At 36.9% G+C, this 66,230-nt stretch overlaps 3 protein-coding genes across 5 annotated transcripts; 2 read left to right on the forward strand and 1 right to left on the reverse strand.

The window, feature by feature from the left end:
* The first annotated feature begins 1,533 nt into the window (after positions 1-1,533).
* On the forward strand, positions 1,534-9,022 carry rae1 (ribonucleic acid export 1). 2 transcript variants are annotated; one of them, NM_200998.1, is given in 13 exon segments: positions 1,560-1,630; positions 2,006-2,101; positions 2,178-2,282; positions 2,487-2,579; positions 3,005-3,091; positions 3,212-3,298; positions 3,446-3,517; positions 3,726-3,833; positions 3,967-4,073; positions 4,160-4,235; positions 4,430-4,624; positions 5,279-5,364; positions 8,644-9,022. In NM_200998.1, coding segments are annotated over 12 exon segments (1,107 nt in total). In that variant the 5' UTR covers positions 1,560-1,630; positions 2,006-2,011; the 3' UTR covers positions 8,645-9,022.
* A 5,525-nt stretch (positions 9,023-14,547) lies between these two features.
* On the forward strand, positions 14,548-29,376 carry uqcrc1 (ubiquinol-cytochrome c reductase core protein 1). Its single transcript, NM_200820.1, is given in 13 exon segments — positions 14,548-14,602; positions 16,338-16,478; positions 21,398-21,484; positions 21,783-21,912; positions 23,720-23,918; positions 24,448-24,527; positions 24,630-24,745; positions 24,825-24,968; positions 25,597-25,757; positions 25,857-25,942; positions 26,912-27,000; positions 27,085-27,160; positions 29,062-29,376. Coding segments are annotated over 13 exon segments (1,425 nt in total). The 5' UTR covers positions 14,548-14,551; the 3' UTR covers positions 29,127-29,376.
* A 275-nt stretch (positions 29,377-29,651) lies between these two features.
* Positions 29,652-44,610, reverse strand: nprl2 (NPR2 like, GATOR1 complex subunit). Of its 2 annotated transcripts, NM_001045847.2 has the most exon segments (11): positions 29,652-30,062; positions 30,148-30,290; positions 32,161-32,275; positions 32,385-32,478; positions 32,560-32,596; positions 36,176-36,273; positions 39,118-39,254; positions 39,392-39,500; positions 39,606-39,774; positions 42,569-42,660; positions 44,467-44,605. In NM_001045847.2, coding segments are annotated over 11 exon segments (1,140 nt in total). In that variant the 5' UTR covers positions 44,545-44,605; the 3' UTR covers positions 29,652-29,994.
* Positions 44,611-66,230: the final 21,620 nt, after the last annotated feature.

Genomic DNA, 66,230 nt, shown 5'->3' on the forward strand with positions numbered 1-66,230 from the left:
TCTTTTGTAGTAAAAAACAAATTCAAATAATCGGGCACCAAAATGAATTTGCAGAAGAAAAATGTCTGTTCCAAAAAACTTTTGTGAAAATGACATAATATGGGTGACATATTTTTTTCAGAATTATTTGCCCCCTGTTTATTTTTTCCCCAGTTTCTTTTTAATGGAGAGCAGATTTTGTCAACACATTTCTAATCATAATAGTTTTAATAACTCATTTCTAATAACTGGATTAATTTATCTTTGCCATGATGACAGAAAATAATATTTTTCTAGATATTTTAAAGACACTTCTATACAGCTTAAAGTGACATTTAAAGGCTTAACTAGGTTAATTAGGGTAACTAGGCAGGTTACCCAAAAAATGTAGCTTTAAGGGGCTAATAACATTGTCCTTAAAGTTGTTTAAAAATAATAACTGCTTTCATTCTAGCTGAAATAAAACAAATAAGACTTTCTCCAGAAGAAAAAATATTATCAGACATACTGTGAAAATTTCCTTGCTCTGCTAATAATCCTGACTTCAACTATATATATATATATATATATATATATATATATATATATATATATATATATATATATATATATATATATATATATATATATATATATATATATATATATATATATATGATATGTACAGTGGTCATTATAAATCAGTGCAAAAACATTTTTATCAATTTCTCAGTAAAAATAGTTCATGCATTTAGATGCAAAACAGATTTATTTAATGTATATATTTATTAAAATAATATTTTAGCCACCAAAGACTAAAATTTTTAAATATGAATTTAAACGAGACATTTGTGAGGGGTGTACGAGTACTTATATATGTTGAGTACTGTGTATATACACATACACACACACACACACACACACACACACACACACACACACACACACATATATATATATATATATATATATATATATATATATATATATACACACATGTGTGTGTGAAAATGCTCTAGACATGACCCTGTTATTTTGATTGAAAAGAAAAACAACTAATCAAATCATTTGTCTGGGTTTTGGACAGTTTTCAGCTGGAAACACTCAAGTGTGTATCTGGCAACACTGCCGTCAATCTGAGAATCTGAGAGCTCTTTTTTCCCCGCTGACACCTGAAAATTTATTAATTATTTCTTTATTACTATTAACAAAAAAATACAGAATTATACAGTAACACACAAAAACGGATCCCAGAGTGTGCATAAAAAACATTCAGTCATTAAAACTCTTACATTCCATTTCAAACATACTTCAAAATATCTTCTTTTGTGTACAACAGAAGAAGAAATCAACTCAAACATGTTTGAAACAGGTGGATGGAGAGTAAATGAAGTCAGAAATTAAATAACAATATACAGTAATATACAGAAACAAATGCCAGAGTGTACACACAAAACATTCAGCTATTAAACATCCTACATTTCTGAAGAATATTATCAGTCTTTGCCAATGACTGTAAAAAAGGCTGGAACTGACTGTGACGTCATCAAAACACGTCCTTGCTTAGCGCTGACTGAGCGACGGAAGTGCATACTTTTTACCAGAGTGTCGTTTCCTGAAGCGGGAACCTGTTTTATGGGAATAATCAAATATTTGCACGGCTGTTACCTGAGTAAGTTTAGCTGAATAATATGTTTTAACTGACCATTACCATTAATGGATAGGTTGCAGGGAAATAACCTTACATTAAACTGCAACTATAACGTTACTTGCTGAAGCCTCTTAAAATCTATCATCACAGTGTGGTTTTACGCATGTAAACCTGGCGTATAAAGAATTGTTTCGTTTCTGTAACCAGATAATCAAACAGAATAGAGCGCTTTCAAAAACGGGGCTGTTTGTTAATGCTACCTCACGTTACCACCATTAACGTTCTTCTGTTAACGTTAAGTCCGTATTGCTGGTGAAACCACTTAACGTTACCATTGTTGCGTGCCAGTGTCATAATGTTTGCTACATTCAGATGATATGAATGTGTTTTATTTAGACTAAAATGAGTTTGTTTGGGACAAACACGGGCTTTGGGTCTGGAGGGACCGGTGTATTTGGCAGTACCACCACAGACAGCCATAATCCAATGAAGGTAAATACAGAAATGTTATGTCTGTCAAAATTTAGATATGTGAATGGGAAGTAATATGAGGTGTCGTTGATAACAGGATGTTGAAGTAACTTCGCCACCCGATGATAGCATAAGCTGCTTGGCATTTAGTCCTCCTACGATGCCTGGGAACTTTCTCATCGGAGGTTCGTGGGCCAATGACGTAAGTCGTTATCGTAGCTGCATTTTGTGTCAGCGTCTCTGTATTTTTTTTACAACCTCAACTGTGATATTCACTATTGTTAATATGTTTTTACATGTTAAAATGTTTTCATTTCATATACATTTCGAATGATTGGATCTTAAAGTAGTGTTAAAAATCTTGCTGTCAGTTTGTAATTGCTACATTCTGTATTGTTTTGTTCAGGTACGGTGTTGGGAAGTGCAAGATAATGGTCAGACTGTCCCTAAAGCCCAACAGATGCACACTGGCCCAGTACTGGATGTGTGCTGGAGTGATGTAAGATTATAATTTTAAATATTAGTTATCTTAAAAGTGCACAGATGACTTGTTAAAATTTAAATGTTAAGTAGGTAAAGTATTTGCACAGGAATCAAAATTAAAATCATGAAAACATGTTCACTGATAAATAAAAACCAGCACTGACTTATTTTGCTGGTTAAACAGATTAAACATTGCACTTGCATAGAACCCTTTAATGTACACTAAATAAAAGCCACAATATGATTTTTGCGCAAAATATAATCGTCTTTAAAATCTCTAATTTTCACTCCTACTTATTTGGTATGTTTATGGTTAGTGTGAGTTGTTTTGGTTTGTGATTTCTTAAACTGAAAAGAGGTGTTTACAGATGAATAACTGAATAACTACTAGGTACTGAAATTTTACACCCTCTTATCTGCTTTTGTGTTTTGCATGAAAAGGATGGTAGTAAAGTCTTTACAGCTTCTTGTGATAAAACTGCCAAGATGTGGGATCTGAACAGCAATCAGGCCATTCAGATAGCTCAAGTAAGGAGTTTGTGTTCATTTTATGTTTTTGTGCTTATGAATTGACCTAATTAAAGCTTTTTTATAGCAAAACCTGTACTTTTTGTGTGTAATTTAATAGGTTCTACAATTTTTTTTCAGCATGAAGGTCCAATCAGGACAATTCACTGGATTAAAGCACCAAACTACAGCTGTATTATGACTGGCAGTTGGGACAAAACTTTGAAGGTGCTGGAACTCCTCCTCATTAGATTAAGACAGCAATCATGGTCATGAGATGACCTAATGACCTAACAGCAATTCTATTGTAGCCTTAGTCTAGAGTAGGTTAACAACTGTTTCTGTAATATCATAATTGTTTATTTTTCTTGACAGTTTTGGGATACACGTTCCCCAAACCCAATGATGTCCCTCCAGATGCCAGAGAGGTGTTATTGTGCCGATGTGGTAAATTAATTTATTATTATTTTTTTTATTGTTGAATTCATTTGCCTAGTTTGGATAATTACTTAGTTTAGTGTGTGTACTTGTTAAGAAAAATACATCTCTTCCTTATTATCTGTACTGTGACATTGTCCTTAGGCAGTACATGATATCTAAAATATTTTTTTCTGAAATTTGATTTGTATTTTTGTTTTTGGATTGTATTTTCTAGGTATATCCCATGGCTGTTGTAGCCACTGCGGAACGTGGTCTTATTGTTTATCAGTTGGAAAATCAGCCTTCAGAGTTTCGACGTATAGAGTCACCTCTTAAGCATCAGGTCAATATATAATCATTTGTCATGTTAACATTAAAAATCTTTGTGTTTTGTGGCAATGTGATGGATTTTCCAGCTCTGCAAATGCTGTTGCAAATATGTTGGCTGTATGTCACTTGTGTGTTCTGTTCAACAGCACCGCTGTGTGGCTATCTTTAAGGACAAACAGAGTAAGCCTACTGGATTTGCCCTGGGCAGCATTGAGGGACGAGTTGCCATTCATTACATAAATCCACCTAACCCGTGAGTTTATATTTAACCTATTTTCCAATCTCAAGTAATTTGTGGCTGGTCTGTAAATTGAACATCTAATATGTCTTTTTACCCAGAGCCAAGGACAATTTCACCTTTAAGTGCCACAGGTCCAATGGAACCAATACTGCCACACCCCAAGATATCTATGCTGTGAGTGTTCTAGGTTTTGTCAATTTTTGAAACGCAATGGATTGCTTAGGGACTGAATGTATTCTGAGCCTGACCAGTGTTGGAATAATAAAGACAAAAGCAAGTAAAACATAATTTGTACAAACTTTATGCTGCATTTTTTTGTTGTTTAGCAAACAGAAACAGTCTACTTGTTTTTCTTTTCTTTGTTGTAGGTGAATGCTATCTCCTTTCACCCTGTCCATGGCACACTGGCGACAGTAGGCTCTGATGGGCGCTTCAGTTTCTGGGATAAAGATGCCCGTACTAAGCTGAAGACTTCTGAACAATTAGATCAACCAATAACAGCTTGTTGCTTCAATCACAATGGGAATATATTTGCCTATGCATCAAGTTATGACTGGTCCAAGGTACAATATTTGTATATATTTATCAGCTGTGTTATCAGCTATGTTATTTGTTAATATGATAACTTGCTCTGACTTTCCGTATTGTGGAATGTCCTGCTTTGGTATATCATGATACTTAAGTTGCTTTTAGCTTACAAGGATAAATTCCAAAGAAATGCTTAACCGTTTCTAAAATGATACATAGAAAGAAGATGCTGTTGTGAATGAAAGGAATGTTGAATCAATTTGGATTGACTCAACCAAAATCCATTGATATATATATATATATATATATATATATATATATATATATATATATATATATATATATATATATATATATATATCAGAAAGTTGTAAACACACATGCTATTATATTAAAGGATAAAGAATCAAAGCAACTCCTCATCTGAATCCACATGTCCTTTGTAAAATTGTATGTTTATAACCTCCTGTGGCTGCTCACAAGTATAACAGTTTTTGACACTGGGAAATGTATACATTGGTTAACAGAAAAGTGTATTTTTGCTATAGCTTTTTGTCCACACAAAAAATGCTGCAAAAATATTGCTAATATAATGGAAACAAGTTTATTGAAGTTTGCATATCGTTGTAACTGTTTTATATGTGTACTTCTATTGATCTGTGCTTTTATTTCTTTTGCTTTTTTAACAGGGACATGAATATTACAATCCCCAGAAAAAGAATTACATCTTCTTGCGGAATGCAGCTGAGGAACTGAAACCACGGAACAAGAAATGGTGAGAGCTGGATATCCTTTACCGTGGAGACTGTGTCTTTCATCAAGCAAGGGCAGGAGCGGGTGTGCTGCCTAACTTGCTCTTACTTTCCGTATTGTGGAATGTCCTGCTTTGGTATATCATGATACTTAAGTTGCTTTTAGCTTACAAGGATAAATTCCAAAGAAATGCTTAACCGTTTCTAAAATGATACATAGAAAGAAGATGCTGTTGTGAATGAAAGGAATGTTGAATCAATTTGGATTGATTCAACCAAAATCCATTGAAAACTTTGGAAAGCCATTATAGAAATTAAAGCCATGTTATGAAAAGTCTACTTTTACCAGACAAGTGGGGGACAAGTCAAATGTGGCAAATCTCAAGGGTTTTAACATCAAGTGTTAAGTCACAGTTTAGACAAATAAGGCAAGTAAAGTCAGGGGTTCACACAAACCAAGTACTGATAAGATCCAAGACAAGTCAAATTACTAAACTAAATGGAGATTAAAACAAAAAATTTGATACATTTATTTATAAAGTGAAAAGAATTATTCTCCAAAACAAGCAGATCTTTTGCAGAATCATTTAGTTAATTTCAGCAAAATATAATTTGAAATGTTATAATTTAACAGTCCAGTAAAGAGTTACGAAGCTTAATAATCTTTTCTGTGGTGGAAGCACAATATGCACAGTTCATCTCACACATTCTGTAAACATCCTGTCTGTGAAGCCCATAACATATGGTAAAGTATAGAAGGGATACGGCTGCGGTATTCAGACATCTGTATAGCATTTTTTTGACTGGCACCACCATTCTGAGTCTTTTTGCATTGCTTAGCGATGAGCTGTAGAGCATCTGGTGTGCCACCTGCTTCAGGCAACAGTGTTTCAATTTACTGTGTTGAAGAGATCAAATTCACAGTGACCGTATTCTTGTCTAACTTGTATGACTACAAATGATGGAGTGATTTCTTCACTGTCTCCATGTTAGCTTACTATTATACAGTATAAGCTGGCTGCTATTTAGCTCCCACACAAATAGAGGTGCACTTACTGCAATTTTCTTGACTGATTTAGATTTTTTGGTAAGTGTGACATGCCAATATCGATTTTTGCTGAGTTTTCTTTATAAGAACTACAATTATAACTAATAATGATAATTAAATAATATTCATAATAAAAAAATAAACATCACAGTTCCTTCAACATGCATTAATAACATTTCAAAAACATGTAATTTTTTGTTTTTTACTTCACTTTTACTTGCTTATTTGACAATAGTCCAAAGAAAAGCATATTCTTGCATTATATTGTCGTAATATATTTCATTTAATAATTCTATAGCATTTTTTGTTATTGTTTTATGGACAGGCCTACTTCTTTTCTGATTTTTTTTACTTTTCTGTTGCGCAATTGCTGACATCTTTGTGATGTTTTCTCTTTTCTAACAGGATAATTACTGTCATAGCACATTTCTTTCCTCCACAGAAAGTATTTTGAAAATAGCTTGAAAGAAAAAGCATTTATTATGACTTAAATCATATATTAAATGTTTAACAGGTCACATTATTCAGTTAAAATTAGCATTATTAACAAGGAGCAAGAGAGCCTGCTCAGATGGACGTGTCAGCTCATAAATTCTCATCAAGATTTTATCATGTGCAAGGTTAGCATGTAATAAGCTGAGATTCTTGACTTGACAGACAGGGCTCAAAAATAAACAACTCTGGTCATGTCTTTTCAAGCTACGCCAACTGTTATATTATAATATTCCCAATAGAAAATCTGCTTACAAGACATGTTCAATAATATCATTCTACCGAGAAAAAACGGTAGAATGGATCAACCAAGGACAAATTATAACATTAAATTCAGTAATCTTTACAGATATTAGTAAAATTGACTATAAAATAATTACTCCATGACATTCATTGTAGTTCCTGAAATGTTGCATGTCAGACTTGAGTCGAGTCATCTGACTTAAGCTTGGTGTAGCTAGGGGTCCATTAACTAATAATAAAAGTAAAGACTCAGTAGTCCACTTTAAAATGAATGCTCTACAGTACTGGGGCATAAAGTAAAAGTGGTTATGTTAAATCTCCTGACCAACCACAGATATTTCTGCTGTGCTCCTGAACACAGTGGTTATTCAGCCCATGACTTGCTCCCTTATTGCCTGCAGCTGGTCACTACATCTGGCCCTATGTGGGGTTGAGTCGACTAACTGGTCTGGAATATTTAGCATGCTAGATATTGGATTTTTGTCTGCGAGGTGTTGGCGATACATCAGCGAGCCTCTTTGATGTGTCGTTTAGTAGTTCGCACATAAAGACTGCTGAGATCTGCCTGTACCCCAAAGATTTTTTTTGCAATCACAGCCCGATCTGTCGGTGAGCTCATTAACTAGCAAATCAGGCTTAAAATCCTGTAATGTGAACTTGGCGTTACACTAAGAGCTTCTCTTCCATTCTATGACACATGAAACGAAAGCTTATACATTATTTGTGATGATGCTGAGTGCAGAGATTTGATGTCAGTGTGGCATGCAAAGAGCTTTACAAGCATACCATCATAACGGATTAATTGAAATTGTCATGTCAACAAGATGGCAGGGAATTGCAGAGATTATGCAAACATCATTGATGTGATCAGATGTTTTACTAACTGCTGTTTTGTGAAGATGGACTTTTTTGTTTGTTTATTTTTGAGTGTGCAGCACATTTACATATTCATTTAAACCTTTCTCAGAGTGTGGACTGCGTTCTACACAGAGAATGGAATTTAGTTTTTTAAACAGGTGATTTAACAGACAGTAAAACGACATGGATGAATACATGAAATGCAAAATTCGCATGCCTTTAAGCTTGAGATGCAAAGCTAACAGTTTAATTTAGTGTATAAGTTTTATTTTTCGAGTTATTATTTATGTAAAAAATTTCAAAATGTTTGTTGCCAGCAAAAATATAAAAATATATATTTCAGATTTTTTTCTGTAATGCAAGACAAAGGTCACTGATTGACCATGTTTACAGTTTTGTTCCTTTTCTTGTACTAACATGCTAATTATCCGTTACTTGACTGTTCACTGACATATTTATTGGAGAAATTCCTTAAAACAGGAATATGATTTGTAAAACTTTTGGAATTGGCCGGTCAGAAAATAAAGACGTAATAATTGTTAAGCATTATGTCTTTTTCACCATGTGTACAATTTTGCTCAAGGGAAACACGAGCCAAAAAAAATCTCTTTTGAAAAGCAGAATGCTGTATTGACTGACGCCTGCCCCTCCTTGTCTTTAGATTCGTCAAGCTTCGCATCACATCTCGAGGACCTGCATTAGTGTGTAAATATGGGAGAGCGACTTCAATTTGGCTAACACCTGGACCAATGGCATGGCGTTGCATTGTATTATTTTTATGGACCAGTCAGAAGGGGCCAACTGCTCTTAAGCAATGGTCATGTAAGCAGTGGCTTTTTTACGATTGAGGAGGCCATGCTTAAGTATTTCTGGCTTAATTGATGTACCTTCATTGTTTGTTCATAATTTTACAATTACTTGCAAATATTACATTTTTTATGTGCTGCCTTACAAAGGAGTGCATTTTCACACTTTCTTTCTCTCCTTGGTGTAAAATGAAATCAATAATAAATCTGTCTTAAGCTTTCTCTGCATTTAAACATTGCACTTGTCTTATTGTCATTAAAATCCCACATACACATTTATATGTCTATATTAATTAACTAATCTAGGATTGAAACAACATACAAATGCTATAAAAAAGTATTTCTGGTCGCTGAGGATCTTCCGAAAATTACTTTTTATTCAAATTAAGTTACAATTTCAGGAATCTTTAACAGTTTAGCATCATATGAAAAGTGGTCAAGTAACTGTACAAACCCAAATTAGAAAAAGTTGGGACAGTATGGAGAACACAAATAAAAAAGAAAGCAGTGATTAACAAATTAACTTTGACTTCATTTCATCTGTAATTAATCATCCTTTCCTGTCATTCAGATCTGCAACACATTCCAAAAAAAAAAAAAAAGTTGAGACAGGAGCAGTTTAGGGCTAGTAATCAGTTAAATTGGTTAAATGATGGGATTTAAAAGAGGTGATGTCAACAGGTGATGGTAATTATGATTTGGTACAAAAGCAGCATCCAAGAAAGGTCTAGTCCTCTAGGAACAAAGATGGGCAGAAGATTACCAGTTTGCCAACAAATACTTGAGAAACTTAATAAAATGTTTGAAAACAATGTTCCTCAAAGGAAGATCGGAAGACATTTGGATATTTCACATTTAACAGTGCATAACATAATTAAAATTTTCAGTAAATCTGGAGGAAATTCACTGCATAAAGGACAAGGGTCTGCATGCTGAACAACTGTGATCTCTCCTCAGGTGGCACTGCATCAAGAATATTCATTCATCTATAAGCAATATCATCATATGGACTCAGGACTACTTTGGCAAACCTTTAATTACCACAATACATAGTTATCGCCTCAAATGCCAGTTAAAACTACTTTACCAAAAGGTAGCCCTATCTTAACAGTTGTAACCGTGTCCAGAAGCATCATCGATTTCTGAGCTGGACTATCACACAGTGGAAATGTACTGTGGTCATATGAACAAATATTTCAGGTATGTTTTCGGAGAAATGGACGCTGTGTGCTCCAGACCTAAGAAGAAAATAATAATTCAGACTGTTATCAGCAACAAGTCCAAAAGCCAGGGTCTGTCATAGTATGGGATTGTGCCAGTGCCCTTGGCAAAGGTAACTTGCACTTCTGTGATGGCACCATTAATGCTGAAAAGTACATAGAGATTTTGGAGCACAAAATGGTGTCTTCTTTTCCAGGCACGCCCATGCATATTTCAACAAGACAATGCAAAAGCACATTCTGCACAAAGTCCTGGCTGTGGAGAAAGAGAGTACAGGTACTTTGCTGGCCTGCCTGCAGAACTGACCTGTCTCCAATAGAGAATCTAGTGCATTTTGAAGTGCAAAATGCAACAACGAAGACCCTGTATTGTTGCCCATTTTAAGACTTGTTTGCTGTAAAAATGGGAAAATATTACACCTGGAACACTTCATCACTTAGTGTCTTTAGTCCCTAAATGTCATTTAAGTTTTGTGAAAAAGAATGGAAACATTACAAAGTGGTGAATGCTTTACCGTTCCAACTTTTTTAATTGTGTGGCAAGACCCTACATTGGAATGTTTATTTAAAAAATCTGCAATGAAATCCAAGTCAAATTTAGAAATTACTTTTTTCTTTCTTTTGCGTTTTTCAAACTGTCCCAACTTTTTCTGATTTAGAGGTGTGTGTGTGTGTGTGTGTGTCAGTCAAACATTCAACCCATATTAAGCATTGCTGTTTGTAAGTCAATCAATTGTACGGTAGGGCACAAAATATAGTTCAAACAAGTATTTGGAAAATCAGATAGCTTGGAGTCATAAATGCCATAAGCTGTTACCCATATCTAACTAGCAGATATGGCCAAATAAGACATCTTGTAAAAGATATAGAGAAGTATAATTTTTCTTCTTTTTTTCCACTGCAAAGTGCTCGTTAGTGCACACAATGTGCTGATACTGTAAGAGTTGAAATATTGCAAATATTTTGAAATCTAGTGACTCCACAACCCAGCAGGTGGGAATGCGGGAAAAACCAGTTCCTGCTGCATTTGCATCTGAGTCTGCTGAAGCTCGGCTTCAACCACCCCAACTCACGCATATGGTCATTTCAATGTTTGAATGTTCTAGATTAACCAAACTGACTTTAACTATCATGTTTGATATCATTTGAAATGTCTCAGTGCGATTGGTACAATGGTCTCATTCTCTCAGAAACAGACATGATCAAACTAATAAATATATAACTTCAGGCATCTTTTGAACCACTGTGAAGGGTGTGACTTTTCCACTAAGTGTGAATGCCTTTTGTTATACACACACCCCCTTTCTTGAGGGAATTCTTGGATTATTTAAGGTAAGGTTTGAGAAAGGCTCAGGGCGATTCTGCCTAACCAGATCAGCCCATAACATGGAGCCTGCTCCATGTTATGTATATTTCAAAGTCAGGATATGCATCTTTTCATCTTGGATTTGTCTTTGATAATTTGATGTTTTCTATTGATCGTTTATGAATTGACTGATTGAATTTGGCATAATACTTTTACCTGACTAATAAATTATGTTTTGAATTATTCAAACCTCGTGTTATTATCACTGATAAATGTTGTTGTCCATAGCACTTCAAGCCACTGTACAGGTTGATAACGGACTAAAACATGTTAGACGGAGCAGCGTGGCACGCTATACAATGTTGTTAGAGATCCGACTAACAAATTGGCATTAATTCAAGTATACTTAGACTGCAAAAGGCCAACTATTTAGAACAACAAAATATTGTTGAAACTACTTTAAATGTGGATATTTAGGCCTTCATCTAAAAACTTTTAATCCTGTGCGATTATTATTAAAATACTTTGTCTTGATTAAGTAGATAACAGATCTATGGGGACCACATAAAAATCTCCTAAATTGAGTAAGTAGGGTTCTGCCTTTTTAGGAGAGTGGTTAATCGCCTCTGTTTAATGAGCAAGACTGACAAGCTTGTATTAAGAGATTGTATACCCGGCCGGTGCAAGACTCGAGATGCTATAGGAATCTGAGTAAATGAGAATAAGTGATAATAACAAATCAAAAGAATATTCAATCATAATCTAAAATAATGTGAAAGGAAACAAAATAATCTTATCAATGTTTTATAATTGGAGTCAGATAAAACGAGGATAAATATATTAATATTCTAAACCACCTCATACTAAAATTGGAGTCAGATATGAGTTAAGTTTAATATAGATCAACATTGTGCACTGGAAAGACAGAACATGCAGTGAACCTTCATCCACCAGTGGATACCGTCATTGGACCGACTGGGTGGACCCTACAATACTGAGGAGAGGAAACTGTTGAATAAGTCATGGTTTTGCTTTATCTGTTCACAAAAATAATATTCTGATTTAACCACTAAAAGTATATGATTTGGCAATGTTTTATTATTTTCTGGACTTTAAACAAGTCGAGAATCTTGCTTGATAATGAGGGAGCTCTCAGATATTACCTAAAATATCTTAAGATGAATGAAGGTCTTAGAGGTCTAGACATGATGGTGAGTAATTAATTACAATTTTTGGCTGAACTAACACTTTAACTGTATGAAGGACATAATGTATTCCTAGAAATATCAGATCAATTTTGTCAAATATTGTAAAGCCCATCCATGAGTCTGTGATCTTTCACCAAAGTGAAGCTTCTTTCATAGAGTTTGTATTTCAGCTCCAGGATAGTTCAATTAATGGCCATGGCTTTCTTTCTAATTTGGATTCTGCTGGGGTGGGCTTCCGACTGATATACAGTATATGATTCTTCAAGCATGACTTATGATTGCACCCAGGCTGGTGTCTGAAGCATCAGTCTGGAGGTGAAAGCGACAGCCAAAAGGACCTGTGATGATGCTAGGGCATTCTTTATTCTTCAGGGTCAGGAATGTCTGGGGCTTCAGAGCTTACTTGGGCTCTTCTTTTCTCATCACATCTGTAAATAAGCTGATTATAGACTGATTATAGAATAAACGAACCATTGACAGTAGCCAGCTAATTTCAGAAAGGGACGTACCTGGGATTTAGTGGAGGCCCAGGCTGTTGGACAGCTTACAGCTGACCCAGTCCATTTTCCACGACTCTTCCGGGTTGGCAATGACTTTGAACATGAGCAAGTATGTGTCCATGTTGTCCAGGTCATTAAGTTTCATCAGATGTTGGTGTGCCTGAGATTGGGTCTCAGCCAGTTGCTAGGGTTTTGCCTGTAGATAACAGGTCTAAGTTGTCAAGCGGCTTGTTTTTTCTCTCTTTTTTTTTCACATTCTCTACATCTTCTGACAAGAACAACGAAAGGGACAGGAAAGAGTATGTGAAACAGGTATAGCAGGTGGTGGGGCCTTCAATGGTGCAGATACTCGTGCTCCAGCTCCAGTGTGCAGTCTGTGTACAGACATAGTGAGAGCACTGATAATCAACCACTAGTCTGTTGGAGGAAAGGGAGAACAAATATTAGCACGTTTCTGAAGGAGCTTTGAACTCACTGCATCTTCTCCTCTTTTCCTAATAAGCTTGACAAGGTCAAGGATTTTCCATTCTCTTTCCTAAAAAAATAATATGCAGAGGTTTTTTGCCAGGAAATATTTATAATCTATCATAATATAATATTTTATAATCTAATATATAATCTGTGCCTCCACATTCACAGGATCCTCCTCAAAAGGGCACACAATGCTCCGTAAAAACAAAACTCTAAAACAAACTAACACTGGAAGAAATATCTTCAGAGGACAATCTGCTTTGATTACTTGCATATAGGGGTGACTTGATACCATAATTTTGGATTTTATTCGATACCAGAATGTAGTACCTCGATACTGATACTAAATTGATACCAAGAGTGACAAAAAATATATATATATAAAGTTGGTCGCAGAATGTACACGAAGCACTGCATTAAATTACATTTTTCCCCGCCATGTCTTCAAAATATTTATTTATTTTTTTTATGGAGCGTCTGCGCTAGCCTGTTAATTCTGACGGGCCCGTGCGAGTCAACTACTCTTCATCTAGTTTTACACTTGAGCACCTAAATGAATGCCAACGTCTATTGAACTAATTATATTTTAATTACATCACAACATCAATGTTGTAAGAGGAGCCATAAGAAAAAGAAAAAAGTCACGTTAACCGTTCACCGGAAGTTTATCAGTAAGAAATACTAGCTCTGCATATACCCTATACTGATTAATATCTAGCCAACTAAATATTTAAATCGAATTTTTTGTTATATTTAATATGCAACAGCAATGTTAACTTCTATATTTTCATAAAAAAGATGTAAAACAAATTTTAGTTGAGGATATGTCCCAAAGCTTGCATTCTCTCTTTAAAGTATGTACTTTTTCTTCACAAAAAGTATGCGACGTAGGACGCAGCTTCTGTCTATCCATTTAGTCTGAGTCCATTTGCACTAATGTTAACAACAATAGATGGCGGTAATGCACACTTTTGTTTGCAACCAACGAAAGGGGGAGGCCGAAGAAGACAGCGCAAGTCAGATTCGTACAGATAGTGGTGGTGCACACTGTGGACAAAATGGTTCCCTCTATGTGGCGGATCAGTCGAGCTCTTACTAAAGCTGGCTACGTAAGTATTGCGAGCCCTTGGAATACTAAAGTGTTTTTAAAGAGTTTCAAACGTTCATTTTAGGTAGACTGATAAATATACAAGTAAACAGCAGCTTTCCACGATCAAAGTGATTGTCATTGGCCTTGTGGATACCAGAGAGCTAACTGATAGCTCACTGAAGGTTTGATCATTTACATTTGTGTGTAAGCTTTTATGACCAAGAGACGAGTTAAAAAAGATGCGTAAGCAAATCACGTTTTAATTAAAATGTTACGTTTTTATCTATCTTTTACTTAATGTTAGGGTTAAGGTAACCTCGTTATTGATCGGACAAGGTCATTGAAAATTGACGTCATTTGAAGATGTATTTAGGTTATATTTGTTCGCTTTATATTCTGTAAATGTTAAGCTATGTAATATAAGCGTATATCGTTTTGGTATTTGTGACATTACATTTCGTCATTTTTAATCAAGTACGTTATCTGCGAGTGTTATGACCGTCACCTCTTACTCTATGCAGCAAGCGGCAGCAAAACAGCATAGAACGAGCAATTTTTCTTACTATTATCAATGAATGTTTTATAAATGTTTCAGTAAATATGGAGATTTCATGGAAATGTATCTAACGTTAATCTTCATATAGGCATCATAAAGTTTTGAAGACAAAACAACAACTACCACTACTACTGTTTACTTGTGTATAAGTAACTTACAGTTCCATTTTTACAATGAACGACTCAGTGCGGTTAATGTAACCTTCTTTTGACACCTTACATTCAGATTAAATTATTAATTTTTTTGAATGCCATTTAGATTTTGGGTAGTTGATTCACTTGACAAACATATTGCCTAGTCATAACATTATCTAATCTTTTGTAATTACTTACAAAACAGCTTTTAATTACTAAACATTTTGCTTAGTCTTCAAATCATTAAATATGTTGTAATATATTAATATTTTGACATGTATAGGGTCTGCAGGGATTGTCTAAAATAATAATAATAATAATAAATGATAATCTACAAATTGTTTTAATATTTTATATTAATAATATTTATATTAATAATAATATTTTTTGCACATAAAATGAAAATTCTCTCAATGGAAATTTAAAAACATACTATATATGATGTAATAAAAAGTTGCAATGTCAGAGTTTCTGTTACATAATATAATATAATATAATATAATATATATGCTTTCTGAGCCAAGTGAACGTGCTGTGGACAGACGAGACTGAGGTATTGACTGAATGCAAAAGCACAGGAACTGCATTTTGCCCCCCTTAAAATTGGATCAAGACTGACAAAATGTAAATTTATCAGGGCTAGCATTATTCATCCATATGAAATATTGGCATTGTATTCTAATGCATTTACAATAAGTCCAATAATATATCAATTTCATTCTGATTCTTCATTTGAAAGTGCAACAATTTGTAAGTTGATATAGCTATTTTATCTGTTTTGATTTCTTTTAAATTTTTGTTAAATCTGTAATAAAGCTCAGTCTAATTTTGTTTGTCATATTAGTAATAGGGATTTCTGAAAAGCCAGTCCTTAATTGCTGAGATGCTAATCGATGACTGTAAATGCAAAATCAGGATCTCTTGTTATCTTGCCAGATCATATTCTTCATTTAATTTGTCTTTTTGGTCAGTCTGTACTAGTCCATGTCATTGCATTACTTTGTGATGTGGATTTGTGAAGGAAATTGTACCATACTTATGTTTGGAACTTTCTTTTCTTATAGCCTCTGCGCCTTTCTTTAAGACGTGGACAGGCCTCTGTATCTTATGCTCAGAGCCTACTAGGAGCTCCAGAAACTCGGCTCACTACCCTAGACAATGGCTTGAGGATTGCATCTGAGGAGACTAACCAGCCAACGTGCACGGTGAATAGATGTTTCAGAAAGCAGTGTGTCTGATGGATCAATAATTGGGTAGCGCATTAACATGTTTATGCACATTCAAACCTCACAAAAACACTCCTGCCTGACACTTTTTTTTGTTTTGAAAAAGGCTCAATTTACTAGTCTAGAGTTAAACAGTTGACTTGAATTATTTTTTAATCCATTTAGATGATTTCTTGTTCACATTTAGCATAGCATTAAGGCTGCACTATTAATCAAATTTCTTATCGGGATCATGATAACTGATGCCACAATTACGTAATTGTTCTAAGCTGCAATTACAAAAGAAAAGGATTATACTCTACAAGCTTCAGAGGTGTGTTTAGAGCATGCCACATTCCCCTACCATAAGGCCTATGCAGGGCTCGAAATTGCAATCATTTTGATCGCATATGCGCCCGAAATTTTATCTATGCAACCTCAAAATATATTTGGGAGCATTTGTGCAAGTGCATAAAATTGTTGTGTGCGACCAGTTTTTACAGCAAAATGTTCACCACATGCGTGGATTCGGGAGACATTCACGCAGAATGCATCTCTAAGCTCTTTGTCTGCACTTGAAACGCAGCGCTCAGGAATGGTTTAAAACAGTTGTCATGTCAACTTGCTGCATTAAACAAAGCCAAGTCTGTAATGCTTGCTTCGCCTTCGCGCTCTTCTTATTTGCCCACCACTGCTCTAGCACTGAAATATCAGCTGTCAATCATTCAGTCAATGCCTTCTGACTTGGGATGACAGAGAGCTACTACCGCAAAAAATATAAAATGCTGAAGATGAGTATAAAGATAACACTGACAGATTTTGTTTTAGAAATCATGGCATGTAAAGTTACAAATAAGGACACATCTTAGTAGTGATCATGTGCTGAATGTTAATCCACCATCTACACTTTTCGAAGAGTGGATAAAAGACTTCCGTTGGCTTTAAGTCCGCTATGAAAAGTCTGTGGGATGGAATTTTCAGGTAACTGTTTGCCACATCTAGCACTAGAAGACCGGTATTGCTATTAACATGATGTATGCATATAATAAGGTACAGTATATGTCAAAAACATCAGTGCAATATCAGACACCACCCGTGAGAAAAGCACAGTTATATGGTTAACACATTCATTCATGTCAAGCAGTATGTGCAGGGCCGGTGAGTGTATGCTTTGGTCACTCAGTTATGTTATAAAAATCTGTTTTCTTGTAATAACGGGATTTCGTTGAGACGTATTTTCCTTAAGCTTGCATATATATATATATATATATATATATATATATTGCTTGTTAGTTTGATTATTGTTGATTTCAAATGCAATAAATATGTTTGTATAAAACTTGTAGTAACGATGCTTATAATTGGTGGGTGCGACAGAATTTTGGCTGATGCGCCTACATTTTTAAAGTTAGGTGCTACCAAGCAAAAAGGTTAATTTCGAGCCCTGCTATGTTATTATTTACACGATGACATGTCATTTCTGTCTCTACAAGGTTTACATGCCACTCTGCTAAAGTTATGGATGCTTTCATATTAAAGCGAAAGTGGAAGATAAGTGGAATTTATGCTCTGCATTTTACCAATCCAAATGCACAAACACAGCAGCGAGAGCTTAACACATCGCATAAAAAGAAGCCGAGTCACTTATTGTAAGCTTAGTTTGAGTCCTGTCATTAATGCCATCATTATTACCTTGGTTTTGACATTGCGAGTGCATGTGGGACCAGTAGCATATCTTCATTTTGAAACTACAGTTCATTGAAGCTTTTGTTATTTAATCACTGAACCTCAAGATGCAAAGACGACATGTGGTGGAGATTTCAGAATGCCTCATCCTAAACCTGTGAAAGTGATATAACGTATGAATGAAGTCTGGCTTCTGAATGGTAAAACCAATAATAACCAATAGTTATATCCAATAATTACCACAAAATGCTTGGCTTGAAATAGTATTTAATTGGTTATGCCTTAGAATGTAAACATTTGAGAAATGATGTTGTCTGTAGCTTTCTCAGGGCCAAATCTGTGTATTGTCTTAAACGGTTAACATCTTATTCCTGCTCTGTGTTTTTATTGTTAATCAAACAACAAAAGACAATAAAGTCATTCTCTGCTTCTGACTGAATAGCTGTTGTAACTTGAATAATGTTTAACCTTAATTTATGCAGTGACGTTTACTGTATGTACAATAATATATTTGATTAGATTATTCAGTTTCATGCATATTCTTCTTTTTTTTTTTTTTTTTTTTTTTGAAACTGTCAATGAGAAAACCAATAATAGTTTTTACTATTATTTTATATTATTATGGCATGCTTTTGCTTTTAACAGTGGTAGAAATCTGTTTAAAACATCAATGAATGTACATTGTGATAATCACTATTACAATTTCAATTGAATAATCAACAATTATGATTTTTGCCACAGTCATGCAGCCCTACTTGGCGTATTTATATTTACCATTAGCATTTATAAGTATAAGTAATGATTATTATGTTTCCTGAGAGTGTTGAATTGCTTTGCAAGCCCTGATCATACTGAATGTATTATTTTGTGGTGAGAGGCGCCTTTTTAAAATTAGTTCTATTGTCATCAAGTGGATTGCGTGGTCTTTATGTCCCGCATGCATCTTTTGTTCGCCTACGGCACCTCGTGTTTTGATGGTGCACTTATATGCCTGAAGTTGGAAAGAGTAAACTAGGAGCGCTTTGCTCTTTTGAAAAATGGTCGATTCTAAAGTCAACAGAAATGCAGTGCATTACACCTCTTATTTTCAGAATTGAAAGCATATTCCACATTCATTTTCTTTTGTTTCAATGCCATAAATGTGTTTTCTTTGTTCATAATTTTTCTTTTTTTGTTTTTGTTTTTTAATAATATTTTTTCTGTGTTTTCACCTAATGGATGGGAACGTGTGCAGGGGGGCTCAATCCTTTTCCTGGAGATCTACCTTCCTGCAGATTTCAGTTGCTACCTATATCAAACACACCTGCCTGTAATTATCAAGTGGTGTTCAGGTCCTAATTAATTGGTTCAGGTGTGTTTGATATGGGTAGCAACTGAAATCTGCAGGAAGGTAGATCTCCAGAAATAGGATTGAGCACCCCTGGTGTAGAGTATTGACAGGAAAGCATGGGGAGCAGAGAAGGGAGAAGGATTGGCATAGGACCTCGAGTTAGGAATCAAACTCTGGTCGCCGTGAGCACCAGAGTGCATATGTCGACTCACTAACCACTATTCGGGCTGCTCGATTATGGGAAAAATCATGATTATTTTGATCATAATTGTAATCCCAATTTTTTAAACCGACTATCAGTTGAAGTCAAAATTATTCGCCCTAATGTGAATTTTTTAAAAATAAATATTTCCCGAATTATGTTTAACAGAGCAAAGATTTTTTTTCACAGTAATTCCTATACCATTTTTTCTTCTGGAGAAATTTTTATTTGTTTTATTTTGGCTAGAATAAAAGCAGGTATAAATATTTTGAAACCTACTATAAGGTCAATATTATTAGCCCCCTTAAGAAATATATTTTTGATCGCCTGCAGAAGAAACTACTGTTATACAATGACTTGCCTAATTACCCTAATTAAGCATTTTAATATGCACTTTAATCGGAATACTAGTATCTTGAAGAAAATCTAGTCAAATAATATGTGCTGTCATCATAGCAAAGATAAAATAAATAATTTATTAGAAATGAGTTAAGTCTATTATGTTTAGAAATGGGTTGAAAAAAAAAATCTTTCCATTACACAGAAATTGTGGGGAAACAGGGGGCTCATAGTTCAGGAGGGCTAATAATTCTTCAACTGTATAGTTATTTCCTCCCTGTAAATAAGGTAAGGGAAATAAATATGATAGAATAAACATATGAAACGAACTTTGCTTTAAGCATTTTCACTGAAAGAAAAAAAACTTTATAGCTACAAAAGTCCTTCAGTCAAGAGTAGTGTGTCGGCAGCAGGAATATTGCGCGGTGTCACTTTAAGAGCAGTGCAGTTTTGATTAATGGTTTCACTTTGGCATGTCTTTTGATTCTTAACTCGTTTGTTTATTACACAAATAAGGGTTAACATGAATAATCACCAAACACAGCGTTTTGACACAAAGTTGCATGTATTCGACCATTAAAGCTCTCATATTATGATGACTTTAGATGTGTGTGCTCTGCTCGTCTCTGAGGCTGAGCACACACACACAACAGCATGCGCTCTTTCGCACTTTTAAAAACATAAATGATTCGAATGTACATCATAGAATGATGTGGATACTGTGCTGCAAACTTTTCATTACAGTACATGTTTTTAGTCATTTTTACGTGAAACTGAGCTTTGCAGAGCAACAAATGTGTACAACTGGATAGCGGTGGTAAATGATGCAATAATCATTTTATCTCGATTAATGTTTTTTCATAATCATTAGAAGCCAAAATCGAAATCAAAACCGAATTTTCGATTAATTGCACAGCCCTAACCACTACACCACAGGCTCTGGCTAATTTTTAAAATGATTTTTTCTGGACAAGTGCATTTGCAGAAAGCCCTTATATGGAACTGGTTTGGGCATGTATTAGGCAAATTACTAATATTGTGCATGCAGATGCTAATTTAGAACAGAGCGAATACTTCAAATTCACTAACAGAAGAACGAGTTTAAGAACAAACTCATGTGCATATGCATGTCTTGCATATTATGTGGAAAGTTTTTGTGAGAAGTTTAGATGTGCATTTATAAATATATAAAACGTACGCAATTATTAGGAAATGACACCCATTGTTTTAAATTCATGTAGGACCACTCCGTTGTTCTGTTTTTATTGTATTTAAAAATCATGTTCAACCTCAAGTAAATGAACTGCAAATTTGCTACATCTGTGATTCTTCATAATTCTTTCATGTGTTTGGCTTTTGCAGGTTGGCCTTTGGATTGGTTGTGGGAGCAGATATGAGACTGAGAAGAATAATGGAGCTGGGTTTTTCTTGGAGCACATGGCATTTAAAGTATACTATAACACCTTATGATTTTTTGCAAATTATATTTAATAAAAGTGAGCACACATATTAAGTGAAAAGCAGAAACAAACAAATTAATTGGCAATAAATAAAAAAAATCTCTTGATTTAAAAATGTAAATGCAAATTATTGTCTGTTGAATAAAAACAGAAAATATTAGATGTGTGAAACTACTGTGATTACTGTATTTTAAAGTGTTTCTGCACTAGATTTAGTTGTTGTTCATGCAATTTAAAACCGTAACTCTTCACTAATTAGTATGCTTTTATTCCTATATTGAATCAAGGGCACTAAGAAGCACCCTCAGTCTGCTCTTGAACAGGCAGTGGAGTCTATGGGGGGTCACCTGAATGCTTACACCTCTCGGGAACATACTGCTTACTACATGAAGACTCTTTCCAAGGACCTACCTAAAGGTTAGAGAACAAACAACCCAGCTACTAAAACAGACCAATTACTTTAACAGGTTCTAGATGGCATAGCCCATGTAATGTTTTCTAAATAATCTTTAAAAAAAAAGTTCCAACAAAAAATGAAAATTCTGCCGTCGTTTACTCACCCTTTACTTGTTTCAAATCTTTAGGATTTTCTTTCTTCTGTTAAACACAAAATAATTTATTTTGAAGACTGCTGAAAACCTGTAACCATCGACTTACATCCTACTATAAAAGTCAGTTTATAGGTTTTCATCCTTTTTTAAAAATGTCATCTTTTGTGTGCAACAGAAGAAACAAACTTAAAAAGGTATCACTATAACAAAAAAAGTATCACTATAACAGCTGAGAGGAAATGTCACGCCAGCAGGTCAAACGGGGCCACAGTGAGAGAAAGAAATAGAGTTTACTTTCATTTTCTCAAGTAAACTGCAGTAAACAGCTTCTGCTGTATGTCAGTGAAAGACTGTCTTGCAAACACACACACACAGTGAATTGGGCAGGGTATCTGTGTTTTTAAGTAGTTTCAGTGTTTTAATTGCTCGCGCTCTCCTCTGTCGTCATAGTAAGCTACCGCGCCAGTGCATACGAGATAAATGATGACAGTACGTAATAAGCGTTTAAGACCTATTACTGAACCGGTACTGAATTGTCCGTGTCTGCATCGCGGTGCACCAAAGAAACAATTAATTTTGACACTCCTAATATGTTATTCTTACTGCCTGAATATATTTAATCGGGATCACAAAAAAAAAAAAAGTATAGTGTGTAAAAACCTTTCTAAACAGGTAGCATGTTCCTTTATGCCAATCTGATGAATGTTTTTGATTAACATCTATATTCCTGGAACAATATTCCAATCAGAATTAAAGGATATGTTTACCGTTCATGTAAAGTTTAGGCTTACGGTTAACTTCTACATGATTGTTATCCAACTTTTATTCCCCTTTGATTTTAGGAATAATTTACAGTTATGGTTGGGTTTAGGGATTGGGAATAGGTATGGATTACATTTTCCAATAAAAATGATCCAGGATCGCATCGTACTTGGTAAAATCATGATGTGGTTCTTTAGGAGACACTAGACTGAGCGAAAGAGCAATCACATCGGAGCTCTGTCCGAAGATGTTGCTCGAGTAGTTTTAGCTGCAGTTACCCAAGCAAAACTATCGCTCATAGTCTCTCTCACACACACACACACACACACACAATAAATAAATCAAATCAGTAATAGAGTCTTTTTAGTCGTTCGCTTCCAGTAGAGGAAAGGTTTTACTTTAAAGCTGCTACTGGCTAGAAATACAAGTTAGCATGCTGTGTCCATGGCAACATTATCACATGACCTGGTAGATAGATTAAACTGTAAAATGCTCACTGCTGTTTGCCATGCGAGAATGACTGAGAAATTCAGCAATCAATAAATAGAATTGAAATGCATGCATCTTATCGTTTTTTTTTTTAATTTGGAAAGGTGCTAAAACGGAACCCTAGTACTAATTTAACTTTTTATAAACCAATAAAAATATATTGTGTGGTTTGAAATAAATGAAGATTTCCTCTGACTATACAGGACATCTGCTCTGAGTCAGCAGGAAAAGTGATTTGATCTGATTATACATGCCTTGTTCAACGTTTAATCAATAGCCAAATTACCATAATTTAGAAAGATGATTGCACGAATGTTTTCTTAAAAAACTGCTGCAAATTAAGCTCCAGGATGTGTAAAATGTCTATTTATTCATTCTTTCATCACAAAATGTCTTTTTTTTTTTTTTTTTTTTTTTTTAAGCGGTGGAGCTGTTGGCAGAAGTAGTACAGAGCTTATCTTTGAGTGAGGCTGAGATGGAGCAGCAGAGGACTGTGGCACTAAGAGAGCTGGAAGAGATAGAGGGCAGCTTGCAGGATGTTTGCCTGGATCTGCTCCATGCTACGGCCTTCCAGGGTACTGCTCTTAGCCATAGTGTTTTTGGTCCTTCTGCCAATATCAGGTATGCACAAAACCATCAAGATGTTTAATATTGTTGCATGTGAATTCTGATATTGCACACCCAGTATTGCGTGTTCATTACAATAGCTGCATTTATAAGCATTTGCATTGTCAAAATGATGGCTCAAAGTGATCTTTGGTCAATCAAACTGATCTCAACTTGAATTAAATTTAGAAATGGGTGGTGGAGACCTGAAATTGTGTAGTCTACAGAAAATGGGCTACATTGGGGGACCAGTTTTCCTTATATATATATATGGAAATGAATGATTTCTGGCTACTTTGATGCTCTTGCTGCTTTGGGGTGGACCCACAGTAACAGTAGCTTTCTCCAGGCCTGAATGCATTCAAATTTGTAAGTGCACAGGTAACCAAACAAAACCGTGAATCAGATTGCAAACTTTCAAATTCTTATATCAGATTAAATATGGACTTGTCAGATTCAATGTATCTGCATAAACATAACAAATGAAATGACCCTAAAAGAACTGATAATAGAAAATGTCTTTTTCATTCTCTGTATTTTTAAGGACACTCACACGTAATGATTTGCTGGAGTACATCAATTGCCATTTTAAAGCACCTCGCATGGTCCTGGCCACAGCAGGAGGTACTGCTGTTTTCTAACCTGCAACCTTTTCAAAGATGTGGTGTTGAAAGCCACGCAGAGCAAAACCAATTGTTTAATCACCATCTTTTTCCTCGACTATAGGAGTGAGTCACGATGAGGTTGTGTCTTTGGCCAAGCAGCATTTAGGGGGAATTTCTTTTGAATATGAGGGTGATGCAGTACCTGTTCTGTCCCCGTGCCGTTTTACTGGGAGTGAGGTATGTATTTTCTGTGTTTTTATTTTCTAGTCTTTACCAATTAGTTGACTTGCTGTTAAACTTGCCATCTTGCTTTCAGATTCGCATGCGGGACGATGCAATGCCTCTAGCACACATTGCTATTGCAGTAGAGGGACCTGGAGCTGCAAGTCCTGATATTGTGCCATTAATGGTTGCCAATTCCATCATTGGTAGTTATGACATCACATTCGGGGGTGGAAAGGTTAGATTATTACTTTTGTTAAACTTCTATTACCTGATCATTAATTTACCCTGTATGGATTGCTTGGTATTTTGTGGTTTAGTTCTTATTAGGCTCGGGGATTTGTCCGGCCATTCATTGTCATATTTGTTATAAAAAATGCCATACATTTAAACTTTGTTGCCAGTTGCAGTTGATTTGCAAAGTAAATCATTAGACTGAAGGATTATTTAAAGAGAACAATTTGAAGGATATTAAATGTTGTTGTTTTTTTATATAATGATGGATGAAGATGATGATGGTTTCATCCAAAAACCTAATAAACAAGTAATATGGGGAGTCCATATGATTCATGGGTTTATGCATATTTCATATTTTTCTGCATAAAAAATACCAGAAATTATTACAAAAAATCCATTCCAAACATTTTAGAAATAACTATGCGTACAGTGCTTGTTTAAAGCTTATTTTGAACTTAATAAAATGTTTGATCAGTCAAGAGATGATTCTGAACAAGCATCACATGCCTTCACTCAGCTGTGATCATGCATTACAAATCACATGTAAATGTCAAGTTATCCGAGAAGCCGAAAAGTAGAATGTTGTTGTGATGATGAAATGCTCGGTGTTCTTTTTATGTTGTATACAGCACTTAAGTAGTCGACTGGCTCAACGGGCTGCAGAGCTGAACCTGTGTCACAGTTTCCAGACCTTCTACTCCTCATACAGCGATACTGGACTGCTGGGAATTTATTTCGTAACAGAGAAACTTAAAATCGAAGACATGATGCATTGGGCTCAGAATGCCTGGTGCGTTACAGAATTGAAACCACATAAGTGTGGCTTAGGTTCTTTCATTTAATCATTTATTATTCAGTGATCATAAGTGTTGATGTTTCTGTATCACAGGATAAATGTATGCACCACAGTGACCGAGAGTGATGTGGCTCGAGCTAAGAATGCTTTGAAGGCTAGCTTAGTGGGACAGCTCAATGGTAATAAACTCAAACGTACTATTCATACTATTCATAAAGAAATATTTCAATGTCCATATGCCAGGGGTGTGCAAACTTGGTCCTGGAGAGTTTAGCTCCATCCCTAATCAAACACACCTGAACCAGCTAATCAAGCTTTTACTAGATATACTAGAAACTTCCTAGCAGGTGTGTTGAAGCAGCAAGTTCGACCTAAAGTAAGTAGGACATCAACCCTCCAGGAGCGAGTTTGGACACCCCTGCCATGTGCAAAGCATGTTTTTTAGCGTTTTTTTCCATGTTAAAAAAAATTAACACGTTCTCCTTTGGAAATGTTTTTTCATCTTCATTTAATTACAATATTTTCATAACCAAGTAATCAGTTGTCATTACTTTATCCATGATTACAAACAGATTACCTTTACTTACAGCCAGTGGTTTAAAATAGAGTACAAATCAATTTTGTTTAAATCGAGTACATGTTTAAAATAGGGCACAAATACATTTTGATCAAGATAAAGGAGAAAATTATATAGTTTAATAATAGATTTCATCTATTGTTGCCCAGTAATAAATCTTTGAATATATTGTGAGTTATTGAGGGGAGAAACTAAGCTTTTTGAAACAAACAGGAGTATTTGGAACATCACAAGCTGATTTTGATTTAGTTTAAACAGGCTTTTATTTAAACATCTTTTACAAACCAAATCTTTAAATGAAGTCCTAATCTAATAAATGAAGTACATTGTCTGATACAATTCAGTATGAAGAAGAAACCATAACTACATATTTTTTTATAATACAAATAGGTCATTAAATTGTCTACAAGTATAATAAATTGATCTAAGATTATAACCCCATAGCGAAAGAATGAGCAGAGAAAAAAACTTCTAACCTTTGGGTCACAAGTATAATCATTTGGCTCTTGTGTACATGCATGCATGCGCTCTAAATTTGTCTACAATGTTGGTTTGATTTTTTCCCTGTCAGGAACTACACCTGTTTGTGATGAAATTGGCAGGCACATACTAAATTACGGTCGGCGCATCCCGTTGGCAGAGTGGGATGCCAGAATCGAGGTAAATGTTCTGTCATTACAACTTTAGGATGGGTGAATAAATACATTTTTAAGAATCCCTTGTTGTTTAATTGCTTTTTGCTAGGCTGTGACTCCCAGTGTTGTCCGCGATGTCTGTTCTAAATATATATATGACAAATGTCCAGCTGTGTCTGCAGTCGGTAAGTCCATTTATTGTTTTTTTTATTTAATGTTTATATTTTAAAATGTCTGTTTTTTTAAATTGTGGCATTTTCTTTTCTCAAGTTTTTATAAAGAATTTTACCCATCAGGATTGTTAGAATGGATAATGTTAAATGTGAACATAAAAAGAAGCCAAGGGTGCATGTTTCATGTCACATGCAGTGCATCCGGAAAGTATTCATAGCGCTTCACTTTTTCCACATTTTTTTGTTACAGGCTTTGAGGAATTTATTTCCTCAATTCTACACACACTACCCCATAATGACAATGTGACAAGATTTTTTAAAATAAATTATTTAAACCCCCCCATAATAAGTATTCACAGTCTTTGCCATGAAGCTCTAAATTGAGCTCAGGTACATTCTGTTTCCACTGATAATTCTTGAGATGTTTTACATTTTTTTAGTTTACCTGTGCTAAATTCAGTTGATTGGACATGATTTGAAAAGGCATACACCTGTTTATATAAGGTCCGAGGGTTGATAGTGCATGGCAAAGCACAAACCAAGTATGTAAACAAAGGAACTGTCTGTAGACCTCTGAGACAGGATTGTCTGGAGGCACAAGGCTGAGGAAGGTTACAGAATAATTTCTGCTGCTCTGAAAGTTCAATTAAGCACAGTGGCCTCCATCATCTGTAAGCGGAAGGTGTTAGGAATCACCAGGATTCTTCCTAGAGCTGGCCGGCCATCTAAGCTGAGTGATTGGGGGAGAAGGGCCTTAGTCAGTGCCAATGGTCACTCTGTCTGAGCTCCAGCGTTTTTCTGTGGAGAGAGGAGAACCTAACAGAAGGACAACCATCTGTGCAGCAATCCACCAATCAGGCCTGTATGGCCAGACGGAAGCCACTCCTTAGTAAATGGCACATAGCAGCCCGCCTGGAATTTGTCAAAAAGCATTTGAAGGACTCTCAGACCATAAGAAACAAAATTCTCTGGTCTGATGAGACTAATAATTAACTTGTTACATTTAGGGAAAACCAGGCACCGCTCATCACTTGGCTAATACAGTGAAGCATGGTGATGTTAGCATCATGCTGTGGGGATGTTTTTCAGCAGCAGGAACTGGAAGACTAGTTAGGATAGAGCAATATGAATGCAGCAATGTACCGAGACATCCTGAAACAAAACCTGATTCAGAGGGCTCGTGACCTCAGACTGGGGTGACGGTTCATCTTCCAGCAGGACAATAACCCAAAGCACATCGCCAAAACATCAATGGAGTGGCTTCACAACAACTCGGTGAATGTCTTTGAGTGGCCCAACCAGAGCACAGACCTAAATCCTATTGAACATCTCTAGAGAGATCTGAAAATGGCTGTACACCGTTGCTCCCCATTAAACCTGATAGAGCTTGAGAGGTACTGCAAAGAGGAAGGGGCAAAAATTCCCAAAGACAGGCGTGCCAAGCATGTGGCATCATATTCAAAAAGACTTGAGGCTGTAATTGCTGCCAAAGGTGCATCAACAAAGTATTGAGCCAAGGTTGTGAATACTTCTGTACATGTGATTATTCAGCTATTTAATTTTTAAAATAAATTTGCAACAATTTCAAAGAAAATTTTTCACATTGTCATTATGGGGTATTGTGTATAGAATTGAGGAAATAAATTAATTTATAAGGCTGTAAGATTAAACAATGTGGAAAAAGTGAAGCCCTATGAATACTTTCCAGATCCACTGTATTTGTTAAGGCAGTGGTTTTTGGTTCTGAAATGAATCATCAGAACAGGTCCTATTACTGAATAGGCATGTTAGTTTTTGTGCCCATATTTAGCTTCAGTTTCTCATCAAATAAAGTGGTAACTAGTCAGCAGTGTGCTGTGGTATTGGGAACAATTTTTGTTGACTGCTGATTTTTTTTTTTCTTCTCTATGCAGGACCAATTGAGCAGCTGCCGGACTATAACAGAATGAGGAGTGCTATGTTCTGGCTTCGGTTTTAATTGTTCTTTGGAAAGCAAGCATTCAGTGATTTCCTTATAATTTTCAAACCCTTATCTTGTATGTACTTGAGGGGTAGAAAATTTGCCCTCGTTTTCTTTATCCATCACTTTCCAAAGAGTAATTTGGTGCATTCAATGTCGGACATGAAGCGGAGCTATTTAAAAATTTATGCGATGCTTTATTTCTGTTCTGTTTGTGTAAATAGCAATAGCTCTAATACAACTTCAAATAAAACCCTGTCACACTGAACGTTTACTTGATTTGCTTGCTTCTGGGAAATGAAATCATTAAGCAGGTCATAAAATAACTTTGGGTGAAAGCTGTGGTGTAAGGACATTAAAGAATATAGGACTTTATAAAATTTCTTCTGTAATTATTTAAAAACATCTTTGATGTTTCGGTTAATGTTACACTGATTTTGTGTCAGTCATGATATTTTACCCTGACCCTAAACTGAATGTAATCCAATATCTTTGCAGCAGTGGAATATGTATACAACAAAAAAAGTTTCAGTTTCAAAAATATTTTATAATGGTCGTTTTATTTTAATGCTGTAGCTAACACATTGTAGATCACACATTTTACAGTAGCCAGAGGAAACGTCAATGTTTGAAAGAGGGGAAAAATAGAACTACTTATCTATAATATAACCATAGTTGACCAAATTATTTAAAAACTAGTGATGTAGATTGATACAGAAACCTCATTTTTTGATTTATGCACCATAACACTTTCCAGTATTTGTTGAACTTCAAATCTGAGATGTTTAGCAATCTTGTGTGTTTACATTTTTTTTTTGGTCCATCATGGCAGTTCATTTGAAGCAAAAGCACCTGGGTCTGTTTTTCTTGTTGGAGACTTGTTCAATTATTTCCAGCAAACAACAATGTTAGGGTCATTCTCCAACCGTTCATCCAACTCTTTGTAACTCATTCCTGCAAAAATAAAAGAATGTCACCTGCATTAAAAAAAACTTTAAAAGTATGTAAAAACAACAAATAAAAACACAATAACACGTACCAGTTTTGCAGCAGATTTCATCATAACTATGGCAGCCAGTGTAAAGTCTAGGTGGACGACTTCTTTCATCTCTTACAACCTTGACTGGATACTTCTGTAGACGTCGAATCAGACCTTTCATCAAGCCAAACTGAATCAACTTCCTAAACAAACAAACAAAAAAACTTAATTGCCAGCAGCCAAATGAGCCAAAAGGACTTAAAAGCATTTTTGGGATGTTGTTCTTCTTAACATGTGATTATGATTAGTGTTGGAAAAAAATAAATGATGAAGAGAGAGAATCCAGTCCAGGATACTTGAACTAGCAGAACAAGCTTTATTGAGATGTGTTGGTTGATCTGGGGTCATACACCCTCTTCAAGAAGTCCTAGTGTCTGTAAGAGCCTACTGGAGTCTCTCACAGGTCTGAAAGCAAGTCTATAATGAAGTGTTTTTTGGAGGAGGGGAATGGCTAGGTGGAGAAGTGTTGTTATCAGTAGGGTAAATTGCCTTTCACCATCCCCGATCTCAGCAATATTAGAAGCATGAAAACAAAGCATGCAAATGAAGTATTGGAGCCCGTCCTGCCACTTGACCAGCTCAAAAGTGTTACCTAGCTATTTGTTAGACAATAGACACAGCCGTGCTTTGAACTAAGAGGTTTAAATGTCACACCCTAGCTAGAATTTTGAATGAAATAAGCAAATTAAAAACCAAAGAATGTATTTTTTTCAGTTATATGTAGATTACTGTTAATTTAAGACTAGAGTACATACATTTATTTTTCCACACTAGCATGCCTTACAGCTGGTACCTTAAAAGTAAAGCGTTAAAAGGGATTGGAAATACAGTCATTGGAAACCTATACAGCCCTTGAGGATCACCTAAACTACTTTCATTCATTTATTTTCTTTTCGGCTTAGTCCCTATATTTATCAGGGGTTGCCACAGAGAAATGAACCGCAAAACTATCCAGTATATGTTTTACGCAGCAGATGCTCTTCCAGCCACAACCCAACACTGAGAAACCCATACACTACAGCCAAATTAGCATATTGAGTTCAACTATAGCGCATGGCTTGGACTGTGGGGGAAACCAGAGCATTATGGTGGCACAGTGGGTAGCATGATCGTTGGGGTGGGTTTCCTCCGGGTGCTTCGGTTTTCCCTACAGTCCAAAGACATGCGCTATAGGTGAATTGGATGAACTAAATTGTACGTAGTGTATGAGTGTGTGTATGAATGTTTCCCAGTACTGGGTTGCAGCTGGAAGGGTATTCTCTGCGTAAAACATCCTGGATATTAAAGTGGCGATCCCTGATGAATAAGGGACTGAGCCAAAGCAAAATGAATGAATGATTGTATATAAATAACCTAGGACCGCAATATTTGCAGACATGCTCACTGAATCATCGGATCACTCAGACCACATGGCTTGAGTAAATTAGAAAATCCAAGAGTCCACTTAAAGCAGGGTGAATTCACTTTAAGCAATAACGCAAATGGTTAGGACAAAAACTCCTGTTAACCTGGAAAAGATCACTTGTCATGGCGTTGCATCTAAGCGTTGCACTATTCCTTTGTTAATAAATGTGTCATCATTTTTTAAAATGTGTCATTTTAATGCTGTTTATATTTCTTAAGACTTATTTTGTGATTTCATGATTTTTAAATGCTCTTTTTATGGAAAGCACTTTAAATTAGCACTATTATTGAAATGTGCCATCTATGAACTGGAGTTGTCATTCATTCATTCATTTTCTTTTTGGCTTAGTCCCTTTAATAATCTGGGGTCGCCACCCAATTCACCTTTGGACTGTGGGGGAATCTCACGTGAACACAGGGAGAACATGCAAACTCCACACAGAAATGCCAACTGACCCAGCCAAGGCTTGCAGCAGCAACCTGTCTGTATTGCCATTGCACTGCCCCATTGACGAGTTGTAAAACTAATTAAAAATGAACCTCAGCCCAATGCTTGGAATAATGATTATCAATCATCTTAAAGCAGCATTCAGACTGAGACAAACTTGCCTGTCGTCCACTTTTTGTAGCTGGTGAGAATAGCGGGAACAGAGGTCACGTACAGTCGTACCTGGGGTCAAACCACAGTACAACTGGAACACATCCCTGAGACTTGTCCTCTGCCCTGGTGACATAACACACAGTAAAATAAGCACTGTGAATAGAAATATCTCACTTTCATACACTCATATGATGCAGAAAAATACATTTACTATCTCTTTGTACTTGCTCACCTGGCTTACTGACATAATGTAGACACTCTTCCTGAAGGCACTTCTTATCTATTAGGTTTTGCACTTTAGGTGTTGTGCAGTACACATTTGAGTACTGTAAAGTACGACAACCAAAAATGTAAGAAAAAGAACCCATTACAAGAATGAGAATAAACAACATCAACAAAAAACATACCTGAAATATGGATACCAGAGTTACCACGTCATAATACCTGTAAAACAGATCCACTGCTTCAGTGTGAAGTCTTAACTGTAGAATGATTGTTTACACTATTTAATATATAACGAAATATCAAATAGGTAAGATTTTAAACAGCTTCACGTAATTAATTGTGGCAACATGCCATGTAATTCATAAATGTCTGTACTGTATTCCTTAAATGTTTGTCTATTTTGAATACTAATTCATGCCTTTACTGAGCTAATACAAAATTTCAAGTCATTATCAATATTTTTGTCCTATTATAGGCCCAAAGCCAGCCTGGTAAAAGTGGTGGTACAAAAAGTGGAGCTTTTTGCAGTTATTTGCCTGATTTTCTATTTTATGATAAGTTTTAAATTCTGCATTTTAGTGACATTTTAAGCACTACTTTTAGCTGGATTAGCTTGTTTTGGTGATCATATCCATACCCTTTGATGTACCAAAAATATTTCCAAAAGATTTATAATAAAGAAATATTAATATACTTATTTTTTAAATATTTAATTCATTGCATCCTATCCATTAAAAAAAGGAATTTGTTTAAGTTTTAAAAAGGGGTGATGCAGAGTGTATTTTTAAGTCTTGGTTGTGTTAATGGGGTGTAAAACAATGTGTGCCCATGCTTTATTTCTAAAGAAAAAAAAGCACCTTATTTTTTGACATTTCTTACTTTAATTTTATACTGCTTCTCTGCAATCATAAAATCCGACCACCAAATTTCCTGCTTTCTCAAAAGGCCTGCCGTCACAGGGGTTCTGATTGGTCAGCTAACCTAATGTGTTGTGATTTCGCAGATCAGCTCCATGTTACTACAAAACATCACACCTCTACTAGCATGTGCTTTGCATCTGTTGTGTAAATAATGTCAGCGCAGTTGCACCAGTTTGAGAATGAATCGGACACAGAAAGTGAAGAGGACATAGCTGAAGCTCATTCCTGCTCTCTAAAATAAAAATTAACACGTGTCTTTCATTTTCATTCAGTTTTTAAGCATGTGTTATTAATACAAAAGTTCACATGTCTCTTGCGAAATCATTATTTCAAATGCAAAACACACGGAACATAGACATTGCATGTGCTGGTGAAGATTACAGGGTTTTTACAGATAAATATGAATTTGAAGCTAAATTGTTAAGTGTCAAACAGTGTTTTCCCTTGTTTACGTCCTTGCTACAACATACAGTTAACAACAGAAACTATGTAATATAAACTATGTAATATAAATTCATTCATTCATTTTTTTGTCGGCATAGTCCCTTTATTAATCCGGGGTCATCACAGCGAATTGAACTGCCAACTTATCCAGCAAGTTTTTTCGCAGCGGATGCCCTTCCAGCCGCAACCCATCTCTGGGAGCCCGGAGGAAACCCACGCAAACGCAGGGAGAACATGCAAACTCCACACAGAAAAGCCAACTGAGCAGAGGCTCGAACCAGCGACCTTCTTGCTGTGAGGCGACAGCACTACCTACTGCATCACTGCTTCGCCAGTATATAAATTATAACAAATAAAAACATTTTGTGGCTCACAATCCACAGCGTCTTCTATTATCGTTAGAACTACTCTGAGAAATTTTGGGCCAAATCCAGCACTGAATTGGGATAGATTCTGGAAGCTGTCCTTTGTCAAATGCTAGAGTGCTACTTTTTTTGTAATAGGAACGTGACTTAAACTGGAAAATAATTAAAAATAACTTGTAACCACTTTTCTATGCATTATGTCATTTGGAATCCCAAATACAGAAACAGATCAAGCTCTGTGAAAACAGCAGCGTTTGGATGACATTTTACCTTTCTCTAATGCTAACTTCGTTTGCTAACAGCGTCTCTTCGCTGCGAGTTTCCTGGGCTGTAATTCGATTTCGACTACAACTGAATCTTTGCTTCATTTGCATACGTCTCTGTCACTGATCGCTGTTTATCTGACATGACGCAGCAGGAGAAACAGACACCCATGAGGGAATGGTGGGTAGGCTCATTTGCATTTAAAGCCACAGGCAACAAAACAGCTACAATGTCCTTTTACTCCAAAATTCACATATTCAGCGTGGTATAAAAAATTATCTGATGGGAATTTTAAAAAATTTACGGACACATTCTGGAGACACCAAAGACTTAACTTAGTGAAGAGTAGCCATGTATTATAAGCAGAAAAATGTGCTACCACCCAGTTGTAATAGCAAAATATAGCCCTTCTGGATAAAAAGACCACAGCAGGGTTCTGAACCCATTGTTGTAAGGTTTTTTTGTGATAATTTATCACAGAATAAACATGCTCCAAAGTACACTACTAGTTGATCATTTAGTATCAGATGTGGCTTATATGAAAGGCCTCTAAATTATGCTTATTTTACCAAAATAAAATATGATCATGCCTTGATTTTTAATTATTTAATTAGGAGGTAAGGTCTGACTTTGCTTAGACAAAAGTCTTGTCACTTAACAGAAATAATGTAGAGTATAGAATATAAAGTCATGGTGCAGTGGAAAAATAATTAATATTAAGCATATCTACAATGACTCAAAAAACTTATCTTAGTTCAGGGTTATATTATAAATTGCATACACCCCAACTATTTTGTTGAAGAAAAAGCAGTATGTTATAAAATAATTACAATATTCATTCATTCCTTTTCCTTTGGCTTTGTCCCTGATTGGGGTCACCACAGCGCATTGAACTGCCAACTATTCCAGCATATGTTTTACACAGCAGATGCCCTTTCAGCCACAACCCAGCACTGGGAAAGACCCATACACTCTGGCATTCACATGCACACTCATACACTACAGTTAATTTTGTTTACCCAATTCACCGATAGCACATGCTTTTGGGAAACAAGAGCACTTGGAGACCCACTTAAACACAGGGAAAACATGCAAACTTCACACAGAAATGCCAACTGGCCCAGCTGGGACTCGAATCAGCAACATTCTTGCTGTGAGGCGACAGTGCTAACCACTGAGCCACCGTGCTGCCCCATTATATTATACAAAAAAGTTATCTGGAATGGCAAAGAAAGCATTCTTGCAAGACTCTTAGATTTCATCAAGATTCATCTTCAATGCCTCCATCTTATCCCAGACATGCTCAATAATGTTCATATCTAATGACTGGGCTGGCCAATCCTGGAGCACCTTGACCTTCTTCGCTTTCAGGAATTTTGATGTGGAGGCTGAAGTATAAGGAGCACTGTCCTGCTGAAGAACTTGCCCTATCCTGTGAATTGTAATGTAATGGGCAGCACAAATGTCTTGATGCCTCAGGCTGTTGATGTTGCCATACACTCTGCAGATCTCTCGCATACCCCCATACTAAAATGTAACCTCAAACCATGATTTTCCTTTATTAAACTTGACTAATTTCTAACAATCTTGGGTCCATACGGGTTCCAATAGGTCTTCTGCAGTATATGTGATGATCTAGATGCAGTTTTAACAGATCTATCTTCTAACACTTTTCCAAATGATCAACTAGAAGTCAAGTTATTATTTGTTGCTGTTACAACTGGGATTGACGACAAGACTTTAGTCAGGTAGTGTAATAAGTTAAGCTTATGATAGCGGTTAAAAAGGAATATCTTTATACTTACAATAAATTCTGAACAGCAATCCGTACCAAATTAAGCTCAACATCAGCCTCAGCAGAGATCTTTTGAATGTGTCGATAGCCATCTACAAAGGGTAAGATCTGCAGGACAACATAATCAAAATATTTATAAACCACAAATTATAAATTACTGAGAAAAGTTTTTGAAGGCAGCAGGTCAAAATATAATACTACCTGTTTCACAATGTGAGTGTGAGCATGGTTGTAAAAAATGTAACAATAATAAGTATCACAAACATTTATCGGACATTTGGATCTAATCTGATGCAACAACAAAAAACACAAGTGCTGCATGATTAGTCGTATCGCAATCGTGATGTCAGTCCGTGCGGTTATATGAAGGGAAAATGTTGGGATTATATTAAATAATCCACACATTCAGATGAAGATCAATTTCCGTTCAGATGAAAAGAACAGTAGTACTGGGGTTCCACAAGGCTGTGTCAGTTCACCTATTCTTTTTACACTTTTTATAAATGAATGTTCAAGCAAGCATTCACAGAATTTTATTTTTAAATATTCCGATGACACAGCCATATTAAGTTTACTTTAAGAGAATGATGATATTGGTGTTATCCATCAGTCAGAAATTAGTCAGTTCTTTGAGTGGTGTGATAGAAATAAGCGAAAAATAAATACTAATAAAACAGAAGAGATTTTATTTGACCCATAGGTGACCTTCGTCAAGTGGTTGTACATGACCATCCTATTACTCAGTCAGAAACATAAGTACTTGGGCATTAACATCGACAGTTCTTTCACATGGAAAACACACATGGCGAGGGTTTTTTTTTCGTTTACACCAGAGAGTTGAAGCATTGTTCTTTAAGCATTGTTAGATATGGTATCACAGTGTGGATTGGCAACCTATCAGTTCAGTGTAAATCTAAATTAGTGCATCTCTTAAAAACTGGATGGAAAATTGTTGGGCACGATGAATATTTTAATCCTCAAGTTTTATATGACAATTGTGTCCTCAATCAGGTGACAAGGATTGTGAATGACCCAACTCATTTTATGTTTACACATTACGAACTGCTTCCCTCGGGTAGGAGATATAGAGTCCCAAAGTGTAGGTTAAACCGTTATAAGAAATCCTTTGTGCCTGTTTCAGTGGGTTTATTTAACAAGAGTCCATCTTAATTAGCATTATAAATTTTGTAGCAATATATATACACTAAGGGTGTCACGATCCTCCAAATTCTCGATTCGATTACATTTTCGATTCTAAAGGCACGATTCGATTCGATTTTTGATTATGAATAATTAATTAATTAATGACCATTTAAACTACCTGGCCTGCATGGTCTTTGTTTTACCCATAAACAAATCATACAGTAAATGAATAAAGGCAAGATACACACATAATTACCATCTGTCAATCACTTTTTTTCTGCGGGACTCGTGAATAGGCAGAGATCTGGGTCGTTATAATGGCATCGGTAAAAAAGACGCACAACCAACAGGAACCAGCCAACAGTATCTGAGGTGTTCGCTAAAATGACAAAGTACAAGTGAGTGAAAGATTGAAGCAGTCCTCTGACTGCCTGGACCTGCTGTCTCGAGCGGATGGCTGTGTGCGTCTGTGTGGTCACGTGATGTGCATTTTCAGAGGTAGAGAGGAAGGAGGGCTGCTCAGAAATGCTACACGCCACTGTGGATGTCAAATTGTTGTCGTTCTAAAATGCCATTTAAAAACAAAGACAGTGTAAACGGGGCCTGAGTGTGTACTTTTCGCGAGCGGATTTGCAACGGGGGTGGGCGGAGGATCGCGATGCCGGTGTTGTCTATCGGACGAACCGTACGTAATACGTACATAGCAGAGCTTGCAAAACTGTGTTTTTTTTTGTCAACAACAGGAACGTTGTCAACATAACTCACTGGAAATCCAAAATGCTTACACACCGGTGGCTTCATTGAAAGAGGAGAGGGTTTAAGTTCTGTCGACGGGTCTCCTGCTTCTGCAGTTGAACAAGCACTTCAACAAGCCTGTTTTTTTCCCGCTTGGCAAGCCAAGCTGACGTGACATGGGGGCGTGGCAGCATCGACGATTCTATTTTTTGATTCGATAATCGAAATTGAGCATAAATTTCGATCGATTTCAATTAAAAATTGAAATCGTGACACCCCTAATATACACACACACACACACACATATACAGTACATACACACACACACACACAAACATATATATATACACACACACACACACACACATACACACACACACACACACACATATATATATATATATATATATATATATATATATATATATATATATATATATATATATATATATATATATATATATATATATAAAACAATCTAAATCCAGATTACAAATATTTTGCTCACTGAAAAAACTGGAAGTTTTTTTCTTTGTACTTTTGTCAATTAAATAAAAGTTAAATCAACAAATCGCATGTTCTTGATTTTATAATTTTTTTTTGCAAGAAGAAGTCATTGATTTAACAGCAATGCTTGATTTTAATTCAGTCTAATAATTTTTATTAAATGAAATGAAATCATTCATTTTCTTTTCGGCTTAGTCCCTTTTATAAATCTGTGGTCGCCACAGCAAAATGAACCGCTAACTTACTAAGCACATGTTCCACGCAGCAGATGCCCTTCCAGCCGCAACCCATCTCTGGGCAACATCCATACACACTCATACACTATGTACAATTTAGCTTACCCAATTCCCCTGTACTGTATGTCTTTGGACTGTGGGGGAAATCGGAGCACCCAGAGGAAACCCACGCGAATGCAGGGAGAACATGCAAACTCCACACAGAAATGCCAACTGACCAAGCTGAGGCTCGAACCAGCGACCATCTTGCTGTGAGGCGACAGCACTACTACTGCCCCACCCGAAATGAAATTAGATATGATAAAAGTACAGGAAAGGACTTTTTATTTACCTGTTGTGTGGTAAGATCCCATTGTGACTTTATAAAGTGGTCCTTATTCTTGGTAAATACCGGTACATCATACTCCTGAACAACCAAAGGGTCTTTCCTTTGTTCAATTAGCTTCAAGTGGATGGTGTTGGAGTCATCTGCCATGAGAGAGGAAAAAGGGGGATTATTAAAACAATAAAAACCAGTAAGATTCATAAACGCATAGGAAATGTATTTTTTTTATGTATATTTGTTTTTATGTATAGGGGGCAGTGAGATTCATAAATAAACATACCAATAGGAAGGGTGCAGGCTCCTGTAATATTAAGATCCTCCAAAAGTGTGGACATGATAGGCAACAGCTTCTGCTTACTCTCCTCATTTGAAATAAATCCACTTTCAAGCTAATCAAGGACAATTCATCATATGTTTAATAAATATATAAAACATGAATACTTGTGTGTGTGTGTGTGTGTGTGTGTGTGTGTACACACTAAATTAACTTTTACCTCAAGAGTCGTGAGGTATCCAGCCAGCTTTTTGACAATGGGCTCTAAAGCAGATGTTTTTGTACTGGCATCACAGACTAAACCCAAATTGAAGAGCAAGGCATTCCTCCTGTACTTCTTATGTTCAATGCATACTGGACAGCCAATAAGTTTCTTCTCCATGGCAGTCCTTTATTCGGTTTACAGATAAAATACAGCATGATTACTAATACATATAAAGTTATATTTGCAACACGTGAAAACCTGTTTTTTATTTTTTATAAAGTTGGATTTAAAGGACTTACGACAAGGAAAAGCAGTACCTACTGTACCATTTTATTTAGTAAATTATGCCTACAGTGAAATTTTCATTTGGAATTCAATGATCAAAATTTGACTCAGTAATATAATTAAATATATTTCTACAAACTAGTGCTGGGCAAAGATTAAAGGGCAAATTTTTGGAAAGAATAAAAGTTTTGTGTTGATTTTATACATTTATTAAGTTTATGTGATATACACACACATAGTGAAGGATTGGATTTTCTGATGAATGTCTGCTCCAGGACGAAGCAACACATATCTTTTCTTATGACTTTATGAATGTTAATATAGTTGACTTTGTGTTTAAGGGCCTAGATTGAAAAAGGATGTGAACCTTTGGGTTTAATAACTGGTTGACCCACAAACACATGAAATTGTAGAGCACAACAACAAATGTGGAAAGTTGAAAAGTATAAAGAAAAGACCCCTGGAAGACCAACTGCTCATATATTCTTACAATAGTATCCTATAAGTTATATAGCCTATACTGTATTATCTTTTTAAGAAAATAGCAAAACAGTAAAAAAAAATATATATAAAAAAATTCTTTTTTAAATCTGATTAAAAAAAAAAAAAAAAAAACACTTGTGTAACCTACACAACGAAACAAAGATACAAAACGTGTCATGGGGTGTTCTGCCCCTATTAAGTGTTTAAAGAGAACATTATTAGTGATTATGTAGGTCTATAGGCAAAATACACACAGACACAGTTGTAGTCAGAATTAGCCCCTCTGACCTATTAGAGCCACTGTTTATTTTTTTTCCCCAATTTCTGTTTAATGGAGGGAAGATTGTTTCAGCACATTTCTAAGCATAATAGTTTTAGAAACCTATTTCTAAAAACTGATTTATTTCATCTTTGTCACGATGACAGTAAATAATATTTGACTAGATATTTTTCAAAACACTTCTGTACAGCTTAAAGTGACATTTAAAGGCTAGGTTAATAAGGTGAACTAGACAGGTTAGGGTAATTAGGCAGGTTATTGTATATCGATGGTTTGTTCTGTAGACTATCAGAAAACAAATTAGCTAAAAGGGGATAATAATTTTTTCCCAAAATTGTTTTTAAAAAATTAAAAACTGCTTTTATTCTAGCCGAAATGAAACAAATAAGACTTTCTCCAGAAGAAAATAATATTATCAGACATACTGTGAAAATTTCCTTGCTCTGTTAAACATAATTTGGGAAATATAAAAAAAAAAACAAAAAACAAAAGGGGGCTAATAATTCTGACTTCAACTGTGTGTGTGTGTGTGTGTGTGTGTGTGTATATAAATATATATAAAAAAAAAAAAAAAAAAAATATATATATATATATATATATATATATATATATATATATATATATATATATATATATATATATATATATATATATGTGTGTGTGTGTGTGTGTGTGTGTGTGTATATATATATATTTTTTTTAATAATAGGCCTAACTTAAGGGAGATGCGCACATTAAGAAAGCTAATATGCCAGTGTTTTGCAAAAGTTGCAGATATCTGTCCAATATCAAAAGTTGAATTTGTGTTTAAGGGCCTAGATTATATGATGACCAGATGTGTCATTGCTTTTTCTGTGTGTCAAGTTAGTTTTTTCCTCAGAATCTTCTTCCAGGATTTATCCTGATAAGATGCCTGCTGGAGAGCAAGACAGCCTAGAAGTAGTTTAGTATTGTTTGTGTATGTGTGTGCGTTTTCTTCATCTGTGTTGGAAAAATTAATCCCAAACTTTATCAAGGCATTTTTCAGGAAAACGTAAGACCATCTGTCCTCCTACTGAAGCTTAACAGAGGATAGGTGATGCAACAAGACAACAATCCAAAGGATAAAAGTAAATCAACAATAGAATGACTTTAACAAAAGAATGGACTGGCCCAGTCAGCATGCTGACCTCAACCCATTTAAAATACAGTGGCATGACCTCAAGAGAGTGATTCACACCAGAAATCCCAAGTATATTGCTGAACTGAAACAGTTTTGTAAAAAGAAATGGTCCAAAATCCTTCCTGAACAGGAGGTGTAGGTCTGATCTAAAACTACAGGAAATGTTTGGTTGAGATTATTGCTGCCAAAGAAGGGTCAACCAGTTATTAAATCCGAAGATTCACATCCTTTTTCTACCCTGCACTGTAAATGTTTACATGTTGTGTCCAATAAAAACACATAATATTTGTGTGGAATTAGTTTAACCACACTAATGTGTTGGACTAGTGTAAATTTAATTTCATTTATGCAGGAACCCAAAAAATCTCAAAGGGTTCACATACTGTTTCTTGAAACTGTATTTAAATTTTTATATCCTTTGTATCATATACATTTATTTAATATCTAAATATAATTTATCATTTTCTCAAATATATGCATGCATCTATTTTTATATATATATACATAAAAATTATACACAGTAGTACACACACATATATTATGTCACAAACCTTTATATTGGATGCGATTAATTTGTGCTCAGCACTATTAAAAACCCACTTTCCAAATCAAAATGTTTGGCAATTTAAGTAATTTTAAATGCACATTTTAAAGCATAGCTGGAAGAATTCTGCTTGGTCTAAAACAATGGTTCTAAAAACAAATGATATTAAACAAAGAAACACTGCAACAATTAGATCAATTGTTATGATGAAGTTCTGTACGTACACTGTTATGAGTTTGTTCTGCAGTTCAGGTTTGGTAATGATGTACACCTGTACAGTATCAAAGAGTTCCCTTGAAATATACTCCTCCGGAACCTTCAATCAAAAATAGAGAAAGAAAAACAAGGTAAAATAACTTTAATATATATTTTCAAAAGATATAAGCATAAAAAAGTATATATATATATATATATATATATATATATATATATATATATATATATATATATATATATATATATATATATATATATATATATATATGAATGAATGAATGGTGCATTCAAGTGTTGGAGTTAAATGTACAATGCTGTTTTAGACCCTTTTCACATGACGTTACGTGGTGTCCAGTTTGACTCCACACTGTGTATCCTTACTTCCGCCTACACAGAACTCTCCATAGAGAATTCACCCACTCAGCTGTGTATTTACTAACAATATATGGTAAGACGGTGATTATGGTGACTATGGTTTTCTGTTGTCTGCATTCTAGGCAAAACATCTAGCTTCCAAAAAAATGTACTGATCAGTGAGATTTGAAAAAACTAAAAAAATTTCAACTTTTAACAGAACGTGTTGCTTTGTATCTTTACTGCAGATGAAGTTGGTATGTACTTGTTAGCATTTGTCAAATAAAATGTTTAAGACGTTCACATGGGTGCTGCACATTTTTTTTTATGTCAACTTTATTTTTTATTTTTTTACTACCATTACATTATATATAAGTGTATCTTATTTATGAACATAAAATGTAAAAAAATCAAGACTTAAAAAAAAAAAAACTTATTGATCATCAGGATCATTTAAGCAAGGTATGAAGAACCGTTTCCAAGGAGCTGAAAAACTGACACCTGAGTCCTGATTGAGTGGTTCTACATAAGCACAATGGTATATAGCAGAGGTAGGAAACCTATATAGCCACATGTGGCACTTTGACCAAAAACATGTGGCTCTCCAGCTGTCTCTCTTCAATAATATTTTAAAGTTAAAAAAAATTCACTAGAAATTTGTTTCCTGTTGAAAGTACAAGTACAATTCCATTTTTATTGTGTTTTCTACAGCGAAATGAATATGAACTCAGTTTACAATAAAATGACTTTTTAACCAATGCACATATGTGATGCTGTGATTTAATTTGAATCGTGACACCAATAAAGGGCTAGAAACTTACATTTCTATTGTAACCTCCCGTATGTAAATTCAAACAACATTCATTAGTGGCGATGGCAAAAAGAAATAAAAAATCAATAAATTCACTTTGTTCATACATTGTGATGCGTTACATTTGTTTATTTTTGCGTTGTGCATGAACATAAATAAAGGTTTTGTTTATTAATAAATAAAGGTTTTGTTATATACACACCCCCAATGGCTCCTTTAAAAAACACTTGATTAAAAAAAAATCAGAAATTTCTCTTTGCTGAAAAAAGGTTCCAGATCCCTGGTACATAGTATATAAATGCTATATAACATAGCATCTGCCCATGACACTAGTGAAATTAAATGGACGGTTTCCGAGTTGGGGGCGTGTCAGTAAGAAATATAATGCTATATATTAAGTAAACACTTGTGGATTTTCATTGACAAATTGATGCGAATTCTTGGCTTTTCGTTTTTCGATAAGCAAAGTTAACAAACCCTGCTATATTTTCTTGTAATCTATAAAAAGTAGGCATAACACTATTTTTTGCCGACAAAAGGAACCTGAACACACCCGACGTCGTAACTTATTACGACTTGTCAATTTATAAGTATGATCACAGTAAAACGTCATGTACGTAACTTTGCTGTGATAAGCCAGTTAACTAGATAAACATTATCTTGCTGTGCGTACTGTGCTCTTTTGCAAGCCATGCAGCCAAACATACATCTGTTCCCAAATACAGGTTTCTGTGATGTTACCTGATATGTGATCTTTGGTCCTAACGTTGGATGAAATTCACTGAAAAATATACAGTCTATTCGTCTGTAAGTACCCATTTCTTTAAGTAAAGTTTTCTGTTGATGTAAAAACAATACTGTTCTTCTTGTTGTAATTTTTATGGCGGTTGGCAACCAGCTTTTTTGAGAATTACCGCCACCATCTGGATTGGAGTGCAGATCAGGAGTAATCTAACCCATATTTTCTTATTGTGATCAAAAAATAAGTAAATAATTATTTTTTTTCTTTTATATAACTACTAAATTCTGTGACTTAACCATGCGTCTTTCGTTAAGTTATAAACATAGCTAAAACAAGCCTTACTGTTCTTCTTCTTGGTTCTATGGCGAGTTGCGAACCAACTTTTGAGGTGCATATGGCCACTTACTGTGATGTAGCGTCATGACACTGGATTTCTAAATTCTATTTTATAATCCACTATTCTTAATGAATCCTATATTTACCTATATATTTTCTCCCTGAATCTAGAACATCTTTTAATAAACCTTTTAAATGTGAAATCCTGATATCCTAAGGTATACAATTCCTCTTTATGATTTCTCTTTTTATTTTCATGCTTTGCATCTTTTCAAAACATGTTCCACTGTCTCCTTTGTTAAACATGTTACATAAACCTGTCTCATGTTTCCTTATTATGTATGATGCTTGATTTAAGGGCAATTCTTCAACTATGGGCATTTTTAGCCTTTGTGAAGTTGAGTAAAAAGAACTTGTTCAAAAGTAATGTATTGCCTTATAAGTTTAAACAATTTGTCTAGTTTTAAGATCTGTAGGAGGAAGATAATTAGAATGAGATATGAAAAGAAATTGTTAATATTTAACATTTTTCCATTATTAAATGAACAAATGTAATTGCCACCACATCTTAATATAGGCTACAGCTTTTATTTCAAAATGAAATAAATTATGGCAGTCAAACATTGTCTAAGATCATTTTTGTTTCTAGTTTAACCAATCTTTCCACAATGTACAATAGTTATACATTTCTCAATGAAATAAATTAGTCCATTAGGACCAAATGTTGAATTGTAGCCTACATTTGTCACACTCTAAAATATTATTTGGTTAAAAGCTTATTACAAAATAAATGAACTGAATTTATATGTTAAATAGAGCATGAACTCGTAACTTGTGAATAAATTTGTAATGTGTCATAATAACTTTAAGTATTTTTTAAAAATGTGTGTGGTGATGAAAATGACAGGTTGTGATGGAAATGACAGGGTGTGGTGGAAATGACCACGAAACAGTGACAATGTAGAGAAACATTAGATATTTATTAGAAAAAAAAATAAACTCTTTAATTCACGCTTATTAAACACAATCTACAAATTTACTAAGCATAACCACACATTTCATTTTTTGCATGTGTAAAGCTGAGATTGATCTAAAAAACTGAATTGTCTAACAGTAACAGTGTATATTGTGAAGAACTGATTATTATTTAAATATTATATGAATTAATTTTGAGTTGCACAATGAAACTGAAAGTCCTGAGAGCACAATAATTCATTAGAGGGACGGCATGGTGGCGCAGTGGGTAGCACTTTGCATGTTCTCCCTGTGTTGGCGTGGGTTTACTCCAAGTGCTCCGGTTTCCCACACAGTCCAAACACATGCACTATAGGTGAATTGGGTAAGTTAAATCGTCCGTAGTGTATGTGTATGAATGAGAGTGTATGAGTGTTTCCCAGTGATGGGTTGCAGATGGAAGGGCATCTGCTGCGTAAAAAATATGCTGGATAAGTTGGCGGTTCATTCTGCTGTGGCGAACCCAAATGAATAAAGAGACTAAACTGAAAAGAAAATGAACAAATTAATAATTTATTAGTATGGTATCAGACCTCCTTTTGCCGATGATATACCATCAGTTCATCTCGGGAATGATAAATAAAAGTCCTGCACAGTGGCCAGAAGGATTTTGAGCCATTCTTCTCGCAGAATAGTGTTTAGGTAACCAGGAGATTGCTCATTCCCAGTTCACTCATTCCCCTAAAAAACCTCAAAGTGCTCAACACTATTTAGATCTGGTGACTGTGCAGGCCATGGGAGATGACTTCACTGCGATGTTCATCAAACCACTATGTCACCAGTCTTGCTGTGTGTATTGCTGCTTTATCATGCTGATACAGGCCCCCGCGTTCAGGATACAATGTTTGAACCATTGGGTGCACATGGTCCTTCAGAATGTGTTGGTAGTTCTAGGCAGTGATGCTAAATTTAGCACCCGTATTGGGCCTAGGCAATGCCATAATATTGCAGCCCAAATCATCACTGATCCCCCCAGTTCTGGGTTGAACACTTTCTTGGGGGCTGGATGTGGTTCTTCACCAATTTTAGTAAAACTCTGTTAATACTCTGCTAATTAAATCTTTACACTCTGATCTTACTGGTGGAATGAAGATGAATGAAGACTCATGAAGGTCACCAGCGTCTGAAATTTAGCCATGAAACCGCCAACACTAAATTGGCCACTGATTTAGTTTTATTGTCTAACCCTTGAACTTTAGCAATCCATATTAATTGTGTTTTGAAACCATAAATGTCTTTTCCAGAGAGTTACCCTTAAATGTGCATGTCCTGTACCTAAATGTTAATATAATTTGTTCCCTTGAACTAAGATTATGAGTTATTTTACTTTTCTATATTGGTTTTTGAGTAAAGAAAAAAAAAAAATATATATATATATATACTTTAAATATATATATATAATTAAATTCTGTTACTTAATATACATCTTTAAAACAAACTTTACTCATGTTTAATTACAAATTTGTAAACATACATTGTAATATGTTCTTCATTTCAAATTCAACTGGTTTTTCTTATAGTTGAGTAAACAGTCCTTGGGCCTTTTTATGTTGTTTATGAGCTTGCTCAAGGAGCATGAGCAAATGGGTTGTGGTTCCATAGTGTCGCATTGCAATTAATTTTACTTCACACACTCAACACTAAAGATTTGTTTTCTCAAATTTTATCACAATGTTCTATGACCACACCAAAAATAAATGATTATTATTTGCCCACAATTAATAAATAATGTGTAAAAGCAAGCAAAGTAGTTAAGGATAACTGTCTTTGAAAAACAGCCCTATCCTGCCGACTTTGCCAGAATGTGGCGGGATTGACTCTAGTGGAGGCTGTACAATTTTATTATAGTAGTTATACCCCTTTTTCTTAGATGGAGATGGGTGAGCAACCAGAAATTACCCCCAAGCTAATTAGTTTGATGAAACAACCTACTACGCCTGTAACGAAACTTGAAATAATGTGTTACTTTATTGTTTATAATTTATAATTTGTTTTGTTATTTTGTTGTATTTTGTATATGGTTTGATTTGTTGAATGAATTAAGTTGTTTGGGGACTTTAATTATGACATCAAAATTGCGGAGCCTACCGGATATATATCGCGTGTAGTAATGAATGAAAAGCAAAGCACACTAAGCAAGGAACACTAGGTGAAACACTGTAACAAAGGCACAGGTATATGGCTGCTTCACAAATTCCCCGTTCACGTGTTAAGGCTTGGTTGTGTTTATAAGATACAAAGCTCATGTTTCACTTGAAGGAAATCATGTAATTTTTTTATAAATCACACTTTAATTATCTACTTCTACTCAGCTAACATGAAAATGACTGATAAATTTCATAGTTCCTCTGAAAGGCCCGCCCTCAAGTGACTCTGATTGGTCATCATCATAATGTGCTGCGATTTGCGGATCGGCTCCACGTCACGCCAGTACAAGCATGCGCTTTTCTGCTGTGTGAACAGTCAGTCAACCTGTCTGCTCTCTAAAATAAAATCTGACATGTGTCTGTAACGAGTGAAAATGGAGTGCGGCTCCTTTAAGAGAGATCGTCTTTGTGTGTGTCTGTGTGTGTGTGAACTTTCTGTAACAAGCGCATGTGCGCGGGACTTTCTTTTTCTTTTTCTCTGATGCTCGGATTAAGTTATTTTCTGTAATATATCGTGAAAGAAGAATAAAGCACAAGATGTGGGATGCGACCTGTGTGAGCCTTGATTTGTTTTTCTGCTGCTACACGAGTTAGGTGAGCCTAAACTTCGCTGAAGTTCGAATGAAGCGGGGTTTGACGCGTGTATGAAGCGAGTAAACTCAAATGTTCACGCGGCTATTTACGCGCGAATAGCGTGATTTATCCGCGCGTTCCGCGTCTGGTGTGAACACAGCATGAGGCTACCTTTCTACTGCGCCACTGCCTTGCCTTAGAAGCATCTCTAGGACATGAGCATTAGGCACTGTTGGGACATGAACCCAGATCTCCTGTTTACAAGGCAGGCACTTCGACCAACTAAGCCACAGTGCCACTGCACTGAAAGTTGTTAATATTCAATTGACACATACACGAAATACTCAATGTCATACTCTCAAATCAGACAAAACAAAAAAAGAGAAAATGTTATAACAAATTGTGACATTAACCAACAGGACTGGGGTTACCCACAGGAGTGATCACCCGTGAAAGTTATCAATCATAAACTTTCACACCACAGTAAAGGATAGAAAAGTATTATTCGAAATGCACATAAGACACAGACGCTGCACCACATTCTGCTTTACCTCCATACCTGGCAAAAACCCTGTATAATGAAACCATAGATGCCAGTGACCTGTCTGCTGTCCTGGTGGTCTGCGAGAAGCACATGCATGGTGTGAACTACAGGGAGCTCTATTTCCCTAATTAAGACTTGAGCTCCCCTCAAAATGTGATTTGTAAAATTTTGGGGGTCTCTAAAATTATTGACAATCTGCTGTCTTTGAGGTGTGGTTTCTGTTGTGGTAATTATCATGTATTATTATGAGTAAAATTGCTTACAAAAATGCTATAAAATAATCATTCATGCATGAGTATGACTGCGATGAAGGCAATAAAGATAACGACATGCCATTTATTTCATGAACATCAGGGAGTGGGGGTGCTGTGGTGCAAGTTACACTCATGTTTGTTAACCTTAACTCAATTCACAGAAAATATATTAATGTTGGAGGCCTGATATGAGCGTGAAGTTCTTAAAACCCATTCTGCAGTTAGCAACATACAGCATAATTTATCCACCATGCCAAAAAGAACAAGGCATTTTAATTAATTTTGGGTTTTACTAAGAAATTGTGTAGTGATGTTGATGTTAACAGCACAACAGATTTACCAAACCTTGCTAGCATACCTCCAACTGTGGTGACAACGCAAAGAGCTGAAAAAATAAAGTCCTGTCTGGCTGAAGATGTGGTGGTGACAGCTCGTCAGAGGCCGATCACAATGATAACCCTTTTTGCTCCTCTCTATCGTTAAACTGGAACAGCCAACAGTGAAGAGACTGGAAGAGCTGATATACATGGTGTGGAGAGGTAAGCGTGATCGAACACCCAATCAGGGGGGAGAGCATGCTAGGAGCCCGGCGGCTAATCAGCGGGTCAATCAGAAATGATAAATAACACCTGTCTTTCTAGTGATTGGGCCGGAGAGACTCCCTTCTTAAGGAGAACGGGAGGAGCAGTCGGGAGAGGAGAGAGCACACACACACACACAGACAGACACAGTTTGCTAGTGCTGTGCAAAAGCAAAATAAAATATATTGCTTACCTGATATCGCCGACCCTGTCTTCTTCTACCCACACAATAACGAACTATACTACAGTGGTGCCGAAATCCGGGGAAGGAGAAGAGCCTCACTGCCAGAATGACCACTCCGTCAAGAATGCCATTTGCGGAAGCTATCCAGGCCCTCAAGGTCCTCCACCAACAACAACATGAGACGCTGGTGGAACTGAAGAACATCCAGGAACATCATTTCCAAGTCCTCATGGAGGCCCAGCGGGAGGACCGCGAGCAAATCCGGAGTCTGCTGTCCCAGGGGATCCGGCCCGCTCCGACATCTGCCGCCCACCCTCCCATCGCCTTACAGAAAATGGTGCCGGAGGATGATCCGGAAGTGTTCCTGGATCTTTTTGAAAAGATGGCTGAGGCGTGTGGCTGGCCGCGGGCTGAGTGGCCGGTACGAGTCATCCCGCTGCTCTCGGGCGAAGCCCAGATCGCCGCACAGCAGCTACCGGCCCAGAATCTCCTGGAATACGCTCATCTGAAGCGAGCTATTCTCCAGCGGGCCGGCCGCAACCCGGAGGAGCAACGTCAGCCCTTCCGATCGCTGGTTTTGGCTGAAGGCGGCCGGCCCTTTGCGTTCGCCCAGCAGCTCCGTGACGCCTGCCGCAGATGGCTGGTAAGGGATGGCCGAACCACCGCCCAACTGGTGGATGCCGTGGTGCTGGAGCAATTCATCACCCGCCTCCCCTCCCGAACATCGGAGTGGGTCCAGTGCCACCGGCCTGATGATCTGGAGACGGCCATCCGACTGGCAGAGGATCACCTGGTGGCGAGGTCCAGGGTCGGCGAAATAACCTCTCTCTCTTCTCCCCCTCTCTCTCTTCCTGTTCCCAGGCCCAGAATGCGGGGACCGCCCACACCTGCACCCAGACGGCGGTGCGCAATGGCGGATCTGCCAAACGTCCCAAGAGGGGCGGGGCCCCATTCGGGCAGAGGGGTGGAGCAACGACCCCTGGCGGTTGCCCAGACACTGCCAGGATTCTCTCCGGTCCAATCGGTTGCTCCTGCTGGCCCCGGGAGTATAGTGGGAAGGTCTGGGCCGATGCATTTGCGTCGCGGGCACGAGGATAGCGCACCAAAAATCTGCTCCGTGAAGGAGGCGAGTGCGCTGATTTGCGTCCCCGCCACGCCAATCGTCGCCCCTGGACGCAACGGGCTATACCGGGTACCAGTGAGTGTAAAAGGGGGTACATATCAAGCTTTGGTGGATTCGGGGTGTAACCAGACTTCCATCCACCAAAGCCTGCTTCAAGACCCGGCATTGGATATGAGCCGCACGGTAAGGGTAAGGTGTGTGCACGGGGATATAATTCACTACCCGCTGACGGCAATAGACATTCAATTTCGGGGGAAAAAACATAGAGTAGAGGTAGCAGTTAACCCGCACCTCAAACACCCGCTAATTCTGGGAACTAATTGTCCTGGATTTAATAGATTATTGGGAGTCTTATGTGCGGGTGCTTCTTGGAAGAAGAAATCGCCGGATAGGGGACGTGTCGCTCAGCTGGGGGAATCCCAAGCAGTGACGTCACGCGCTGACTCAGGGGAAGGGCTGGGAATTTCCCGGTGTAAGGACTTTCCCCTGGAGCAGTCGCGTGATGACACGCTAAAACATGCACTCGAAAGAGTGCAGGTTATTGATGGGAAAATCCTCCAGCCTGATCGACCCCTCTCCTATCCGTATTTTGCGGTTATTAATGATAGGGTGTATCGAGTGACCCAAGACGCTCAGACAAAAGAAGATACAACCCAGTTATTAGTACCAAAGAGCCGCCGGGAAATGCTTTTTCAGGCGGCTCATTCTAATCCTATGGCCGGACATTTAGGTCAGGCGGCCACACTAAATCGCCTCATGACCCGATTCTTTTGGCCGGGCATTCACGGTGACGTCAGCAGATGGTGCGCTGCGTGCAGTGAATGTCAGCTGGTAAATCCACCGGCCACCCCAAAAGCGCCGTTGCGCCCTTTACCAATTATGGAGATCCCCTTCGAGAGAATTGGTATGGATCTCATCGGGCCATTAGAGCGATCCGCACGCGGGCATCGGTTTGCATTAGTTCTGGTGGATTATGCAACCCGATACCCGGAAACAGTCGCGCTCCGTAATATCTCAGCAAAGAGCGTTGCGGAGGCGTTGTTTCGCCTCATCTCCCGTGTGGGAATCCCCAAGGAGATTCTCACTGATCAAGGCACCGCGTTCATGTCACGCACGATGCGCGAGCTTTACGGATTATTGGGCATTAAATCTATTCGCACCAGCGTCTATCACCCACAAACAGACGGGCTGGTGGAAAGATTTAATCGCACGCTTAAATCAATGATCCGTAAATTCGTTCACGAGGACGCGAAAAATTGGGACAAGTGGTTGGAGCCCTTATTATTCGCTGTGCGGGAGGTTCCCCAAGCCTCCACGGAGTTTTCCCCCTTCGAGCTTCTCTATGGCAGACAGCCCAGAGGGGTTTTGGATGTTGTTAGAGAGGCTTGGGAGGACGAGCCTTCTAATAGTAAAAATGAAATTCAATATATCCTGGACCTTAGAGCAAAACTCCACACACTGGGGCGGCTCTCTACAGAGAATTTGCTTAAGGCTCAGGATGACCAACGCCGGCGATATGATAAGGGCACTAAACTCCGTAAATTTTCACAGGGAGATAAAGTACTTGTACTGCTACCCACTTCCAGCTCTAAATTACTCGCCAAGTGGCAAGGGCCGTTTGTGGTCACACGACGAGTCAGTGATCTCGATTACGAGGTGGTTCGTTCAGACAGGGCTGACTCGCGTCAGATTTATCACATTAATCTGCTTAAGCAGTGGAGGGAGCCGGAGGACGTGGCGCTGGCTACGCTTGTTACTAACGAGGATGACCTGGGGCCGGAGAGCTCCGGCCGTGAACGGCCGAGCGCTCTGGTCACCGGGGGCGATCATCTCTCAGCGAGCCAGCTCCTCGACATCCGGCACCTCCAACGTGAATACTCTGATGTGTTTTCGACCCTGCCCGGTCGTACTAACCTGATTCAGCACCAGGGAGGGGGGGGGAGGGCTGCAGGCCGGACGGCTCCCCGGCCTGAGGCGGGCGGTGGGGGTATGTGGAGAGGTAAGCGTGATCGAACACCCAATCAGGGGGGAGAGCATGCTAGGAGCCCGGCGGCTAATCAGCGGGTCAATCAGAAATGATAAATAACACCTGTCTTTCTAGTGATTGGGCCGGAGAGACTCCCTTCTTAAGGAGAACGGGAGGAGCAGTCGGGAGAGGACAGAGCACACACACACACACACAGACGGACACAGTTTGCTAGTGCTGTGCAAAAGCAAAATAAAATATATTGCTTACCTGATATCGCCGACCCTGTCTTCTTCTACCCACACAATAACGAACTATACTACACATGGCTTTTTGTTAAGGATGGACACTTTGGGTGTATCGTTTTTAGAGATGCAAAAAATCCTTCTTCTTTGTGAAAATGTACCTGGAATACACTTGTCTGAAGAGTGGATTAATGGAGAAGTAATCACCACTGCTCAGATCAAGTTACGGAAAAATATATATAAAAACAGGGACAGCATTGCACACAATAGGGCAACTAAAGTGACATTGACAAAGCAAAAGGAGATTCTGCCAAACAAAGTTGTTGAACTAAATTCTAAATTAATGGAAAAGACTGCAATATCATTTAGGTCTGCCTATATGGTGGCTAAGGAAAGAATTTCTCACAGAAAGCTCACCCCTTTAATGAAGCTTCAGGAGCTTAATGGTGCAAAGGTGGAAACTGTGCATAAATCAGATCACTCCTGCGCTGAGATTAGATTTCATATTGCACATCAAATGTGGAAGAAGTTTGTTTCCAAGCTCAAATCAAATTTAGCATCAGCATAGACAAAAGCACTATACAAGGTTGTTCCTATCTCATCGTATATGTGAGATGTGATGGAGTGGCAAAGGAAGTAGAGCTGACGCAGGGCACAGATACTGAGTCAATTTACAACAGCTTAAAACAGTGTCTTCGTACAGTGGGATTAGATGATGAGTTTTTGGGGAAACACCTCATTATCACTGCAACAGATGGGGCTGCAGTTCTCAATGGCAAAACCAAAGCATCAGAGTCATTGCAAAGCTCAAGCGTGACTTTTCAAACATCCAATACATATCCATCATCTTGAATTGGTTGTCCAGGATTCTTTGAAAGTGGTTGCTGGATGCAATCATTTCGAGTTTTTTAATGCCAAGCTGTATTCTCTGTACCACCAGTCTGCAAAAATATCAGATTGCTCAATGAAGCAGAGGCAGATCTAAATATGCAGATTTTGAGAATCAGACAGATATTTACTATCAGATGGGTGGCGAGTAGTTTTAATACTGTAAAGGAAGCTAAGAGGAAATCCGAACTGAAGGATGAACAGTGCATGTCACTGGGGCTTTTTAAAGATGTTCAACTTGTTGCGGGCATAGGCAAGATTAATTGTCAACAACTTTATCAATCTGTGATCGACAAACTCACAAGGCAAATGCCAGAATCAGACCTTTTAAAATTGCTAAAACCCCTGGACAAGTGCTTTTGGCCACATGACCGTAATTCTTTGATTCTGTATGGTGAAAATGAAGTACGTGCATTTGATAAAATGTTTGGAGAACAAGCCAGAGAGGAAGTCGAGGAGTTTCGCGACTGGAAATTACAAGGCAAAGCACCAGACAGAAATCTGGAAAAGATTTTTATAGTGAGTAAAACATACCTTCCTACTTCAGCTGAGTGTGAGAGGGGATTTTCTGCCATCAATGATACTGACAGCAAGATTCACAATAGGTTGCGTAAAAACAGTCTCTCATCACTTCTTTTTCTGGACATTAATGGACCACCAATGGAGAGTTTCAACCCAAACCCTTTTATCACATATTAGATTAAGGCAGGTCATCGGCCATCCACTTCTTGGATTTCTGCAAAGGAAGCTGACCCCAGGTCTCTTAGGTCAATTCTTTGTTAAGGTAAGGCATGTTATTCATAATTATGTTGTGGCTTCATTGTTATGGGCCTGCGTGACTTGTGATGTTTTAATTTGTGAGTAACTTTAAATACTTAAAATGTCTTATTTATAGACATTTTGTTGGTGGCTGTTTGTTGTTTTGCCTTAGTTTATAATAGGGATGCTAGACAGGCCTACACTGACTTCAGAGCTGCATCTTACACAAACTTCTAAATCAAACAGTGTGGCTTTATAATAACGAGCAGCTTCCCTGAAATTGGAGCATCAATTGGGGCTGAAATGTCCTTTCAAGTATTGGTCCTGCAGCATTCAATGGGCAGTGGTCATAAAGGACTGTAACCCGGGGTATGACACTTACAACAGAGTTCGGATCAACATGCAGGTTTATTAGGGATGTCAGGCAAGCAATGGTCAACACGGGTGCAAACAGATGTGTGAAGGCAATCCAGAATAACAGTACAATAACAGGCGAGAGGTCGGAAGGCAGGCGGCAGACAGGGACAAAAAGACAAACTAGGTGAGGGTCAAAAGCACAGAAAAACATGACAAGTTAAACGCGTTGTAATGTCACTTGAAGTAAACAAGACTCGGCCATAGGAGTGAGTGTGTGTACTGCTTAAAAAGCGTGTGTAATCACTCCTTGACAATCCTCCAGTGGTGCGTGTGTAATCAGTCAGAATACGGAAAATGTGTGTGTAAGCGGCATGCATGTATGTAGATGTATTCTTAAAATGGCAGATTTGTAGTCCGTAAGCTATTGTGCGAGTATTCCAGCGATCTATTGAGTTCAGATCGCTGGTGATCATGACAAGGACAAAGACTTTTGTCTCGAGTTGTCCTCAAACAGCTTACAGGTAAAAAGAGACCACAGCTTCTACACACAGATTTTTGTCACCCAATCAAATTACTGCAGTCTTGTTGTCTTGTCTCAAAAGGATTTCAATGTGGTGCACGTCTGAGGACTTCTGGGAACCTTGTCTACAAAAAGCACAAGAGTTCAAAAAAGTGTGCCTCCCAGAACTTGAGGAAAAATACTACTCAAAGAACAAAGAAACCTGTTTAAAAAAGAGCATTAGCAAGAAGTTAGTGTTAATTAAAGAGTTGAATTTAGGCTTACTCAGTAAAGAGTTTATTTTTAAAGTGTTTTACCTTTTACTCGAATTAAGCATTTCAAAAAAAATTCTTAATCACACAAATGTAAATGTTGCAATTTCCAGAGAGTTTGTTTTGGTTAATGCTTTACTTGACCCAAAGAGATTTAGCCTACTACTTGTTACTTGAAATTCTGTTTCAAAATAGTTCAACAGAAAAAGCACAAGACATTAAACATTGCATTTTGCAGTTTTCTTTCTTGAAATAATTTTAATTATCAAATGGCCATCTGTTTACATCTGAGTTAAATGTACAAATAGTACACAATGTTCATTTTAAGGGGCCAAAATAATTTCAATGCTTTTTTCAATTTTCTTTAAAGTACAGTATACCAGGGCTTTTATGAAGGAGCACACACACACACAAAATATAATAACGTTAAATCTCAGGAGGGTACCACACATCTATAGTTAAAAAAATTTAGCTAAAGGTGGCTAATAATATTGACCATAACATTATTTTTAAGTTGACTATATTTATATTAGCTGAAATAAAACAAATGAGACTTTCTACAGGAGAAAAAAATATTGTAGGAAAAACATAATTTTAGTGGTGAATAGTTTTGACAACTACATGTGGACACACAAAGAAAAAAGTAAAGGTAATCATTTAACATGCACACCTTTCTGTTTCATCAGGCCTGACAACAACACTCGGACACATGTTTACTAATATACAACTGTAACGACTGGGGTGGAGTGACAGATAAAAGCCAAAAGATTATTTGGATATGCCTCCACCTCGCCAACGGTGAAGGAGGATCCACTCATTTGAAGTGCCAGATTGATGTATTCCATGATGGTGCAGTGGGGATTGTTCAAAGGCATCATGGAGTATAATGGCTCAGACAGTCCGCCATGAAAAAATATCATCAGGCATACCTTGCTTATTTTCGTGAGATGAGCCAGATCGACAAAGTCCTCGACATACTCCTCAATGGACCGTGCTCCCTGACGCAGGCGCATGATCTGTACACCCGCTGGATCCATGTTGTGTGGCCGAGTCTTCTGTAACGACTGGGGTGGAGTGACAGATACAACAGAAGGTAAGATCCAATATGCAGGTTTATTCAGCGTCAGGCAAGCAGTGGTCAAATCAGGTACAAACAGGTATGTGCAGGCAGTCCAGAATCGTAGTCGGTATAAACAGGCAACAGGTCACAAGGCAGGCGGCTAAACAGGAGAACAGGAAATACAGGGCTAAGGTCTAATACGGAGAAAACAAGACAGGGAAACGCGTTGTAATGTCACAATAAGTAAACAAGACTCAGCAAACTGGAAGGGGTCATGAGTGGCTTATAAGTGGTGTGATAACAGTCTCTGACAAGGTGCAGCTGGTGAGTGTAATCAAGCTAGAGCATGGGTGTCTGGGAGCAGTGCATGTATGAAAATGTAGTCCTGGGAAATGCGAAAGTGTAGTCCTGAAGTTCGTGTGAGAACCAGCGATCTCTGGAAAGCGATCCCTGCTTGTGTGACAACAACAAACATTGAAGATGCTGTAGGTGATCTGGGAGGAATTCCAGAAAGCAGATTATGTGACATACCCGGGTAAGTTTGAGAGTAAGTAACTTCTGGGGTATGTTAAGTAGCAGTAGCAACTTACTCTCTGAAGATGAGAGTAAGTTATGTTCCAGAGTTTGTCTGTTTCAGAGAGTTTACTGAGCATTGCGGGCTCTTTTGATGAGAATATTTATGGACATAGAAGCACAGATAAACAAGTTTTTCCGTTGTGAGAGGGTTATAAGTGCATAGTTCTTTTTATAACCAAATGTATATTTAAATTAACGTTGTCGTTTTTTAGAAGAATCGTAATGTATTTAACAAACCTTTTGAAATCAAACGTGACAAACCGCGGGTCTGCGCTTACCATAGAAACATTCAGTGCAGCTCTGTATTCGTGTCAGGGCATCTGTACAGTAGCCTATGACTGGCACACAGGGCCGGCCCGTGGCATAGGCAGTATAGGCAAATGCTAAGGGCGCTGTACATCCAGGGGGCGCCAGAAATGAGATTCAGTGATGGACTGCAATAACTCAAAAACCTCTTACCCTAAAAAGATCTAAAGTGTGTTTCCTTCAAAAAGACAACGCTGGTTTTGTTTCACAGCTATCTTTTTCTTTTTTTTTCGCTCGATATTACGAGCACTGCTCTGATTAAGCCCTCGCCAATATGCGTTTAGCCGGGAGAGCTCGCGCAGAGAGGAGCTCTTAAGGGACCGTCGGAAAAAATGCTTCTTTTTTTCGTTTCTTTTTTTTGGCTCCGTCCTGCGTGTTTTATTTTAAACACAACAAATTTTCTCTTAAAGGTTCAGGACACCCTTGAGAACTTTTTTTTTATATTAACAGATGTGTGTGTGTTGAGTTAAGACAATGTTAGCACCTGTCAGCTTTAATAGTGGGGAAAACTGGATAATTTTGAGCTTTTGTCAGCTAATTTCAGCTTCCGGGTTTAAAATTATTTTTGGGGCGGGATCAAAATCGACGACGTAGCGCAGTACTACAAGTGCAATGATGACGCGTCGGTTTCTGATTATTATTCATAGCGGAGTTTTCTTATCCAATGAGAAGAGCCGGCTGCTTAATTATTCAAGAGAGCACGTGTTTTCCGAAGGCAAGACAGACCTGCCAGTTTCAAGCAAGCTTTGAGACACAGAGTCACGGACCCACGGCACGGAGTAGCCGTTCATGAAGGCTCGTATGTGTTTGTTTCCATGATCCACGGGGTTTGTTGTATGTTTTTCCCCTGCGATCTTGTCAGGGCCGATCATACAGCAAAGCTGTGTGTGTGCTGCAAGCATTTTTGTCGGGAGAGCAGTACGAGAATTGAAGAATGGCGGCAGTTGACTTTTATCAGGAGTTCGTTCACATTCAGACACGTGCTGCTGTGTTTGCCTACAGTAAATCCTCCAGATTACCAGCAGGGCTAATGGTTAAAATAGGCAGATCAGGAGAACTGCTGCACTGAGTCTGCATTCAGATCTATAATAGATAGAGGGATCCTCATTCCTCATTTATAGTGTTTACATGAACACACTTATCTTTATAATGATATAAATTATGGTTATGTGTATATGAAATTACGAATAACAAATGTTGCTGGGCATTAAATTGCTGTTTATTTCTTTGCATTTTAACTTTGTGAACTATAAACTCATGCGTCTCCTCACGGTTTGTCTCATTTTGTGAGCTAACTGTCAACAGCAGTTGTTCTCTCCCCTGCTGGCCACGCCCACTCCTGCCCTATGCTCGCGGAGCACCACGCCCATTAATCATGCATCTTTTGAAAAAATTCTGAAGTAGACTTTAACAGAAAGTGGGGGTGTCATGGCCCTTTAAATGAGCAAAAACAGTTACTAAAGTAGTCGAATGCTTCATTATAGATCTGTGCATTCTTACATAAACACCTCTGTTATCAAACAAAACACAATGAGAGATTCAGTTGCTTCTCTTCACTAAATAACTATAGTAACTTTATTCAATATGCAAATACAATAAAAAGTTAAATAGATTTTATAGCTTTATTTTATTTCTGTCTAGGCCATTGATTTTAATAGGCTAAACCTTTTATTTTATTGTCAATATTTTCTAATGTTTGCTATGTATTCTATCATTTGAAGCTATTTGTTGTCCCATATTTTTTACATTCTAAAGTTGATGTGACGGGGCGCCATCTGAAATCTTGCCTAGGGTGCCAAATTGGTTAGGGCCGAGCCTGCTGGCACAGAACTGTTTTATACACTTTTGTACAGTTCCTTGGTCATAAACCAATGTGTATCATTACACAGATGATTCAGAGCACTGCAATAACATAGTGGTCAGTGCTCCATTAAAGAACGACGGTATGCACAGCGGGGCGAGTTCGAATCTCGCATAGAGACCTCTTGTTTTTCTCTTTCTGCACCCCTCACATTTTTTTGTAGCTTATATGATATTATAAGAAGTGGCACCTTTGTCTTTTGTAGGAAAATGCATTAATATTTTAAGATGTAGGATGTTGTTCATATGTATACATCTATTCACACACACACACACAATTGATACATTTTTTAATATATAGTTTTTTTCAGGGTTTCCAAATGCTATTGTGTGCATTAATTGCACCTGATTTTAAAGCTCCATCAGTCACTGAAGGACACTGATAATATTTAATCTGTCCATGGTCTAAATGTGTTGGTACAACTTAATTTACCGCCCTTAATCATTTGGTGTTTCAACTATTAAACTCATTACTGCTTCCACTTACTAGCTCAAATGTGATGACCCCACCTCATCACAATGTTGAGGCTAAATGGCCGATTTTTAGGGAGTAATGATTTAAGTTTATAATACAAATATATATATAAAAAAACACTGTGTGGAGCACATTCATGTATCATACCACTAAGCGGTGCACTAAGTGAATGCTTTGCTAAAAAGATTTTTAATCTAGTTTTGAACTGCGAGAGTGTGTCTGAGCCTCTGACATTATCAGGAAAGCTATTACAGAGTTTTGGAGCCATAGATGAGGAGGCTCGACCTCCTTTACTCGACTTTGCTATTCTAGGTACTACCAGAAGCCCTGATTTTTGAGATCTTAAAGAGCAGGCTAGATCGTAGCAAGACAGAAGGTTGGTTAAATAAACAAGAGCTAGATTATTTAAAGCTTTATAGGTAAGAAGCAATATTTTAAAATTAATACAAAACTTAACAGGCAGACAGTGTAAGGAGGATAAAATTGGGGTTATATTATCATATTTTCTAGACCTGGTAAGAACTCTGGCAGCTGCATTTAACTGGCTGAAGTTTATTTATAGAGGGTGCTGGGCAGGTAGCGAACAGAATTACAGTAATCCAGCCTAGGAGTCATAAAAGCATGTACTAGCTTTTCTGCATCTGAGATGGATAGCATACTTCGTAACTTAGCAATATTTCTCAGATAAAAAAAGGCAGTTTTTGTGAGATGGAAGATATGATTTTCAAAACTTATATTGCTGTCTAATATGACACCCAGATCTCACCCAGAGTTCTAATGCTGCATTCACACTACACAGAAAAAGTGTCAAGCGCGAATGAGGTGGCGTGCTTTGTGCGAATGAAGAGGTGCGAGTTGAGCGTTTTGCGTGATTGATGCACAAATCAATCAAGTATGAAAATCTGAAATTCAGTGGACATTCGTGCCACGTTAACCAATCAGAAGCTTTTTCTTGTAGGGGCGTGCTTATGATGTATCGCCTGTTGTTGATGTCCCGGGGTTAAATCTTCCTGTCAATGTAGTCTCTAGGAGTTGATGAATTCACAGAGCTGGAAGCACCCCTGAAAGGATCTAGTGGACTCAGACACGGTCCCAAACGAATCGACGCTGTTTTCCAGCCTTCATAAAGGACTTAAACACAGTTATTCTCTCAATAAAATCCATGTAAGCCATGTAGCACTGAAGCTACAGTCACCAGGCAGACAGAAGCCCTGGCCATCATGTGGATCCGTGTATATTTTGAAGTGAATTTGATGTGCGAATGAAGCAGATTTGATGGTATGGAACAAAATCAATGCCAAATGTCTTGAATTAAAAAGCTTGTTGAATATCACAAACTGAAAAAAATAATACACTGTATTAACAAGTTCTTGCATTTTAATGACTTGAATTCCAGGGTTTGTATTTTTAGGTCCTGAAATTTAACATATCTGTTTATTTAAGCTGTGAATATTTCAACGAAAAATATTTCAAACACGTTTTCATACTTAAAAATTCAATAATTCATATTCAATTTTCAGATTTCACTTACAAAATATTCAATACCCTTTAAAAATACGATGTATAATATTCAAAAGGTAATTTTCAGTTCATTTTATTTCAGTTCAAATATTCGCTTCCATAAATTCAGTGGATCAAATTCGACTGATAAAATTCAACATTACATCGGGGAACTGCAGGAGAAGCAATAGATTGCAGAGTGAAGATCGCCAGCTGCTCTAGCTTTCACCAGCAGGTGGAGATGGAATAATGTAAGATTTTTAACCCAGTAAACAGGCGAGAAAAGGCTAATAAAGGAACAAAAGTAGTATTTAATATTAATATCAATGCCTTGGACATTATAAATGATATAAAGTATGAGTAAAATGAGTAAATGAGGTTTTAGTCATCTATATTTGCCCTTATGTAACCGTAGCCAGCTGGTGATCGCGTAAAGCTCACTTCTCAGATCCAGCCAGGGACAGACGTTGTTCTGCAATCTTATCGGAGCTTGTCTCCCATGCTGGCTCGTTACCTGCTCGGACCGGTGCGGTTACTTGCACATAAACCGTCTTTTGATGAATATGATGTTACACATTGTCTATCTTTATTGACTCTTTCTTCCGCGAAGTAGACGCGAAGTATTATTTTGACAGCTAAAGAATATAAACTTAAGAGAAACAGGAGAAGAAATATTATAATAATAATACAAAATAGATAAACACAGAGCTAAGAACAATTACGAACAAAGATATTCAAAACCAGAGAGATTTTATGAGAATGTCACAAAACAGTTTACTTGGAACTGTTAAACAGAGAGTTCAGGTATGATTTAAGGTTGGTTATGGATGGGGCGTCTAATTTAAAATAATTTAACATGCGAATGCATTAAAGGAGCGTCTTCAGTTATTATTTAAACGCAGCTATGTCAGGATTGGGATAGGCTATAATTTCATCATTTAAATTATGATTGTTATTATTATTATTTTATGACATGTATTTGGGCTATTGCGCTTAAACAAGTCATCTGTGATTCTACATTAATATTCCTATTTATCCTTTTTAGCTATCACTTTGCTATCGTCTTTCTCTTCTTTTTTCTAGTTTTTGGGGTTCTGCCACGGTTAAACGTTTGCAAAATGTCTTTAGTTTGTCCAGATTATTGCTTTTCCTCTGAAATAGAGACGAAGCAGAAGGAAAATGAATGAACTGATGAATGAATGAAATGATTGACGTTTTTATGCATGTGCGGTGCCGCTTGCTCACGACAAAGTCGAACGAGTGGCTGCGAGCTCCGGTGGCCGGTCAGAGCCAGCGCCGCATATCAAACTGGTTAAGAGATGCTGGATGGCTGCCAATATATGATAGGAATTCTTCCAGATGATATCTGGGCTTGTGCATAATAATGTAAAGTGAAAGTGAAAGTCATGACATTTGGCCAAGCATAAGAATAGCCTACAAGAGTGTTTTGATTATTATATTTATCATGACATATGTCATGCTTGGGCTTATATGAATAACACCTCGCTGTTTACCATTTCCGAAAGTGGAGCTGACGTCGGCGCGAAATTGCTTGTATAATTGTAAAAAGAGTGATGAATATTAATGGATTTCTTATATCTGTCATTTCTGATAATATAATTGATTTAGTGTGAGCTTATGAGTTTCCAACACAGCAAAAATGCATCCAGAATCCTAAACCAATAACTTTGTCAAGCAAAAATTATGATTTTATAGGCTACTGATTTTTTTTTTAATACAAGAAAAAAGAAACTATTAGCTACCTTAGCAAATGTTTATTTAAATATGATCATCTCAAAATATAAAATAAAAACATAATGGTTTGACTTTGTGAAATCATAAAACAGACTTGCAGAAAAGAGTTAATAGAATAAATGAGCAAATACATTCTCTCCAGTAGATGGCGATTAAAGCTCAGTAATAACCCCATGAGGATGAACATTGAGCTGCTTTGCAGGAACCGAACCACGCTTGTCAAACCACGCATTCTAAACATAATCTTATGAAACTAGCTTAAGTGACAACTATATTAAATTTAAACCAGTTTAAATAAGTTTATATGTTTAATAACTGCAAAAAAGATCAACATTGCTAATCATAAAATACAAACGGTCGCTGAAAGGTTATAACGGTTTTCTCATTTAATACTGAAAACAAATTAAAGTCAGTTATAACTGCCTGTTATCAAACCACAGACGACTCATTTTATTACTTATCATTGGCTGCGACATTGCCACTTGCGTTACATTTTTCTCGCCTATAGGCTACATAACAATAAAACAATAATCTGGACAAACTAAAGACATTTTGCAAACGTTTAACCGTGGCAGAACCCCAAAAACTAGAAAAAAGAAGAGAAAGACGATAGCAAAGTGATAGCTAAAACAGATAAATAGGAATATTAATGTAGAATCACAGATGACTTGTTTAAGCGCAATAGCCCAAATACATGTCATAAAATAATAATATTAACAATCATAATTTAAATGATGAAATTATAGCCTATCCCAATCCTGACATAGCTGCGTTTAAATAATAACTGAAGACGCTCCTTTAATGCATTCGCATGTTAAATTATTTTAAATTAGACGCCCCATCCATAACCAACCTTAAATCATACCTGAACTCTCTGTTTAACAGTTCCAAGTAAACTGTTTTGTGACATTCTCATAAAATCTCTCTGGTTTTGAATATCTTTGTTCGTAATTGTTCTTAGCCCTGTGTTTATCTATTTTGTATTATTATTATAATATTTCTTCTCCTGTTTCTCTTAAGTTTATATTCTTTAGCTGTCAATATAATACTTCGCGTCTATGAAAGAAAGAGTCAATAAAGATAGACAATGTGTAACATCATATTCATCAAAAGACGGTTTATGTGCAAGTAACCGCACCGGTCCGAGCAGGGAGCGAGCCAGCATGGGAGACAAGCTCCGATAAGATTGCAGAACAACGTCTGTCCCTGGCTGGATCTGAGAAGTGAGCTTTACGCGATCACCAGCTGGCTTCGGTTACATAAGGGCAAATATAGATGACTAAAACCTCATTTACTCATTTTACTCATACTTTATATCATTTATAATGTCCAAGGCATTGATATTAATATTAAATACTACTTTTGTTCCCTTTTCACAATCTCTATTTGTCCTTTATTTTACACTTTGGTCTGGCAAGATCATACTCAGATCGATTTTCATGAAGATCATGAAAGGTTTTGTAGCCTTTTCTCGCCTGTTTACTGGGTTAAAAATCTTACATTATTCCATCTCCACCTGCTGGTGAAAGCTAGAGCAGCTGGCGATCTTCACTCTGCAATCTATTGCTTCTCCTGCAGTTCCCCGATGTAATGTTGAATTTTATCAGTCGAATTTGATCCACTGAATTTATGGAAGCGAATATTTGAACTGAAATAAAATGAACTGAAAATTACCTTTTGAATATTATACATCGTATTTTTAAAGGGTATTGAATATTTTGTAAGTGAAATCTGAAAATTGAATATGAATTATTGAATTTTTAAGTATGAAAACGTGTTTGAAATATTTTTCGTTGAAATATTCACAGCTTAAATAAACAGATATGTTAAATTTCAGGACCTAAAAATACAAACCCTGGAATTCAAGTCATTAAAATGCAAGAACTTGTTAATACAGTGTATTATTTTTTTCAGTTTGTGATATTCAACAAGCTTTTTAATTCAAGACATTTGGCATTGATTTTGTTCCATATGATGGGCAAATAAAGCAGATTTTGACGCGCAAATGAAATGAACTCAAAATGTTCACGCGTCTATTTACACATGAATAGCACGATTTATCCCCGCATTTCGTGTCTGGTGTGAACACAGCAAAATGTTTCATGGTCAACAAGGGAGGAGCTTATAATACAATGTTTCAACCAATAGTTACAATGTCTCAACCAATCAGATGTGTATGCGGTAGCTGGTCAATTGATGCGATATCGTAAATTTAGGTGCCAGTTCTTGAATCCCATCCTAACGCCATCATTGCGATCTGTGAAGGTAAGTTAATTTCCTCAATATTTGCATGTAAGACTATTCAATACTCAATATAGGATATTGGATCTAATTTCGTGATGGATCTGTTCTGTAAAATCCTCAAATAAGGCATAAATTGTTTGAAACCCTCGTTATTGAGGCCGTTATAGGAGAAGCACTTTAGCATCTAGACCAGCAGCCTGTAAGTACATTTAAGACTTGTTTCAGTTGTTGTGTATGGTTTGAGG

Source organism: Danio rerio, chromosome 6 (genome assembly GCF_049306965.1).
Source record: "Danio rerio strain Tuebingen ecotype United States chromosome 6, GRCz12tu, whole genome shotgun sequence".
In the NCBI taxonomy this organism is placed as follows: domain Eukaryota; kingdom Metazoa; phylum Chordata; class Actinopteri; order Cypriniformes; family Danionidae; genus Danio; species Danio rerio.

What these genes read in the sequence shown, in the direction of transcription:
- rae1 (XM_005166220.6), top strand. Translation starts at nt 2,012, where the DNA reads ATGAGTTTGTTTGGGACAAACACGGGCTTTGGGTCTGGAGGGACCGGT. An exon ending in GGTGTTATTGTGCCGATGTG is followed by an intron (nt 3,518 to 3,725) that starts GTAAATTAATTT and finishes TGTATTTTCTAG; the next exon opens with GTATATCCCATGGCTGTTGT. An exon ending in CACCCCAAGATATCTATGCT is followed by an intron (nt 4,236 to 4,429) that starts GTGAGTGTTCTA and finishes TCTTTGTTGTAG; the next exon opens with GTGAATGCTATCTCCTTTCA.